This window comes from Eschrichtius robustus, chromosome X (assembly GCF_028021215.1).
Source record: "Eschrichtius robustus isolate mEscRob2 chromosome X, mEscRob2.pri, whole genome shotgun sequence".
NCBI lineage: Eukaryota > Metazoa > Chordata > Mammalia > Artiodactyla > Eschrichtiidae > Eschrichtius > Eschrichtius robustus.
In genome coordinates, this window is record NC_090845.1 from 119,002,763 (window position 1) to 119,074,851 (window position 72,089).

General features: G+C 42.1%; 2 pseudogenes; one reads left to right on the forward strand and one right to left on the reverse strand.

Moving 5' to 3' along the window:
• The first annotated feature begins 38,483 nt into the window (after positions 1 to 38,483).
• On the forward strand, positions 38,484 to 39,049 carry LOC137757096 (apoptosis inducing factor BLCAP-like; annotated as a pseudogene).
• A 5,440-nt stretch (positions 39,050 to 44,489) lies between these two features.
• On the reverse strand, positions 44,490 to 45,520 carry LOC137757400 (grpE protein homolog 1, mitochondrial-like; annotated as a pseudogene).
• Positions 45,521 to 72,089: the final 26,569 nt, after the last annotated feature.

Genomic DNA, 72,089 nt, shown 5'->3' on the forward strand with positions numbered 1-72,089 from the left:
TTGAACACAGTATAGATGACATCACATAACTCAAATTCCTGTCAAATAACAGACGTAAAAACCTTTTGGTGATAATATGGTGCCCAGAGTCAGGCTGCCTGGGTTAGAATCCCTGCTTTTCCACTTCCTAACTGTGAGACCTTGGGCAACTTAATTAAACTCCCTATGCCTCAGTTTCCTCATCTGTAAAATGAGGATAATAATATTACCATTCCTCACAGGGCTGTTGGAAAGATGGAACGGGAGAACTTACATAGAGTGCTTAGCACAGGACATAGAGTACAGTGAGATCTTGGTAGTGTTTAATATTATCATCGCCACGTTTGGATCCAAATCCTGAAGGCTATGATGTTGCTCCCAGTTCTGAGTCATCAGCTGTGGGATACTGGGCAGATCATTTAAGTTCTGTGAGACTAGAAAATGGGGTGACCATCCCTGCATTACCTACCCTACAGTGTTGGTGTCAGGACTAAATGCATTGATGTTTTTGCAGGTGACTTTTAGATGGCAATGGGTTACATAAATGTAAAGTCTAATTATGATCTTGGTTGTTAACGATAAGCCCCCTAGTCAGTTGTGACGTTTGTTTAAAGATTTCAGTGACTACGTACTTTTCTTTTGCGTTATTTGAAACAGAGAGAAGGGCAAGGAATGGCTACAATTTCCCGTGTACCATACAGGTAGGAGCTGAGTTTATTCATAGCTGGTACATTTAGTACTGATTTTCCTTCCATTTAATTCTGTATGTATAACCTGTTGGTCAGAGTTGTCAGAAGGAGATCAAAGTACCTGGTGGTCATTTTACAGATGCTGTAATTGGGCTCTTGCCTTCACGAAATAAGTTGTTTTGGTTGGTCACGGCACAGCCTAACAGCCTGCCTGGTGCCTCTTTGCAGTGAAGAGAAAATGGGGTCCAAAGTGGCCATAATTTGGGGGTAGGGCAATAAAGCATTTATTGTTATCAAAAAAGTCCACGAAATACTGAGCAGGGAAATTGAAAAACAACATGGAAAGCAGCCTCGGTCCTGTTCAGACTCGTGATCCGGCTCCTCCCGGAACACTGGCTATTGCTGGTCTGCTCGATGCAGCCCAAGAAGGACATAGAGCCATAGGAGGCTCATGGAAAGGTCATTAAAATGTTCAGGGTGCTAAGGGTAGAGGGTCTGCTCTACTCTTGCAGCAAGAGGAGAGGTTTAAAAAAGAAGAGTCCTCTTCAGACTGAGAAGATGAAAGCTGAGAAGAGATAGTCTACCAGTGGAATGGGTAGGATGAACAGGGACTTCACCAAATATGGATCAGTCGCGGGGGGCGGCGGTCATGGCTTCGACCGGACATAGAGAGAAATTTTAGGTAAACACAGGCGCATCTGACTTTCAAGAGCTGATAGGAAATATAGGAAATGTGTTCTTCCAAAAGATGTATCTACAGATGGAAATGGAGAAAAGGCATAGGTAAGTTTGTGAATCTGAAATGTGCTCAGTAATGGAGGAGTAGAGGAATTTAGAATGTTTGAGGACCTCTCTACAGAGGTCGAGGTTAAGGACAGCCCTATTCTTTCATAACATATCTTTTAGTAGACAGAACATTCCGAAATGAAATATTAGGTCTTTGTGACCTTGGCTAAGGCTCAGTTCCTTCATCTGTAGAATGGGGATAATAATAGCACTACCTCATAAAGTTCTTGTGAAGATAACATGAATTAAAACGTGCAGAACAAGAGCTCTACAAATGTTGGCTACTGTTATTATCTTTATCATCATTATTATTCTATTATAGAAATAGGCCTTCTGCAGAACACAGCTTTATAGACTAATTGAGCATGTGCCTATTTGCCTTATTATTACGGTAATGATGGGTAAATTAGAGACCAGAAGGGTAAAAGGTTTTCTCTAAAGTAATAAATCCTGAGTACTCCATCTTCCCTATTAATTATCACAAACTCCTAGAAATTGCACGGCTAGTCAATTTCAACATAATGCAAATGTTGCTGACTGTTCTTTTGAAAATGGGTTTTGAGTTGTTTGTTTTGGATACGAGAAAATTTATCAGATGACTTCAATATGCTGCCTTCCATCATTTCTTAAGATTTGCTACTTAATAGCAGTAGAACGCTTGATATTTATGGACTACTAATTAAGTCATCTGCACAGAATTTCACCACGGCAGGCCAAGTTGCACTCTGTGGCCATAACTGCAACATCTTTCTTTTTGCTCTGCTTTTTAGCTGTGCTTGTCAGGTCATCATAAAGGCCAACTAACTCTTCTTTAGTGCCCACCAAATTGATTAGCAGGATCAAAAGTAAAATACATGGCAACCTCACTCATGGAAACTTCACACAAGATCAGTTGATGTTATTAGTAAAGTCTGAACACGTTGCAGTGGAAAAACTAGGTAACTTGGGGGTGAGTATTTCCATATAAATTCACTCTTTGTTATAAAGCTCCAAATGCATACATAGTAAGAGATTCTGCCTTCAGAGGGGGAGAGAAACTGTCTTCAATTTCCTTTCCACATCCTCAGCGCTCATCTTGCCCTGACAACCTTTCTACCTGGAAGAGCTTATAAAAAACGAGTGCCAGAGGGGTTACCAGAGACCATCGATCCGCTCTGGATATTAGCAGCGGCCAGTTCATCAATGGAGTGGGGAGGACTCTTTCTCTTGCTTAAATACACCAGAGAGGGAGAGGAAGGCATCTTACATCCTCACTCAGAGAGAAGACTGGGATGGTTGGGCAAGGCTGGCTGGCCCGCTTCTCCGGCCACCCCGATTTCTGGAATCAGGGTCATAAACCTAGTGGGTGGTCAGTAAAAACTGGGACCTTGGGAATTCCCTGGTGGTCCAGTGGTTAGGACTCCATGCTCTCACTGCCGTGGGCCCAGGTTCCATCTCTGGTCGGAAGATCCTGCAAGCCGCGTGGCGTGGCCAAAACAAAACAAAACAAACACCTCCCCCAGCAAAAACAACCCCTGGGACCTTACCACATAAACTTAGCTCAGGACATGTCTCCCTTAATGTGACAACACTTGGCAGCAAAACCTTGCCCTCAGCATCAACAAGAGAACAGAGCACCCTGGTCTGTACTACTGATGACGAATACACTGAGTTTACTAAAACCAAATCCACCCCAGAGTCCATTAAGAAGGGAGGCGCCACCAGAAAAAGAAGCCAGCCTTTAGCCTCCTGTCACTGCACCTCAAACTATTACCAACTGCCAGTCAAAAGGAAGGCAATCGACAGGTGGGGACTGATTTGATTTTTTACTCTACATCCCTTTGCGTGGCTTGATTTTTTTCAATGCCTATGTACCATTTTAATAAAGCCAAAGCAGAAAAACTGGCCCATCAAGTGGTAGTTTTAATGCAAAGCACCAAACGTGAGATCTTACTGGGAGCCTTATTTAAAAAAAAAAAAAGAGATTCCATTTAATGTTATTTTCAGCCTGGTTTAAATTGCCTGGTAGAAAACTTTCCCCTTTTATTTGCTGATGTTTATGTGCAGGGTAATAATGTTGGGTGGTAATGGATGTTCATGAAACTTTTAAGTGCCTTTTGCCCTTTCAAATGTGCATACATTTTCTCTGTAGAGCCCGGAAAGTGCAAAGCCGAAGAAACAGCCTCTAAATACAAAGGGACATATAAGTGGCTCTTAACCCACCCTACCGAGACAGCCCAAACTAGATGCATAAAAAATGAGGATGGAAACGCTACTAGAATCTGGTATGTACCAGCCAAGTTCTAATTGAGAGTTCAGATACATAAAGATCTGCTTAACTGGAAGCATGTTTCCATGTCATTTGGGCAGTCTCCCTCCCTTTCTTTCTTTTACCTTGTGGACCTACTTAAGCATACACATGCCATATAATAACATTCCAGAAAAAAATTCAAAACAAGAGGAAAAAAAAAAAGCACCCATAATCCCACGACCTGAACACAGCTGTTTTTAGGTTGTCGTATTTTTCCATTTAGCCTTTCACCGTATGCCCTTTAAATTTTATGTAGTGGTATTCACCGTCCTTATAGCACTAATGTCATTTACCCTTTCACTCAATGGTTTATCAAACGTTTTCCATGCTTTACATTCATCTTCTTAATGACTTTTTCAAAAACCTGCCTCGGAAGCTACCTCGTTGATGGGCCATAATAATTTACTAAATCACTCTTCTATTGTTGACTTTAACATTTTCCTTTTTAAAATCATCAGCCCCTCTTCTCTGCTACTGGTTTATGCCATTAACTTAAGTGGGCAGGCCAGAGGGGCAGCAGGTTTTGACAAAAGCTTAAAAATTCTCTTTTGGAGGGTGACATCTTGGACTGGGTCCTACCTCTTCCTGCCTGCATCTAATCACTTAGCAAGTCATGCAGCTTTTGTGGTCATAATCAGAGCTCACATCTACCCTTTCTTCCCCTACCCCACTGCCACTCCCTGGGTGCCTACGATTAGAGTAGTCTCCTTGCCTTCTAACTGCCCACTACCCCCCAGCTACACTCCACCAGCGTGATTTTCCTAAAGTATAGCTGTCATCGTTCCAATCTCCCACTCCAGTTCCATATTGCCTCAAGAATTAAGTCCAAACCCCTAAAGTACTCAAGACCTGCAGGCTCCTTTCCCTAGCATGCACTCCAGCCAACAAGGGCCATTGCCATTCTGGACTTGCCTCTCTTTCTCTGCTTGTGCTATTTGCTCTGCTTGGTTGGAGGAGTGGGGGACACTTTCTCCATCTCTGTCCTTTTAGCGCCCAGCTCAGCTCAAAAGTTGCAAATAAGTTCTCCTTGATTGATGGTTCAACAGATTCTGTTTTGTTTATACACTTTTTCCATCTCATATCTTGCCTAATAAAGGTAGTTACATTTACAGTCTCAAAGCACCAAGTTACAAGCTCCTCAAGGGACGAGACCTTGCCCTATTTGTCTGTAGTACCTACTACCAGTCCTAGAACACAGAAGGTTCCCAATAAATGTGTTAGCTGATTTGAAATGAACTGGCTTGAATTGGATGGGGCATAGTGGAGGGTGGATGATGAGGGCCAACGAGTCACAGAGGGTGCTATACTAACTGCCTTGAGTAAGTTAATATGCTGAAATAGAGACCACAATTCTAACAGGAATTCCCTCTTAAAATAAGGGTAAGAGGCAAAAGTGAGGGTAGGAGTCATGTCCAGAGGGATAAAAATCTCTGCCTTGACTCTCGGTCCGATGGATGTGGCCCTGCTCCATCTCAGCCTCTCTTGCCTGTTTATACCTCCTGCATGGGGACCCTAGATTCACTTGCTCCCCAAGAGCAAAGTTTTCTTCACTGTACAAACACTGGGCTGCCACCTTTGCTATCTCAGCCAGGAGGCTGGGAGTGGGCAAAGGGGAGGCATGCCAAGGACACACCGTGTTCCTTCACCATTCGCTTTCAAAGTATTCTGGCCTCATCTTCCAACCATGAAGCTTTTTGTTCATCTCTCCTCTCTTTTTCAGCTCAATCAGCATCAACACTGGCAAATCTCACTGGGAAAAACCAAAGTTTAAACAATGCAAATTGCTTCAAGCGCTTCCTAATAAGATTGTGGATCTTGCTAATGTTACAGTAAGTGATGGTAAGACTGTTCTGTACACATTAGAGAAATAATGGAACTCAGTTAGTTTGTCTACTTGACCTGAGACCAGAGAGAGTACAGGCAAACCTCCCGTAGGAAAATCTACCTGACAACAATCCAATTTCAGAAACGAGGTAGTTACTTTGGTGGAGGTGGGAGTGGAGCATGAGAAGTCAGAACTGTCAGTGTTTTTTGTTTTATAATGTTTTTTATTTTATAATTTTTGGCTAGTTATTATTTTTGTTTTATTTTAATTTTTTAAAAGTTTTAATAGATAATACTTCATATAGTTCAATATTGAAAAAATAAAAAAGTGTATGCAGTGAAATCTCTCCCTCCCACTGCGAACCCCGGCCATTCAGTTAGTACCCACGGAGATATCTATGCATCTATAAGGAAATGAGTGTGTGTGTGTGTGTGTGTGTGTGTGTGTGTGTGTGCATGTATATTCTTCTTCCCGTTTTGTATGCAAAGTGGAGCGTGCTATACATGCTGTTCTGCACCGTGCTTTTTCCTCTTAACATTATATTGCAGAAATTATCATACTAGTATATGATAATATAATATACATTCTTTTTTGCACTGAGTTGTATTAACTGCATGAATATGCTACAATTGATTTCTTTAACCTGTTGCCTGTGGATGGTAATTTAACTTGATAATTACACTTTACTTTTAAAATACTGCTGTAATGGATATCATGCATGTGTCATTTTGTGCAAGTATGGTATGCTTGAAGCATAAATTCCTAAAAGTAGAATTGCTGGGTCAGTCATACTTTTTTTTTAAGATAAATTATCTTTTATTTGCTATGCCAAAATTTTTTGAATTGATAAAGCTAGACTTTACATTAGCATTTCTTTTTTTTTCTTATTTGTCTTATTTCTTTTAGTATTTTTTATTTTTATTTTATTTAAAAAATTTTTTAATGGTTTTTCTTTTTTTTTCTTTTAGTATTTTTAAAATTGAAGTATAGTTAATTTACAATGTGTTAGTTTCAAATGTACAGCAAAGTGATTCAGTTATACATGCGTAAATATATATATTCTTTTTCAGATTCTTTTCCATTATACGTTATTACAAGATATTGAGTAGAGTTCCCTGTGCTATACAGAGGGACCTTGTTCTTTATATATTTTATATACAGTAGTTTGTATCTGTTAATCCCAGACTCCTAACTTATCCTTTCCCCTTTGGTAACCATAAGTTTGTTTTCTATGTCTGAGTCTGTTTCTGTTTTGTAAGTTCTTTTGTGTCATATTTTAGAGTCCACATATTAGTGATATCATACGGTATTTGTCTTTCTCTGTCTGAGTTACTTCACTTAGTATGACAATCTCTAGGTCCATCCATGTTTCTGCAAATGGCATATTTCATTCTTTTTTATGGCTGAGTAATATTCCATTGTGTGTATATATATATATATATATATATATATATACATATATATATATACCATATCTTCTTTATCCATTCATCTGTCAATGGACTTTTAGGTTGCTTCCATGTCTTGCTTATTGTAAATAGTGCTGCTATGAACATTGGGGTGCATGTGTCTTTTCAAATAAATCATACTTTTGATGGTGTCAAAATGCTCTCTGTAATAATTGCACCAACTTATACTCCCACTTGCAAAGTGTGAAAGTGCCTGTTTCAGAACATCTTCAAATCAACACAGCATGCTATCAGATTTTAGGATCTTGATTTGATAAGTATAAGTTAATCTCAATGTAGTTAAAATTTTTTATGGAGGTACTGACATCATAAAATTCAGCCATGTAATGTGTACAATTCAGTGTTTTTTAGTCTATTTGCTAGATTTTGCAACCATCACCACTAATTCTAGAACATTTTAATCACTCCTAAAAGAAACCCCATACATGTTAGCAGTCACTCTCCATTCTCTCCTCCCCCCAACCCCTGGAAACCTCCAATCCACTTTCTTCCTTCTTTTAATTTTATTTTATTGTAGTAACTACACTTTATGTGAGATCTACCTTCTTGACAATTTTTTAAGTGTACAATACTTTTCTATTGACTGTAGGTACAATGTTGTACAGCAGATCTCTAGAACTTGTTCACCTTGCTTAACTGAAACTTTATGCCTGTTGATTAGTAACTTCCCATTTCCCTCTCCTCTAACCCCTGGTAACTACCATTTTACTCTGTGCTTCTGTGAGTTCAACTATTCTGGATTCCACGTATAAGTGAGATCATGATGTATTTATCTTTCTGAGTCTGGCTTATGTCACCTAGCATAATGCCCTCCAGTTTCATCCATGTTGTTGCAAATGGCAGGATTTCCCTCTTTTTTAAGGCTGAATAAAATTCCATTATGTATGTATGTATACATATACATGTATAATAAAATTTTATTTATTCAATTATCTCTCTACAGACTCTTAGGTTATTTCCATATGTTGGCTATTGTGAATAATGCTGCAATGAACATGGGAGTACAGATATGTCTTTCAGAAAATGATTTCATTTCCTTTGGATATATACCCACAAGTGGGATTGCTGGATTGTATGGTAGTTCTATTTTTAATTTTTGATTATTTTCCACAGTGGCTGCACCAATTTACATTCACATCAACAGTGTACAAGGGCACCATTTTCTCCACACCCTTGCCAATGCCTGTTATCTACTGATTTCTGATAATTGCCACCCTGACAGTTATGAAATGATATCTCTTTGTGGTTTTGATTTGCATTTCCTTGATGATTAGTGATGTTGAGCACCTTTTCATATACTACTGGCCTTTTGTAAGTCTTCGTCTGAGAAATGTCTGTTCAAGTTCTTAGCCTTTTTTTCTTTTTTAACATCTTTATTGGAGTATAATTGCTTTACAATGGTGTATTAGTTTCTGCTTCATAACAAAGTGAATCAGTTATACATATACATATATCCCCATATCTCTTCCCTCTTGCGTCTCCCTCCCTCCTACCCTCCCTATCCCACCCCTCTAGGTGGTCACAAAGCACCGACCTGATCTTCCTGTGCTTTGCGGCTGCTTCCCACTAGCTATCTGTTTTACGTTTGGTAGTGTTTATATGTCCATGCCACTCTCTCACTTTGTCCCAGCTTACCCTTCCCCATCCCCGTATCCTCAAGTCCATTCTCTAGTAGGTCTGTGTTTTTATTCCCATCTTGCCACTAGGTTCTTCATGACCTTTTTTAGATTCCATATATATGTGTTAGCATACGGTATTTGTTTTTCTCTTTCTGAGTTACTTCACTCTGTATGACAGACTCTAGGTCCATCCACCTCACTACAAATAACTCCATTTCGTTTCTTTTTATGGCTGAGTAATATTCCATTGTATATATGTGCCACATCTTCTTTATCCATTCATCCGATGATGGACACTTAGGTTGCTTCCATGACCTGGCTATTGTAAATAGAGCTGCAATGAACACTACAAAGTATAGCTGTTCCAACCCCCAACACCATGGAGAAAAGAGACAAAGGCACAGACACTGTAGTAGGTAGTGATATTGAAGAACACTAGCTTTGGAATCAAGCAGGCCTGAATTAAACTCTGGGTTAGAACCTCTGTGTCTTAATTTCTTAATCTGTATAAAGGGGATAATATTAGTACCCACCACACAGGGTTATTGTGATGAGTAGATTAAAAAAATGTACATGTAATGCCCTGCCATGGTATCTCGTCTCCAAAGCAGCCGCCATCAATTCATTCCCTCCTTGTCAACTGGGAGTTGAATCAAGGCTAGCCTGTGACTGCTTAGCCCATTAGAATTGGGCGGTAGTGATACTATGCCAGTTATGGGACTAACTTTTAAGAAGACTGGAAGCTTCCACTTCCTTTCTCTTCATACGCTCTCATTTGGGATTCTTCCTCTCAGAAACCAGACACCATGCTATAAGTAGTCCAAACAGTTGTGTGCTGGAAAATGTTTAACAGCCAGCTCTATGGAAAAAAGGTAATAATTTGTAGTATATGCTGATTTCCTTGGTGTAATACTCCTCCCAAGGCTGAATACAAACTACAACATGTAGCACTGAACATAAAGTTGGTAAGAGATGCACGGATACAGTAGATATAAACAGTCACAAGAGCATAGATTATTAAAATGTAGTAAAATAATTAGGAAGTGATGAGTTCTGAGTACCACCATTATTTTTAATATAACTTATTTAATTGTAAGTTTATATAATTTAACTTTTAATAATGGCTCACAAAATTCCTGAAAGTGTAAGAGTTGTTTCTCAAGTGTTGATACAAGCTGGCTCCGGTGCACCATAACCTGGATCCAGTGTACCACTGGGCCTAAGCCAGTGAGAGAGGCCATGTGTAGGGAGGAGCCTCAACTGACTCAAGGGACCCCCAAATGACAACAACCCCAACAGACCAGTCCATGGTAGCATCAACTGTGAGCCATGTGAGGGAGCCATCTTGGACTTCCAGCCCAGTCTAGCCTTCAGATGACTCCAGTCCCAGCTGCCATCTGACTGCACCTGCATGAGAGACTCCAAATGAGAAGTGCTCAGCTGAGGTTAGCGACACAAAGAACCATGAGAGATAACAATAAATTGTTGTCTTAAGTCATTAAGTTTTGGGTCTTTTTGGTATGCAGCGGTAGATAACTAGAAGACTGGCTTATGGAAATTGCTCAATAAATAACAGATGTCATTGGTTTTTTTGGCTTCACAAGCATGTGGGATCTTAGTTCCTGGACCAGAGATCAAACCCGCGCCTCCTGCAGTGGAAGTGTGGAGTCTTAACCACTGGAGTGCCAGGAAAGTCCCAGATGTTATTGTTTTGATTGTTGTAATTACTGGCAGATTAATTTTAAGTGTTTCAAGCAATGGAGATTATTCATTCTACAGCTAATAAGGGAAGATTCCTTTTGTTGCTTTTGCTTGGGGACTTAGAATTTTTACACGATGAGTGTAATTTGTCCTGGATTTTACTTAAAAATCATACAACTCCTGATGAAAAGTCTGTAATTACTTTCCACAATATAGTTAGTCTTCCACTGGCCTATTGTTTACTTTCATTCTGCCATAGCAGGGACTGCATGAAGTGAAGTCACATCACTGAAGCCCAAAGAATAATGACCCAGGTAGGCAGCTCTGGTTATCCCATTTACAACAAAGCCTGAACAATTTAATAAGAGCAGTAGAAAGATCTGTGAATGAGCATGCTCTATTTTTCTTCCATCCCTAGTCTTATTGTTTTCTCAGTTTCTTTAACTGACCGGAAGATAGATGTAACAGGGACAAATTATTAATTCTGAAGTAATTTCAACTTATTCAATCTTCTCCCTTCCTTCCATCTCAGAGAGAACTCTGATGCCTCAGTTCCTATGTAAACCACTGTTGGGCAGATTGGGGTTATGATTAAGGCGGGAAAATTGAGAGGATCTCAGTTAAGATTGCTTAATTTACATTGACAAGGACAGAGAGTTATTTGTAAGGATGGGGGGGGGGGAATAAAGCAAGAAATGAGAGGAAAAGGGGAGAAAGAAAAAAAATAGCCTGTGTGGGCTATGTTGGGGATAAAGTTGTGGAAGGCTTGGGGTAGGAGAGAGAGATCTGGGGAGATGCTGCCAACTGTGGAGGACATTGAAAGAGAGGGAGAAACAGAGAGAGAAAGAGTTGGTTATTTGTAATGTAACTTGGGTTAAGTGTGTTATGAGTGTAATCTCTCTGAAATTTTTCCCAATAGAATGTATTTTTCAATTAGTTTCCATTATATATTAAAAATTTTTTAAATTAATTTATTTTATTTTATTTATTTTTGGCTGCGTTGAGTCTTTGTTGCTGTATGTGGGCTTTCTCTAGTTGTGGTGAGTGGGGGCTACTCTTCATTGCGGTGCGCGGGCTTCTCATTGCGGTGGCTTCTCTTGTTGTGGAGCACGGGCTCTAGGCACGTGGACTTCAGTAGTTGTGGCACACGGGCTCAGTAGTTGTGGCACACGGGCTTAGTTGCTCTGCAGCATGTGGGATCTTCCCGGACCAGGGCTCGAAGCCATGTCCCCTGCATTGGCAGGCAGATTCTTAACCACTGTGCCACCAGGGAAGCCCTTCCATTATATTTTGATTACTGGACTTGAATGTGAGTGTTTTAAGCTAGGAGGGCACCACAAGGGAGCCCAGCTTTATATAGGTTATATCAAACTAAAATCTAATTTTGCTTAGTTTTGTATTTCTTTAATGAAGCTCTTTAACAAACAAAAAACTATTTTAAAAAGGCATTTATGAGATATAAAGGCATTTGAACACTGAATATTTGATGATGTTGAATATTACTGTTAACTTTTAAAAGAAATGATACTGGTATTGTGGTTTTGACAGACAAGGGTCCTTTGGTTTAGAGATGCATACTGAAGTATTCATGGATGAAATGATATGATGTCTGGGTGGTGCTTTAAAATAATCTGGGGTTGAGGGAAGGTAGGTGGGATTGTATATAAAATAAGATTAGCTCTTCTTTGACCCTTGTCAATGAAGCTAGGTGATTCATGAGGTACATGGGGATTCTTTATACTATTCTTTCTACTTTTGTGCATATTTAAAAATTTCCATAATAAAAGTGAAGAAAAAAGTGGATGAGTTAATATCTATTGTTCTCACTCTCTAGAAAAATCTAAGTTGCTTTTTATTGTTATGTGGTCCATATTTGCTTTTGTTCTGTGTGTTGCTGGTTTTTGACAGAAAAACATAATCACCATCCTTGATTATGAAAACACAGACTGAGTGTGATATTTGAGTACAGGTGGGATCTACTTAAGTCAATCCAATACTCAAAAGTCTTAACTTAATTAGACTCTAATTGCAAGATAATCTTTAGTGACAAGAAAGGTTTCCCTGGGGGATTATTTAAAAAAGGATTTAATGAATAAAAATTTGACTTATGTGCTACTTTCTGGGACTCCATTGATTGTAGAAATTAAGGTCCAGCGTTTCCTTTTGTAAATTTTGTTAACTTGGTATATATTTCCATTTCACTGCCTTTACTTTTTAAAGGGAAAGAAGCAGAACAGCATGGCCCAAAACTAGGTAATGCAGGTCTTACGTTTCAATTTTCTTTCCCCAGAGAATGCGAATAATGTTGCAGAGCACATTTTAAATTTAATCAATGAATCAACTCTTCTGGATGAAGAAGAAACAAAGATTATTGTTTTGAAAGTGTCCGATATTTCACAATGTGATAAGTATGACGCTAACCCAGACTATATTACAAATAATTAATTCTGCTTTGGGAAAGCAAAACAATTCAGCATCTGATCTGCATGAAGTAAGCAATGAGTACGTACTAATACTTTGGTAAAATAAGTTATTTCAAAATATTTAAAATATATAGTATTAATTCCTTTGCATACAGTCATCACCAATTTTAAAGGTTAGGTAGCTATGCATTGAAAGCTCAGTTGGTACAATACAATGGGGTCATCCTCCTGGAATCCCAATTGTGAAAGAATGCATTCAAATTCTAACTGAACCTTAATGATAGCAACTTTCCAAATAAATAGTTACCCCAAACCAAACATCCAATCTATTTCCCCAGTCCTGGTGCTCTCCCAATGTTCCCCATTTCTATAAAATGCATCCACCCAATGCTCAAGCAAAAAACTTGAGAAGGACACTAGTTACCTCCCTGTACCTCACAGCCAATCAATAACCAAGTCTTGTACAAGGCACGGTACATGATTTTTTTTAATCCCTTAAGTATTCCTGGAATCCATCTACTTCTCTCCATCGCCACCACAACCACCCTATTCCTAGCTCCATTTCTCTCAGTTGACCTTCTACAATAACCTCTTAACTGGTCTCCCAGCCTCTGCTCTTGCCTGTCTATGGTCTATCTTCTACACAGTCGCCAGAATGATATTTTATTGTATATATCAGATCATGTCATTCTCTTGCTTTTAAAACCACTCAGTGACTTTCTGCTACATATAGACTAAAATCCAAATTTCTTGGCCTATGAAGCCCTACAGGATCTGGCTTTACATATATCAATTTCATTTAAACTTTAAAACAGTCTTTTGAGATGGGAGCTCATATTATTGACTTTGCAGGTGAGGAGACTGAAGCTCGATGAGGTCATTTGATTTGCCCACACAGTTAGAAATTAGAGGAGCTAAGCTTTAGACTTCAGCTGCTCTGACTCCAAAGTGTGTGCTCTTATCTACTAATTTCTTTTTTTTTTTTTGCCTTTAACATACCCCTTTATTTTATTTTTTTATTGGGGTATAGTTGTTTTATGAGACACAGACGTAGAGAACAAACGTATGGACACCAAGGAGGGAAGGGAGGGGGTGGGATGAATTGGTAGATTGGGATTGACATATGTACACTAATATGTATAAAATAGGTAACTAATAGATAGATAACTAATGAGAATCACAGGGAACCCCACTTCGCTGTACAGTAGAAACTATCTACTAATTTCTAAGCAATACAAAGATAGTGATTAAAACTCAAAGAAAAGTCTTACATTGAGGAAATCTTGGAAGGAGGATGGGTTTTACATTAAAGAGTTAGGAATGCTCTTCTCTATCTGTCTGTCCTTGCAGAATTCTGATGATAATTGAGCGTGCTGGTCATAAGATGGAATTTCATGGGAGGACAGCAAATCTGACGGTGGCCAAGCTGGCTTTGGCTGTCCTGCGGGTGGACCACACATTTGAAGGCATGACCTTCAGCATTCACTCCTACAAAGAAAGCACAGACCCTGAGGTGAGTGCAGCTCAGGGTATTGAGAGCCAATCAGCCAAGCACTGCTCCAAGTCTTCGTTCATTTACTCCTTGGAAGGAGACGGGGTACGTTTTTTAACCTTCAGGGAATCTTATAAAATACAAATATCCCAGGGGATATATTTGATATATAACCCTTAGTAGGCCAACACCTTGGTTGGAATGGTGTCCATGAGCTGTACTGTGATACTACCTTTGGCCCTGTGGCCCCAAATCATCTCAAATGTCAAGTTATCATTAGCTGCCATTTATGGAGCACTTACTATTTGTTGGGCATTGTGCTCCTATTTTATCTGTACAGATAAGGAAACAGAGAAGTTAAATAACTTGCCCAAAGACACACAGCCTAATGGCTGAGCCAGGAGTCAAATTATGTCTGTCTGGCTTTAAAGTCTGGGCCCTTTCCCCTACTCCACACTACCTCAGACTCTGGCCACCAACCCATGTTCAGAACAATTTGGGAGAGCAGCATTTTTAAATTTATAGTTAAAAAATTATAAAATTTACATATGGGGAAATGCATGAATTTGAAGTATACATTCTCTGATTTTTGACATATATGTACATCTGTGTAACTCAAACCCCTATCAAGATATAGAACATTACTATCATCCCTGAAAGTCCCCTTGTGCCCATTCCCAGTCAATCCCTGCAACTGCTACTTCCATTGCCAACCACTGTTCTGATATTTTTTTAACCATAGTTTTGCCTGTTCTAGAACTTTATATAAATGAATCATATAATATGTACTGTCTTGTATAAGGCTTCTTCCACGTACTATAATGGGATTTTTTTTTGAGATTCATTCTTTTGTTTCCATAGTTTATTCTTTTTATTGCTGAATAATATTGCATTGTATGGATATACCACAGATTGTTTGGATTGTTACTAGTTTGGGGCTATTATGTTTAGGGCTGCATTGAAGATTCATGTAAAAGTCTTTCTGTGGACATATGTTTTCATATATCTTGAGTAAATACCTAGAAATGGAATTGCTGGCTCATAAGATGTATGTTTAAATTTGTAAGAACCTACCATACCATTTTCTAAAGTCGTTAATGATGTGGAGTGATTTTTCATTTTTGTATTGGCCTTTTTTTTTTTTTTGCCACAATAAGTCTTTTATTTATTTGGGCCCTCTCTCTTCTTTTCTTGATAAGTCTGGCTAAGGGCTTATCAATTTTGCTTATCTTTTCAAAGAATCAGCTCTTAGTTTTATTGATCTTGTCTATTGATTTTGTTTTAGTTTCTATTTTATTTATCTCCACTCTGATCTTTGTTATTTCCTTCCTTCTACTAATCTTGGGCTTTGTTTGTTCTTCCTTTCTTGTTTCTTTAGGTGTAAGGTTAGGTTATTTGATACTTTTCTTGTTTCCTGAAGTAGGCCTGTATCACTATAAACTTTCCTCTTAGAACTGCTTCTGCCACGTCCCATGGATTTTGGAATGCTGTTTTTCCACTTTTATTTGGCTCAATGTATTTTTTTTTATCTTCCCCTTGATTTCTTCAGTGACCCATTGGTTGTTTAGTAGCATTTTGTTTAGCCTCCACATGTTTCTGTTTTTTCCAGTTTTCTTTTTTGTAACTGATTTCTAATTTCATACCGTTGTGGTCAGAAAAGATGCTTGATATCACTTTAACCTTCCTAAATTTATTGGGACTTGTTACGTGATACAACATGTGTTCTATTCTGGAGAATGTTCCATGTGCAGTTGAAAAGAATGTGTATTCTGCTATTTTGGGGTGGAATGTTCTACATATATCTTTTAAGTCTATTTGGTCTAGTGTGTTTAAAGCCAATGTTTACTTATTGATTTTCCGTCTGCATAATCTATCCATTGATGTAAGTGGGTGTTAAGTTCCCCTACTATTATTGTATTACTGTTAATATCTCCCTCTTTGTTTGTTAATATTTGCTTTATGTATTTAGGTGTTCCTATGTTGGGTGCATAGATATTTACAAGTGTTATTTCCTCTTGTTGGATTGATCCTTTTATCATTATGTAATGCCCTTCTTTGTTTCTTGCTACTGTCTTTGTTTTAAAGTCTATATTATCTGATATAAGTATTGCCACCCCAGCTCTCTTTTTGTTTCCATTTGCATGGAATGCCTTTTTACTTCCTTTCACTTTCAATCTGTATGTGTAGTTAGATCTGAAGTGAGATTCTTGTCTCATATATATGGGTCTTGTATTTTTATCCATTCAGTCATCCTATGCCTTTTAATTGGAGCATTCAGTCCATTTAAAGTAATTATTGATAGGTATATACTTTTTGCCATTTTGTTCATTGTTCTGGTTGTTTTTGTAGTTCTCTGTTCTTCTTCTCTTGTCCTCTTTCCTTTTGATTTGATGACTTTCTTCAGTGTTATGTTTGTATTCCTTTCTCTTTATTTTTTCTGTATCTGTTATAGGTTTTTGGTTTATTGTTACCATGAGGTTTATATATAACAACCTATGTAGATAGCAGTCTATTTTAAGTTGATGGTTGCTTAAGTTTGAGCCCATTCTAAAAGCACTACATTTTTATCCCACCCCTGTGTTTTATGTTTTTGATGTCATATTTTACACCTTTTTATTTTGTGCAATACTTAACTTATTATTTTATATATAGATGATTTTACTACTTTTGTCTTGTAACCGTCCTATGAGCCTTATATGTGGTTGGTCCAGTACATTCAATATATGTTTGCTTTTTACCTGTGAGATTTTTTCCTTCATAATTTTCTTATTTCCAGTTACGGCCTTTTCTTTTCCATTTAATTAATTAATTAATTTATTTATTTTTAACATCTTTATTAGAGTATAATTGCTTTACAATGGTGTGTTAGTTTCTGCTTTATAACAAAGTGAATCAGCTACACATATACATATATCCCCATATCTCCTCCCTCTTGCTTCTCCCTCCCACCCTCCCTATCCCACTCTCTAGGTGGTCACAAAGCACCGAGCTGATCTCCCTGTGCTATGCGGCTGCTTCCCACTAGCTATCTATTTCATATTTGGTAGTGTATATATGTCCATGCCACTCTCTCACTTTGTCACAGCTTACCCTTCCCCCTCCCCATATCCTCAAGTCCTTCCTCTAGTAGGCCTGTGTCTTTATTCCCGTCCTGCCCCTAGGTTCTTTTTTTTTTTTCTTTTTTTTTTAAACATCTTTATTGGAGTCTAATTGCTTTACAATGGTGTGTTAGTTTCTGCTTTATAACAAAGTGAATCAGCTCTACTTATACATATATCCTCATATCCCCTCCGTGTGATCCTCCGGGGCTGAGGCTGGGGGTAGGGCGGGAGGTGGGCAAGATTTCAAGCTGATGGGTGATGACTCCAGTTTTCATTTCCTGGCTTTTCTTGGCAGATTTCCCTAGACGAAGTCCCTCTGGGGAGGGTTTTGACCTCCATATACTTGCCTAAATCACTGAGGGAGAGGATTCCTCTTAGCAACTTACACACCATCTTGTTCAATTTTTTTGGCCAAACTTCACTCTTTAAGGTAAGTTCTTGCCTCTGGTAACTGTCATGAACTGACATATGGTGACTCACTGTAATTATGAACTCTTGCTATTTTCATGATGTTCTGTTTATTTTCGAATATGCTCTCTGATTTATTCCACAAGACTCCCAGCACAACCCCTGGCTCTCAACATGAATCAATGTCTACTTTAATGATGTTCCCCAGTTTTTCATTTTCACAGCTTCTCAGCTTTGGAAGGGACCTTAAGGATTATCTGGTAACCAAACGGAGGCCTCAAGATGTTTCAAAACCAGAAAAGAACAGCAAGTTCTCCTGCTGAAATGCCATTTCGGCTTGTCAGTGCTTCCCTCCCAAATCTCCCCTGGCTCCTCAAAGCCAACATGCCCATCTCTTGGGCCAATTTATTTGAAGCTGAGTTGTATCCAGCAGGACACTTGACTACAGACATTGTTGCTCTTTCCTACCACCTCCACAGAAACTTCTCTAAGGGCTACAGTCCCCACCCGTATTAAAACAGAGAGGCAGTACGATGTGGAGGTTAACGGCATGGACCCTGGGGCCTGAAGCAGAATTTAAAGCTGGCTATGCCATTGTCTACCCTTGTGAACTTGTGGGCGTTTCTCGACCCCCAGTGCCTTTGTTTCCTCCTATGTAAAACAGGGGAACAGTAGTACCTCACTGGGCTGTTGAAGGATTAAAGGAGTTAATACATATAAAACGCTTAGAATATTGCCTGGCACATAATTAACACCATATAAGTGTTTGCATTGATTTTATTATTTGCCTATCTTGGGTCTCTGCCTAACAAAAAGCCCATTTCTTCAGCCTGCTCTGTCCCATCTTGCTGTTGAGAAGACAGCAGAGTTTGCATGACGTTGTTGATGATCGCTATTAATTGTTGTTATTTACACTTAATATCTCATCTACTTCTCACAAGAAACCAAGACTCAAAGAGTGCTGTGATCTGAATGTTTGTGTCCCCTCAAAATTCTTGTGTTGAAATCCTAACCCCCAGGGTGATGGTATTAGCAAGTCGGTCTTTTGGGTGGTGATTAGGTCACGAGGCTGGGGCCCTCATGAATGGGAATTATGCCCTTATAAAAGAGGCCCCAGAGAGCACCCTCACCCTTTCCACTATGTGAGGACACAGCAAGAAGTTGCCATCTATCAACCAGAAAGCAAGCCTTCACTAGAACCCAACCATGTAGGCATCTTGATCTTGGACTTTCAGCCTCCAGAACTGTGAGAAATAAATTTCTGTTGTTTATAAGCCACTTAATCTGGACTTTGTTATAGCAACCCTAACAGACTAAGACAAAGAAGTTAAGTAGTTTTGTCCAAGGTCACACAGCTAGGAAGTGGCATAGCTAGGAATCAAATCCAGGATGTCTGACTCCAAAGTTCAAGTATTTAAGAGGTTCATACATTAATACCTGGGTGTGTTTGCATTTTCTAAGGATGCTATCCAAAGAAATGAATTTCTAATGGTCAAATTTTCACAGATTTATTTTGGGGGAGGTTGTACTGAGCCAGCTTAAACATACCACATACCAACTCAAATATAACACATTATCTCTAGCTATGTCTGTATGATGCTCAGTTCTCTTGGAATTCTGTAACTGCTCCCCCTCTATCTAAATTCTATTTGTTCCTGTGGGCTTAGCTCAAATTCCACCCAGGAAGTTTGCCTGGAGTTCATGAGTCCCTGCTCTCCTCCTCACCCCACTGCTTGTATTCTTGTCTTACACCTCTGCCTAGCTTCAAGATTCGTATTCCCAAGGAGGTTGTGGCATACGTCATGGCTCAGGCATGTTTTATTTTCATGGCACCTAGCACAAGGCTAGGTACCCAACAGGTTTTCAGTAGCTATATATTTATTAGACCTTTTTTTTTTAAATGGAAATAATAGGTTGGACCCATGACAGGCCAGTTAATGAACAAATAATTTTAATAAAAATTAAGAATGTGGTTCATAGCACTCAGACCCTTTTGGTAAGCTTGTAATTTCTGTGTATCATCTCAGATGCCATTATTTTAGTCTTAGTTTCTCTCCTTTCTTCAGAGAGCTGTGCTTGTTTTGTAGAATAAAAGATAAACCTGTTTTGCATAGATTTCACACCTAATAAGTCATTTTTATTCACTAACACCTTCCACTGAAAGAGATTAAAGATCTTTGCCAAAATTAGCCTTCAGACGTCATAGTGCTAGATGAAGGAGGATTAGAAGTAGCCTACCATCAATTTCAGAACCGGAAGGGTCCTTATAATTCATCGTGTCCCATCTCCTCATTTTACCAATGAGGATATTGAGACCCAGAGAGGGGAAGGGACCTGCTGGAGGTGACACAATTTATTCATTTATTCACCCAGTTATCTGCTGGAGGTGACACAATTTATTCATTTATTCACCCAGTTATTTATTCAGTTAGGAAATATTTATTAAATTCCTACTATGTGTCTCGTGTGGTGCTGGATAGGGGGGCGGTTCTGACATGGAAGGGGGTGACCTGAGGCTGGGACCTGGGCCACTGTTTTGGGGGAGTAAGCACTTACAAGAGATGCCACCGTTTAACTACATCCCATCCCCACCCCCAAGTTCTGAGTCTCACAGCCCTGCTTTCACACTGCTTGTTCTAACATCTTTTAATCAAAATCTTAACTGTCATTACAACATACTACCTTAAAGATCGTTGATAAGACACCACTCCTGGAAAACATGTACCTCTTCTTCCACCCCTCCACTAGCGGGCAGTCCTTGGGGAGAGGGACAAAGCACGAGGCAAGTACAATATGGCACAGGGGCTCTGGAAGCACGGGGATGGCACCTACCCCCGTGTGGGAGCTCAGGAAAGGCCAACTGTAGGAGAGGCATCAGCTGAGACCCGAGGTTGAGTACCAGCTAGAAGATGAAAAAGGGTGAGGACAAGGAGGGAGGAGTGTTTCAGGCAGAGGGCACTGCTTCTGTAAAGGTTCAGGAGTGAAATAGGTACAACTGGAGCCTACAGCCGGAAGGTGGAAGAGTGAGCAATGGTTTACTTCCTTTCCCTGCACAGCCGCCATTTTGTAAGTTAAGGAAATAAAGCCAGAGAGCAGGTTAATTCAGTCCTGGGTCACAGTGTGTTTCTCCAACTTTGGCCTTTTCACTACAGAAAACTACATCTCTTAGACTAAGTTGGGAGGGTTGTTAGATATCGTTTGGTCCACCTTCCTTCATGTCACCAATGTCCCAGAAAAGGGAAGGGACTATTGAGAAACAAGAGGGCCTGGGCTAGGACTTGGTCTTTTGACTGTCGGCCAGGGCACTTTCCACCGTATCTTGCTGCAGACCCTCGTCTACATCAGACCAGCCCAGAGGAATTCCTCTGGGAAGGGAGCACTGAACCATCAGGCTGGCTTTGGATGAACAGAGCTGGTCAGGAACAGGAAGTGAGTAGCTTCCTAGGGGAGCCCAAGGCTGTGTTCATAGTTCCTCATTTCTCAGTGGCTGCAGGACTCAGAAATTTGAGGGCTTGGCATCTTCTAAAAGTGGCCCAGCGGGCTCCTCAAGGGACATCTGGTCTCCACTCCTCTAGGCTTTCTTGGCAAGTGCTCAGAGGTTATGCTTCCTCTCTCTTCTGTCCTGCACCTGCCCCATCGCTCGTCTCTTCAGGTGTGCCCCAGAAATAGCACCCTCCCAGCTGCCTTGGCCTGTGCCACTTTGGCCCTGTTAATTAACAAGCTCTGCATCTCAATGGCTACATTCTATTTTGTTTCCTTTATACCAATGTTTATGAAGCATCCCTGCCCTATCATTCACCAGCTATGTGACGTTATTCAAGTTTTTGAGCCTCCCCAAGCCCCAGTTAATCTGAAAAATGCCTATGTTGTTCCAGTGAAGACTGAAGATAGTGCATGTGGAAAACACTCAACAAAGTAACTGGCTCACCGTGGGTACAAGATAAAAATCCCTGCTGTGTGCTAGGCCGTGCGGGCGACACCAGGACACAATGCCTATGCTCAGAGTTCGTGGTGTCCTAGGGAGGAGACTTGTTCCAAGCTGGATGGTAATCAACTGGTTTCCATTGCCAGTGAGGATGGAACAGGAAGAGGTTTGTAACTAACCCATGATGGGTTTATGTTCCTTGTAAGGAGGGACTCCCTCAAAGTAAATAAGGACGGGTGAGGGTTAGAACTGGGATAAGCTGTGCAATGTCAGGGTCCGGAGAGTTATCTAGTAGGCAATAGTTTCACTTTGTTGCTAGTGCAGTACTGAGTAGCAGGTGCAAAACCAAAGCTCGTTGGATAGCTATTTGGATATATGGCTGGATTAATGAAATGGTCTGCTGGGTATAATTTAGACCTGATGTGAAGACAGGAGATGAGCTAAATTACCTCTAAAACTTCCTTCTTAGCTTGTGACTTTATTTTCCACATTTGTGTACCTAATGCTGTGTAGTACTTCAAAATTTTAGACTGGTGATTAACATGCCAGAAATTAGAAAGGTAGGACCTGAACTCCTCTTCCTTATATGTTTCATCTGCAGACCAAAAACGTCGCTAAATCCTTAACCACATATGTTGTGAGTGCCAGCATTTCAGATACATCCATTCAAAACTTGGCCGACCCAGTGGTTATTACTCTGCAGCAGGTTGAAGGGAACCGGGTAACACATCCATTTTCATCTCAGAATAAAAAAGCCTCAGAACCCCTCCCTGATTCTCCTGTTAAAAATAATTGGCTACTTTGGACTTCCCTGGTGGTCAAGTGGTTAAGACTCCACGCTCCCAATGCAGGGGGCCCGGGTTCGATCCCTGGTCAGGGAACTAGATCCCACATGCGTGCCGCAACTAAGAGCCCGTGTGCCACAAATAAGACCCTGCGCAGACAAATAAATATTTTTTTAAAAAATTGGCTACTTAACAGATGTGATTCCAAGACTTAATGAAAATTGTCCCATTCCAGGTAGCAGAGGTGTATTGTAATTGGTGCCTTCTAGAAATAATGCCTTAGTCTAAAGGGATAAGTAATAGTGGGTTTCTAGCACAATGGCAGATTGGCAGGGGAGTGACTGGGGGGCAGGTGGATCTTTTGGTTGTCCCATCACTCTGAATGATATTTAATTCCGTTTATTTTTGAGGGAGGCAAACAATTCAAAATAATGGAACATTTTTATCCTTTGATTTTCCATGAAGAGTATTAAAATATGTATTAATTGTCACCAAAGGATTAAAACCATAGTCATATGGCATAACATAAAGAATATATTACTAAGCGATCAAATTTAGCCATGGTATAAGAATGAACTACTATTCCATTCTTTGATGTTAATGTATGTCCAGTGTGGAGTCTTAATATCTTCCTTCATTGCCAATCTAAAAGACCATATGGTACAGCATATTTTTCATAGATCTTAATTCTAGAAGGGAAGAAGGAAGAGTGGGAGAGGGAACTTAAAAAGAAATAGATACCAAATGAAACATGTTTAATGGGTAAGATCTCTTTATTCTGGCTGGGGCCACAGGTCTCCAAGCACCCCCCATAACCAATTTCTCATTGCCCTCCAATTCCTTGGAGATTGCAAGAGTGTTTCAGGAATGTTCACTAGGCCTAATGATAGGCGGCTCAATCTTGTATCCGTAAGGCTTGACCTCAGCTGTGAGCCCCAAATTCCATAGTTCCACAAGAAACACCCACCGCACATCAGACCTGCAATGACCATCTACAGTCTCCTCCTGGACTTTGCACCAGGAGGACGTGGCAAATTCTTATGTTACCAAATGCTTTAAAGGACACATACCAGATCACCATGCAGCAGTAACATACTATTTTCTCACTTGTAAACCCCAAGATTCTTGGGGTTCGTTTTAAAACCAACTCACAAATGGTCCGTGTGTGTGTGTGTGTGTGTGTGTGTGTGTGCGTGTCTAGTGTTTGAGAAAACATTGAGAAGAAAACACTTGTGTGTAGTTGTCATTGTATGGTAACGATCACAAGGAAAGGTATTTACCTCTGATTTTTCTTTTTTCTAGAATTATGATCAAGTTCACTGTGCCTTTTGGGACTTTGGGAATAACAGTAAGTATTTTTCTTAGCAAGCTTTGGCTTTGGTCCTCAGTGAGACTTTGCCCCTGACCATGTTGCTATCTGACAGTTACATGGGAGTGAGTTATACTGAAGTTACTGTCTTATCAGACCCTACAGGGAACTCTGAATGACCAAGATACAAATATGAGTTTCATATCTAATTAGGGCATGGGAGTTTTTGTAAAACTTTCTTTTTGAGAAGAGACTTATTTTGGAGATCAGGAAAAAAAATCACATAACTCAGCAAGCTGGAAGAAAGAAAGTTGCAAGACCCAGTGCAGAACAGTCTTGAGCGGTTTGAAGAAAGTTGAGGGATGAAGATCTAGCTCTTTATCTGTCTTTCCCATTAGACTTGCCACATTTTTCCTTCTTCTCTTCTACATTGACTGTGTGACCTTGGGTGGTCCATTTACTCTCTAGGGGCTTCAATCTTTTTATCTTTTCATGAAGGGGATAAGACTTTCTAGTTGGTCTCGAAGGGCCCTTCCTGCTTGGCTGGGTATGAGTCTTTGGGGACCATAAGAGAAGGGGTCATGGAAATAATGCCATTTGCAGCAACATGGATGGACCTAGAGATTGTCACACTGAGTGAAGTAAGTCAGACAGAGAAAGACAAATACCATATGATATCGCTTATATGTGGACTCTAAAAAAAAATGGTACAAATGAACTTATTTACAAAACAGAAATAGAGTCACGGATGTGAAAAATTGGTTTTTTTACATGGTTACCTAGGGGGAAAGGGAGGAGGGATAAATTGGGAGACTGGGATTGACATATACACACCACTATATATAAAATAGATAACTAACAAGGACCTACTGTATAGCAAAGGGAACTCTACTCAATATTCTGTAATAACCTATATGGGAGAAGAATCTAAAAAAAAGTGGTTATATGTATATGTATAACTGATTCACTTTGCTGTACAGCAGAAACTAACACAATGTTGTAAATCAACTACACTCCAATAAAAATTAAAAAAAAAAAGAGAAGGGGTCGTGGAAGGGGATTGCTGAATGGGTTCCTCTTAAGCTTGTCATTGCCATTGGAATCTCCAGGGATATAGCCAAATCTCAGAGAATTCTCACACGGAAGCAATTGTCCCTGGAATGCCAGGAGTGGCTCTGGGACCAGTCCTTCCACCTGTGGAAGCTCTGCCTGGGACTTTTCCTTGTTTTAGTATCCTCGGAGTTCTGGGGAAAAAAGGGGGAAATTCTCTTCCCATTCGACTCCCTGGCATGTGGAATACTACTGATTTCCTACAACAGAGATAGCGCTGTCCTTTTCTGGTCCCCTCCAAGTCGCCCAGGATAAGATTCCCATAAAATGATAGGCTTTGTTCCCCACAACCTCAGTAAGTTGATCTGTGTGTTCATAATGCCTCTTGCTGGGCTCCTCCCAGGTCATCTTTGGCCCCTAACCCTCTGTCCATGGATCCAGAACTTCTGGAATCTATTGTCATTATCCTGGATGGACAAATTTTGACCACACTTAGCTGCCTGTCCTAGGATAACCCCTCTGGTCTAGTACTACTCTGGAGGTTTTACTCTAAACCTGGTCTAGTATGCAAGCTCTACAGGTTCTCGAGGTATGTGGGTTAGTTCTAGAACCCTGAATATGCTTAGGAGTGAGAAACTAGGCAGGTGGCAAATAGACCAGAGGCTTTAATTGGCCCTAAGGAGTTCCAGACCATCATCTGGCTTAAATGCAAAGCACTTGAGACCATTTGAATTCTGGGTTGAGCTGGTTGTTTCAGATGTTTATTCCAGTCCCGCCAAGGAGGCCCACGTGTCAGCCTATATTCCATAGCTCATGTCCTTCAAAAAGTTCTAGATCTACCTGTTTCCCCTTTGTGCTCCTTGAAAAAACAGTCCTTACTATGTCATTCCAGCATGGTGGTAGAACTGTTGTTCATCATTAGAGTCTGTCCTAATCTGTAGAAGAATGGGAAAAGTGAGAACCAAAGAAGTTATGCCATTTACGAAGTTCCCCACAAGTCAATTTTGCCTATTAGACTTAATTTAATTTCAGTGTTCAATTATACGGCTATCCTGCTGTCTTAACAAACGATACTAATTATAGCACACTTTGGAAAGGTACATATAATGAAAAGTTAAACATTTCCGAGAAAAGCAAAATTGCTTTGAAATTCCCTTCTGTAGCTTGCAGATGGGCAAGGTGGATGGAATTCGTCAGGCTGTAAAGTAAAGGAAACAAATCTAAATTACACAATCTGTCAGTGTGACCATCTCACCCATTTTGGAGTCTTAATGGTGAGTTGTCTCTTAATCACTCCTTTACAGAATTTTGACAACTTTTATTAGATTACAGACCAGAAATATATGTGTGAACTAAGTTGTGGAAAAGTTCCATGCAAGTGGAAAAACAGCCCCCTACCTTGTTCATTCAAAGTGGAGCAAATTGAAACAAATATGTATTTTTCTCCTTATAAAATTAATGCCTGCTTGTCAAAATTCAAACATTACAGAAAAGGTCCCTATAATCCCCCTCCCAAGAGATCACCACCTTTAACACCTTTATGTATATTCTTTCAGGTTCTTTTCCTGTGTGTATATTAATATATGTTTTTATCTTATAAAAATGGGGTCGAATTATTCATACTGTTTTTACCACTTGCTTTTCACCTAACAATATATATTGGACAGATTTCAGGCAAATACATATCCATCTACTTAATTTTTAAAAAATGCATTTATAGTATTCCATCGTGTGGATTTAACACAATGAATTTAACCAATCCCCTATAGGTAGGCATTTGAGTTGTTACGGGTTTTCTCTGTTATGAACAATGCTGTAATACACATTTTAATTTGTCTTCTAATATTGGTGTAAACATTTCTGTAGAATAAATCGATGGAAGTAGAATTGCTTCCAATTAAAATATTAAATTTTAATAGATATTGTCTAATTGCACTGTAGGGAAGTGCATATTTTTTTAATGCTCGTGGTACTTAACCAAACAAGAGTTATCTGATCAATTCGCATACCCAGGCTTAGAGCCTCGGAGTCATTGTAAACCTTTCTATCTCCTTCGTTTCCTATGGTCCTCCCTAACATCAGGACTTGATGCGTTTTCCTTCCAAATGCTTCTCAAATGTGTTTCCTTCTTCTCTACCCACACTTGAGTACTCTCTTAGTTCTCTTAAGTGACTTTATTGTATATATTATATACCAGTATCTGAATGTGTTGTGTATGAGTTGTTTCTTCTACTAATGGTAAACTCCTTGAGGGCTGCGAGTCTGTTTTATATTTTTCTTTTTCTTTTTTTACCATATCTATTCAACAAATAAGAGGTGCTCCATTGATACTTATTGAACTTTAAGAATTTTGTTTACTCCCCTGCAAATTGGTTAGAACATTGCGGCATGAGTCAAAAGACCAGGGCCCCCAGTCCAGCTCTGTCACTAACTATCTGTGTGATCTTGGTCAGGTTATTTCACTTGTTTGGACCTTACATTTGTCTTCTGAAATGTGAAAGATTGGAATAGACCAGGGTTTCTTAACCTCAGCACTATTGCTCTTCTGGGCCAAATAATTCTTTGTTGTGGGTGCCGTTTTGTGCATTCTAGGCTGTTTAGCAGCATTCCTGGCCTCTACCCACTAGATGCCAGTAGCACCCTCTCCAGTTGTGACAACCAAAAATGTCTCCAGACGTTGCCACATGTCCCCGGGCAGGGGCAAAATTGTGTCCAGTTGAGAACTACCAGAGTAGACCAGCGCTTCTTAACCTTTTATGAGTCACGAAGCTCTATTACCATCTGATGAAAGCTATGGACTGTCTTCCCAGAACGATGCATACCATTCAAATAATTTTGCATACCATTTCAGGTCTTTTATGGTCCTCAGGTTAAGAAATTACTGGTTTATGTGATCTCTAAGGTCCATTTTGTCTCTTAATTTTATGAAAATTATTTGAGGTCTAAGGGAAAGGAACATTTTTTGATGTTCTGTGCAGTGTTTTGGGACGCTCAGTACAGATAATAATTCACTTTGTATCCCAAATTCACATCTATTAGTTTGGTTATATTTGAAGTGTGGAACATGTTAATGACAATAAAACCAAGGACTAAATGTTCTTCTAGTACTGTTGATGGCTCTCCATGCCCTATACACAGCAAGTTGCACTAGGCATACTCAACCAACAATATACAGTGTTATCATATATCCATGTACATACTCTGGTCTTATAAGAGCTTTAACAGAGATGCTGTACATCCTGGGAACCTCCTGTTAGTGAGCACTGGAAGTGTTTTACCATAAACTTGCCCTGGCAAATGTATGAAATACAACACATTGCATTCCCTAGGATTTATCCAGGTCTGCAGTGGATGCAGTGAATGAACGGATATTAGTGCTTATAACATACGTCGGATGTGGAATCTCCTCCATTTTCCTGGGAGTTGCGATAGCGACATAGGTAGCTTTTCAGTAAGTTGGTAGAGTCTTACTCTAAATTTAATTTGGTTTGATGGATGCTACTGGCATTGTAACCGTGTTCATTTCATGTTAATTTCACAAAAAGGTTCTTATTCATCACAAAAGGGAGAGGTCAGATCCATTAGATTATGAAGTGGGCAGGTTAAAAACAAAACAAAACAACCAAGGCTCCTCTGAAAAAGAAAAAAAAAGATTGTAATTAAATTTTAAAAAAGCAAGAGCTGAGATAGGGAGGGTGGGAGGGAGATGCAAGAGGGAGGAGATATGGGGATATATGTATATGTATAGCTGATTCACTCTGTTATACAGCAGAAACTAACACACCATTGTAAAGCAATTACACTCCAATAAAGATGTTTAAAAAAATCTAATGAATCAGAATTACTCAAATAAATAAATAAATAAATAAGCAAGAGGGTTGAGATAGGAGAAGATTTCTCTAACAGGATACAAAAACACTAACCATAAAAGAAGAAGTTGACAAATCAGACTTCATTAAAATTAAGAACTTCTTTTCATCAAAAGATACCATGAAAATAGTGAAAAGGCAAACCACAGATTGGGGGAGAAGATATTCACAATGCATATATCTGATGAAGGATTTGTATGCAGAATATATAAAAACTACAGAGCAAAAGGCAAAAGAAAGACAATACACTTAATAATGGGCAAAAGACTTGAACAAGCACCTCACAAAAGAAGATATCCATGCCTAGTCCTAACCTCTACCCAAATGGCTAACAAGCATACGACAAGGTTCTCAAAATCATTACTCATCAGAAAAATGCTAATCAAAACCACAATTATACTTTTATGCACCCATCAGAATGGCTAAAATTAAAAATACTGAAAATAGCAAGGGTCAACAAGGATATGGAAAACTACAAATGGCACAGACACTTTGGAAAATTCTTTGGCAATACTTACTAAAGATAAATATCCATCAGCTGTTGACCCAGAAATTTCACTGTTAGGGAGAGATGATTGTATATGTCCACGGAAAGATAGATACAAGAATATTCTGGGCTTCCCTGGTGGTGCAGTGGTTAAGAATCCGCCTGCCAAGGCAGGGGACACGGGTTCGAGCCCTGGGCCAGGAAGATCCCACATGCCGCAGAGCAATGAAGCCCGTGTGCCACAACTACTGAGCCCACGCGCCACAACTACTGAAGCCCGGGTGCCTAGAGCCCATGCTCCGCAACAAGAGAAGCCACCGCATGAGAAGCCCACGCACCGCAATGAAGAGTAGCCCCCGCTAGCCACAACCAGAGGAAAGCCTGCGTGCAGCAACAAAGACCCAACGCAGCCAAAAATAAAAAATAAAAAAAATAAAAAATAAAAAAAATTAAAAAAATAAACTTAAAAAAAAAAAAATTCACAGCAGCTTCACTTATAGTGACCCCAAATTGGAAACAACCCCAATGTACATTAACAGTTGACTAGTTGAATAACTTGTAGTATATTCATAAAATAGAATGCTTCACAGCAGTAAAAATGAATAAACTACAGTTGGCCCTTGAACAACACGGGTTTGTTGTTCAAATAAACTGTGAGGATTCGCTTATATGCAGATTTTTTCAATAGTAAATACTACGGGGACTGCATGATTCTGGGCTGGTTGAATCCGAGGATACAGAACCGTGGATAAGGAGGAGGGACAACTATAAGTTATAAGCGGATTTTCGACTGCTCGGAAGGTCAGTGCCCCTAATTCCCAAGGCTCAACTATACTTCTACATGATATAATGTAATATCTAAATCTCATAGACAGAGTTGAGCAAAGGAAGTAAGAAAAAGAAGAGAACATGCTGTATGGTTCCATTTATTTGAAGTTCCAAGTACAGGCAAAACTAAATCTATGCGGGTAGAAGTTAAACTGTTGGTTACCTCTAGTGGAGGGTATTGAATGGGAGAAGGAATGAAGGAGCCTTCTGAGACGCTGAAAATACTCTACCTCTTGATCTGTGTGGAGGTTCCGCGGGTGTATTCATTTGTAAAGATTCATTGAGTTGCATTCTTAGGTCTTGTGTACTTTATTACTTACCCCAATTTGAAAAACCCACATACACACAAAATGAAAATTGCAAAATTTAAATCAATAGACATATAATAGAAATGAAAAAGAATCAAAGGGAAAGATGTTTTTTTTTAATTTGGAAAGTACAGGATCAGTTTTCACACGTACAATTGTGATCACTTAGTGAAACTTAAGGTCATATTTCCATGATGCCAAATACCTGGATCTTTGGAAATACCCAAGTAGCTACTTGAAGTGGTTTCCATAAGTCATCCTGCTATTTGGTCATATGTAGATCCAGCCTTGAGTCTGCTGAAGGAGTGGTGGGAGAATTGTAGTATCCAGGAAACTCTTTCCTTCCTTCTCTTCAAAAGAGAAAAAGAAACAGAAAAAAGGGGACTGCTTAGCTGAGAGAGGCTATTATTATTCCTGTCAGTGAAGGTCACCATATTTAGAATACTTCGACTCTACCTGGAAAGAGGGTGGGGGACTCGAAAATTCAGTACATATGAGGTAATATGAATAATTTAATTTTAATAGGCAGTTCTTATATTCTTTCACTTATTATGCAGATAAAACATGGCAATGCTTGATCAAAAACAGAGACCCTACCTAACATTGTGCCTTTTCCTTTAGCAAACTTCGAAAAGATCATCCTTCCAAAATCCTGATCTACCTGTGCACAGCACTACTGATGCTAAACCTGGTATTTCTGGTCAATTCCTGGTCATCATCATTTCAGAAATCGGGCCTTTGTATCACAGCCGCTGTGGCACTTCATTACTTCCTGCTCGTTTCTTTGACTTGGATGGGTCTGGAGGCAGTCCGCATGGATTTGGCTCTGGTCAAAGTCTTCAACATATACATTCCCAATTATATCCTTAAATTTTGTCTGTTTGCTTGGGGTAAGTATATCTGCCATGGTCCTTGATGTCTTTGTTTCAAGCCTGTGTCTGTCTAATTCTAGCTCCATTAGACAAATTATTTGGGACCAAATGCTGTTATTATCATAGGTAAGGAGTTAAGGATTGCTTCACTGGTGTTTGGGTGGGCATTTCTTTTTCTGTCTGTATTGCTCTATAAATTCAACTTTTAACCTCTATGGTGAGGAATCGGTCCACACATATTTACTGAGCACCTGCTTGTGTGCTGTGCTAAATACTGGATCTACAGTAGTGAACCTGTCAGCTTTTATCCTTCCCTTTACTCCAGTTACAATCCCAGCAAATGCACACGGATAGAACAGCCAACACTGAGGTAGCGCTCCATGTGCCTGACGCGGTTCGAAGTGTCTCGTTTAATCTAAGTGTCTCATACTCATTTAATCTTCACAATACCTCTCTGGGAAAGGTTTCATCATTATTCCCATTTAAGAGATGAGGATGCTGAGGCACAAAGAGATTAGGTAATTTGCCAGAGTTTACACAGCTAGTAAGTGGCAGAACTGGGATTTGAACCAGGGAGTCTGTCTCCATAGTTTGGACTTTGACCTCTAGGATCCAGTCATATTGTTTAAGGGCCAGGGAAAAGACTTGCGAGATGTGAGAGGGTGCTGGCTCAGACATGCCCCCATTCACACCACGCCTCATGACTGTCACCATTCTGCTGCCCTACAGAAGCCAGGTAGGAACTCAGCATGAATAGTTCCTAATTTAAATGTCATTTCATTGGTTGGCTTTCCTGCATTTCTAACTGACATGGACCACTCAGCTCTTCCCCACCCCTTGCCTATTCAAACCGGCTTTGAGGTTCAGAAAATGTGTTGGATCCATAAGAGATGTGTATTAAGTGAGATGCATAGGATACCTGGGAAGGTAGATTTTATCTCCCACTGCCTTGGTGAAGACAATAGCTTTGCAGTTAGCTACTCATCCTTTTAATGAGTTCATTAACATAGTACATGCCTTCTTTGGATACACGGTTAGTGCTATTACCCATGGTAATGTGGGGAGCAGAGAAGGGCAAATGCTAAACAAAGCATGATCTAAAAAATGGTTTGAGTATAGTTTGGAACCCATCAGAAATACAAAGCCCAAAGCAGTCAGTACACTCCCTTTTGTGCCTGGCAACCCTCACCTCGAGTCAACTGGAAGATTGAAAAATGTTGTGGAAGAGGCTTCATGAATAATCCGGAAGGCGGATAGCCCACATCTGGCTGACTGTGCAGGGGCTGGACATGGCACTCAATCCCCCGGCATCACTCATCCTTGGCTTCCTCGTCCGACCCTTCTTCCTTCACCTGCTCCTTCATGCTGGTATTGCCCAGGGCTGGCTTCTCATCTCTTTGATCTGCACATTCCACACACACTTTCTGGGGTGCAGGGGGAGGCACGCAAGGCTAAGGTTTGGTAATTGGAGGCAGGAAAAACTTGAGGAGTGTCAAGTACACACCCAAGCCAAGGCCAAGCCAAGGTGAAGGCCTGACCGGCTCAACCAGTAAAGATACAACGAGCCGCTTTCAGACTCAGTTGATGACTTATATAGACGGTGAAAAGACAGGTTGCTAAAGCTGCCAGCTCCCAGGTCCTTTCTCCCCACACTATAAAGAACGACACCCAAACAAAAGACAGCAGATGGCTGCCCCACGAGTTGCAGGATTCCCTGCTGGTGACTAGCCAGCTCCCAGGTGAAGCTATGTGGTTTCTATTGTGCAGCTCTGTTCTGAGGGTGCAGGGTGCAAAGCCCCACCCTGCCTCAGAGCCCGGGAGGCGATGAGAAGCTGCATCATGACAGCCTTCTGGAGGACGTGGGGAGAAGAGTAGGAGATGGCCTCAGAGCCCCTCCTCACAGGCCTGCCTCGTCTTCTCGAATTCGTGGAGGATCACAAGGCATTCCACCAAAATCCAGATCAGTCGTGGTACAAGCCTTTGCCTGCTCGGTCTCCGGATCCCTGCAAGGTTGGCCAGGGAGCCACGGCAGAGCTGGCCCGCTACAGGGAATCTCAGAGCATTAAAATATTAGACAAATGCAATCAACTGTTAGGAAAATAAATATTAGCTTCTGTTTGTGTTTGAAGTTCTGTCTTCCTAATGCCAAAGCAACCTGTTGAAAAGGTTTCATTCCTTTATTTAAATCCCTGGTCGAAGGCAGTAGATTTATTTGTCCATATTTTTTAATAACCAGTAGGCATCTTTTTTGTTTTAATTAGCAAAGTGTTAACACAGCTTGGGGACTGTCTCACAGCTTTCTTCCTAAATGCGAGACCTCCCTCCATCCCTCCCTTCCGGCCCCCAACAGGTGTTTCTTTCATCTGCATTGTGCTGGGCCCTGTGCTAGGTGTGCCACACACAGAGCAGAAGCGATTGTCCTGTTAATCACAGGATAGGACAATGGAGGATTTCTTAAGATGCTTGGCACTCTGGGGTTTGAAACAGCTTTGGAAAGTATCTTACAAAACCCCTAAAATGTGTGCAGGTGTTATGCTCCTAGTTTAGGAGAAATACATTGTGAAAAAGAAAGAAGTCTTTTAAGTTTTGCAAATGTACACGTAATTGGATTTTTAAACCCTGTGTCTATACTCATGTCACTTTTGACCACTTTGACTGAACTGATTCCTTTATTATACTCGGGCTGAATTGACTGATCGTTAACTGGTCGATCTAGTCAAAATGTCAAACTAGTAACGAGCGTGGAAACAGCTCCCCTGTCAGAAAAGCACTGAAAGCTGCAGCCGATTGCCTGTGCCCTTCCTCCAAGGTGGCCTAGACAAAAAGAGACCGGGAACTAAGGGGCAGTATTGAAAGAGAGACAAATTGGCAGCCGATCCTCTGAGAAGAAATGCTTTATGCGAACTTGCATTCCCATGAACTAGATGTGCCAAGTTGATTTTTGGCACTTGTGCTATTTTTAATAACCAGTGGGTGTTGTACTGAAGCCATTGGCATGCTGTCTAGTTTAGCAGGTTGGAGAACTCCTAGAAATGTTTAACCTGGAAGAATTCACAAACATTTTGCAAACAATGGTATTTTGATGCCCGCACATCTGCGGCTCATTTAAAGTGTCTTAATGTATCAGCGCCAGCAGTCATTGATCAGGAGCTCTCCCACTTCCTCATGGGATGCCTTTGGCTTGCTTTCTCACTCTCGGAATCCCAGTGGCTGCGGTGGTGATCATCCTCAGTGGGAAGAAAGATCTGTACGGGACTCCGAGCTCAACGACTCCATCGTAAGTACCAGCGTCTCTGCTTCTCCAGTGGTGATGTTCTTGACCATCAGGGTACGGTGAGGTGCTCCCTGGCCTGGGGCTTGGTCTTGACACTGGCTTCAGGGAGGAAATTGGCCTCAGCCTTTTTACCCTAACAAAGTCATGGGCACACTGATATAATGGTTAGGTGTCTGCGCTCAGGATGACCTTGGTCAATTTACTTTACCTCTTCCTTCCATTTCCTCCTCTGGGAAACGGGGATAATAATGTTTGCTCTCAGTGTTGGGTGCAGATTAAAATGACACCATGTATATAAAGTGCTCAGCATGTGGTCTGTTCCATCGGTGCTACATATCTGGCAGCGATTATTAATTAATGAATAGTTTATTTATCTATTTATTTATTTAATTTTTGGACTGGTAAAGAGCTCTCAAATTTATTAAATGGGACTATAATAATGATGTAAATACAATGCAAGAAAACATAATAAAAGAAATCAGCATTATAGACATCAGGCAGCTATCATGATTAGAAAGCTTGCAGAACTTAGGAGTTGGAGCGGCCACTATAACGAAATACTGAAACGGGTTGGAAAACATTTCTGTATTTCAACGACAAAGGTCTCCCCTGAAGAAGACTCCACCACTTTCCTTTGTAAATTGGCTCAGCTTTGTTGTCCTTTTCTTTCTTTCTTTTTCTTTGCTCTTTTTGATATAAAAGCCCATCTCTTTGGTCCTCTCAACCATAGGTGCCAGAGAGTAGCTATTCAAGTCGCTCTACCTCTCCAGAACCTTCTTTTACAGGCCTGTAGGTAGTTACCATGCAGTCCTTCAGACTGCACAACCTCACTTTACACTTTGGATTGTTTTTTACTTAACCGTATCCATTCTCTGTATTGTAGCCTCTCAAGTTCTTTTTCACTATAGAGGTCCTCTCCCACTGGACTGGAATCAAATGCACAAGGTCTTGCCCTCCAAACTTCTCCGTCTTTCATATTGAGATGACAGTTTCCAGAGGGTCAAAGTTATATTGCCCCTGCCAGCAGATGCCTTGTAATTATAATTGCTCCTTATCTTTTTTCTCTCTCCCTTTTCTCTTCCCTTCCTTTTCATCTCCTCCTCCATCCTCCCTCCTTGCTTGTTTTGTGACTTAAAGGGTCCCCAGTGTCTATCTAATGGTGATTCTTCTTCAAAGATCAAAAGCAAAAGCAAAACCAGAACAAAACCAACTCCACTCCCCCTGAAAAAAGCCCTTTCATATGTGAATTGGTTAATAAGAGGCAGACTGCCCTAAGAGCTTTTAAAAAATAATTATATTTTGAAGAAGTAATACATGCACACGGTAGAAAATTCAAATGTACAAAAGGGTAGAGGATGAAAAGTAAAGTCCACTCCCAACACCAAGCTTCCCAGTTTCCGTCCCTTGATGCAACTCTTATTACCAACAATTGAATTTGTGTAGATATTCTCTTGTACAGTTTGTCACCCAAATAGTAGATATACACTGTTTCGTACTTAACAATATGTCTTGGAGATAATTCTCTAACCAAATATATAGCGCCACCTTTTTAAAAGAGTTTTCTATAGCCTCTTTTAAGGCTGAAGATGATATTCAGGGAAACTTAAGTTTTTTTGTTTTTTTTTTTGACCACGATGTTGAACGTCTTTATTGTTATAAGCCACAGACATTTTGCAATGAATGCCCAATTCATTGCACTTCAGATTGGCTAATAAGCACGTGCAGGAATGCAGCAGCAATATTTATTAAATCTAAAATTTTTTTGAAAATTTATTTTTTTAAAATATTTATTTATTTATTTATTTTGGCTGCGCTGGGTCTTAGTTGCGGCACGCGGGATCTTAAGTTCCAGCATGCGGACTTCTTAGTTGCAGCACGCATGCGGGATCTAGTTCCCTGACCAGGGCTCAAAGTGGGGCCCCCTGCATTGGGAGTGTGGAGTCTTACCCACTGGACCACCAGGGAAGTCCTGAAAATTTATTTTATTGAAGTAAAGTTGATTTACAGTGTTGTGTTAATTTCTGGTGTATGGCAAAGTGATTCAGTTATACATATATATAATAGTTTGCATTCGCTAATCCCAAACTCCCAATCCATCCCTCCCCCATCCCCCATCCCCCTTGGCAACCACAAATCTGGGGCACCCTAAGTATTAGATTCTATTAGGGAAATTAAATGCTTTCCCCTTACTCCCTTGTGACCCACACAAACACACACAAACTCACGTACACATGAAAGTATCCACACCAACATGAACAATATGACCACAGGGGATATTCCTAGCTCTGGAAAAGAGGTCTCAGCTAAGTTGACACACAGTTAAATTAGTGAAGCTTGTCTATGTTCAAAAATCAGAGGTAATGCATGTAGTAATTGGAAATGTTATGAGATGAAGTATCTGTTCATATAAATCACTGCATAATCCTTCTTTAATAGAAACTGTAAAGCCATTAATCAATCCAGTGGCCAGTGTTGCCTTTTGGAGTTCAAACCTCTAGCTGTGGTGCGGGGTTGAAAGTAAACATCATATTTGAAAGTAATACAGTTAGAGCTGTCTTCTTTTTGTTGAGTTTTCATTAACTCTGATGATCTCATCGCTCTTTGATATAGCAGTCCAAAAAGCCAGTCATTACCCATGTCCTTTCACTGTGAAATTTATCATGCAAAGCAGAATTTATCCTGCAAATAAAAGCTCAGGTGTAAGCCACTTTGGGGGGAATTACATAATTTGTTGTTCTGCTATTGAGGAAGAGAATAGCCGCCCAGGGAATTGGACTGAGCGGTTTCTGCACGTGTAGGGCAGAAATATCCTCTAGGATTTTTAACTTGACGCTGGGAAGAACCCTGGACTGGGGCTCAGGAGACTGGGGTTCTGGTCCCAGCTCTGCCCGCAGTGAGCATGAGTGAACTCTGTCGAGTTGGTTTGCACTCTAGGCCTAGGTGTTCTCGTGTGAAATGAAACCGACTCAGTGATCCTCAGAGTCTTATTAAAAACAGGAGTTTATGTTTCTCTACCTCACAATGGCCTTCTCTCCTTGGTCTCGTCCAGCTGTTGGATTAAAGATGATCCTATCTTTTACATCTCAGTGGTGGCTGATTTTTGCCTCATATTTCTCATGAATCTCTCCACGTTCTGCACTGTTCTTGCTCAACTGAGTTCCATGAAATCCCAGAGCCAGAAGACTTGACGGAAGATGATCCTGCATCACCTCAAAGGCACAACCAGCCTGACATTCTTACTTGGCCTCACCTGGGGGTTTGCCTTTTTTGCCTGGGGAGCTGTGAGGAGCCTTTTCTTGTATCTTTTTGCCATTTGTAACACTTTGCAAGGTAACTGTTGCTTCTCTGTACTTTCTCGGGCTAGCTAAACCTCCATCAAAGTTTTTGCTGCTTTGGAAAATCTTACCTTTAGTATTCAGTATTTTTTCAAAGGAGGAAAAAATAATCCAAGAGGCCTCTGCTGTCAATGACTGACAGGCAGCCACTAGAAACACCGGCTAGATGTTAGGGCTTCATTAAATGAGCCCACTCTCTCTTACTCAGGGATGTAGAGAGAAATCCAGATAGCGAACTCAACTCCAGCTAGTTGGCCATGTCTCTATCGAACACTGATTGGCAGTACACCCTACAGTATTCATTACATCAACACATTGTGCTCGTAAGTGTACAGATTCTCACTTGTGTTGACATGTTGAAGTACATAATCCCATGGAACATAGCAATTACTGGACAGTAGAAACATTAAACTGTTGACCCCATAGACTCTGGCTGCATCAGATATCCTCATATTGTGGGAAGGAGCCAGGTTAGGAAATTGTAGAGCCATAGAGGATTGAACGTGGAGAACAAAGAGCAGTGGGCCCAGCGGCTCAGCTCCTGGAGAGCGAGGGTTGAAGAAAGCAGAGGGCAGCCGCCCGCGCCCGCTGGCTCCCATTAGGTCGGTTCCTGCAGCGGTGCCTGGTGGCCTTGGCGAAGGCCCTGTCCAGCAGAGATCATGTATTGCCTCTAGTGGCTGCTGCCCGTCCTCCTCATCCCCAAGCCCCTCAACCCCGCCCTGTGGTTCAGCCACTCCATGTTCATGGGCTTCTACCTGCTCAGCTTCCTCCTGGAACGGAAGCCTTGCACAATTTGTGCCTTGGTTTTCCTGGCAGCCCTGTTCCTCATCTGCTATAGCTGCTGGGGAAACTGTTTCCTGTACCACTGCTCCGATTCCCCGCTTCCGGAATCGGCACACGACCCCGGCGTTGTGGGCACCTAACAGCCAGCCCAGTTAGCTTTCCAAGGAAGCAGAAGACGGGAGGGGAGGCACTGACATAGGTCATAAAGCATTGGAGTTTCAAATCCCGCGGCCCTGCGGGTGCCACATTCCTAATGGCGCCTTTTTGGCCTGTGACGTTTTATCCTTATCATGTGAATAATAGCACTGACCGGTGCTTTTATCGTAGAGTCCTGTAGTCGTGGGTGGTCTTGTGGTTGTATGTGTTCTGTCCCCATCTTGGCCCCCGACTGGCAGGATGGCCACCCCCCTCGCCTCATTCCCACGAGGAGCCTGCACCCATCCTGGTCAACTGCCCCAGCATGATCCGGGCAGATAAAATGCCAGTCTCATTGTCACCTCTGTGACCCTTCCTTGTCAGGGGTTCCTCCCTTCTCAGAGTGTTACTGACTCCTCCGTCCCTCTCTTGGCTTCCTGTTAGTTCTCTTTAGCCCTTTCCTTTTTTGGGGAGCACCTGTCCAAGACAGGGCTCAGTTTTGCACTTATCTCGAATATAAAGAGATTGCTGATGCCCGAGAGCCTCGCTTTTTCATCCTTCTTCCCTGGCCAGCAGGCTAGACAGAATTGTGTCTTGACTGCTGTCCACAAATCTTCAGTATTTTCCCCACTTCATTTTGAAGGAAGAAGTAACAGATACATGTTGCTCTTTCACCTGGGGGTCTGGGCTCCTGCTCAGCAGCCCAGCTTCGCTTCCTTTGCCCTTCCTCCTGCCTTTCTCAACTGTCGCAAGGAGGGGGCCTCATTTTGTCTCCCATGCATGCTCTGCAGGATTGACGTGTGGTGTGTTTGCGTAGATCTAGTGGTCCCCAGCCGAGTGAATGGGAGAGTATTGTGTGTTTCATAACAGCCACGATCCCCTGATAGGTGTTTGGATATTTTTTGGTGTGGTGTGCCGTGCGTGCGTGTGTGTGTATACATACGTACGTGTACAAGTACATGTGTAAATCCTTTTTAAAGAAGCTTTATCGAACGTGTTCTGATTTTGAGGTGTAGCAATAGCTAGCTTGTAGGGGCCGCTACAGTTGGTATTTAGCATGGGGATTGCAGAGTGACCAGCACACTGGACTCTGAGGTGGTTCAGACGAGACAGAGGGGAGCAGTGGCCATCGTCCTCGTGCCAGGAGCTTCTCCGGTCCTGCGCGTATAGACTGTATACGTTATGAAGAATACACGGGAAGAATTTGTGACTGTCACTTGCTTTTTTCTTTTTCTGCGCTTCAGTAAAAGTGTTGGCAAATGAGACTGTCTCCTGGCCCCTGCCCGCTGGGGATCAGCATGGTTGTCCTTCCAGTCTAAACCATCCATCTTTCTCTTGCCTGAAGGGGGAGGGAGGTGGGCCAGGCAGAGGACAGAACTGGAGGCAGTCCATCTAGGGAATGGGACTGCGAGGCCACACTTGTGGAACATTTGGACTGCTATTCTGGAGCTTTTATTTCTGGTGTGTTCGTTGCACAGCTGTTTGAAATGTTTAATAAAGCTTTATAAACTTTAAAAAAAAAAAAAGAGCAGTGGGCCACGGCAAGAAGCCAAGGTTCTGGTCTTGGTCTTGCTACAAATCAGTCTTGAAAAAGTCACCACAGCTGGTTGAATTAGATGATCCTGAACTAATGACTCTATAGCTCTTTAGTCTCCTGTCTGTTTTCTGGTGAAAGGAACAAATGATTAATGAAGTTATTAAATGGTAGGCCAAAGATGGCATGAGAAGTAAAAGGTAGGGCTCTGGTTAATACACCTCTGAGTAATTGCTGCTGTTCATTATAATCTGATGTTGCCTATTTAAACATCTTGGCAGGAAGGGGCATGCAGAATGATTTCCTGGGGGGTCTCAAAGTCCACCCCATGCTCTTATCCTCAAGTTTGGCCCAGCTCATTTGGGGTACTGGGGCAGGCTGTGAGTCAACTTGGGCAGTCCGTTGAGTTAAGGTCTCCCTTATTGCTCTTAACTACTTATTCATTCAATAAGCCCTTTTACCAGAGTACAGGGAACCGGTGGTCCCATAGGGTGCTTCAGCAAGAAAGAGTTCTATGGTCAAAGAAATTTGGGAAATGCAGAAAACTACCCCTCCCCATTCTTGAAATGACACAATGTTCATTAGCATGGTACAAGCTCTGAGAAATTCTGCTGGGGGAAAAAAATCTTTAAAAATTTGTTTTAAATTTAACATTTTAAAAACCTCAGAATCCTTTGTTATTGTGGTTGTTAACCCCTGAGGAACCTTGGGAAATATGAGTTGCTCTGCAGTTATTATAGGCCAGGCATTGGCAAGGTGCTGCTGGGCATGGGGGAAAAATCCAAAATAAAGTATACTCTTTGACGGCAAGTCCTGTGATCCAAGAAACCACCTCATTTTAGAGCAATGCAGTGTATCAATTGGAACTTTTGTCCCACTGGATTCCACCAACCTTACATAGTCAATTCTGATTGGAATATAAAGAGACACAAAATATGTTGTTCTTCGTCCATGTGCCATCTTTATTCCTTCTGACACTAGGGACAGAATTTTTAGGAGCTCTCCAAACTACTCTCATGTGGTTTCCTTTGAGGCTACCAGCACTTGGTTGTATCTTAGATCGTCAACCGAGGCCCCGGTTCTACACTTTACCTCTTGACTTTACCTGGCCTCCACTGAGATAGCCTGGTCTCAGTAGCATGATGCTTTGAGAATGAAGCTGCCTTGCTCTAGAATGTGGACAGGGGTAGATTCGTGAACTAGGTGCCTGTGTGGATTTCTTCCTAAGCAGTAGCTCCAGGCTACTCTTGGGCTCACGAGTTCTGAGGAGAAACACACTCAACCTTATGGAAAGAGGGGTTAAAGGAGTAGCTGACAAAAGAACCAGAAAGCAAAGAAGTTTAGAGCTTAAAGCAGGGGAGGGGTGTTTTTTGCAAAAACAGCATGTGCTTCATTCCTGTGGTGGAAGGAGAGAGTCGTATCTAAGCGGGAAGCCTGGATGGGTAGATGCAGAATCCAATGGGAGATCTCCTGAGGATGAAAACCAAAGCCCAGATCCAACATCAACAGAGCCAAGCTGTCTCCGTCTGTCAGAGGCGCTTTATGTCAATCAAGCACCAAGCCTTGCTAGTTCCTAGTCCCGCCTACAAGGTAGAATGTGCCATCTTGCAGAAGGGGGTGTTTTCAGAGCTCTGAGTTTCAAACTCGAGTTCCATAGACACACACACACACACACACAGGTCCCAAATATTCAAAACAAGAATGCAATGAAACAAGTGAACAAATTAGCCATTTAAAAGACAGATGGCAAGTTTGTAATTCTGGCTGAAGGGGGTTGCCCTGTGGTCAAGTGTGAAAAAATGATGCTCTTGATGAGCCATTTCTGAAGGAGGGATGCACAAATAAAAATGCAGGTGACAAAAACCTGACATCTTCCCTCCTGCCTATGTGCCAGTGAGTAAGCAGATCAATCTGTTATTGGAAAGAAAAAGGAAGGCTGTCAGGAAGAAAGGGCGAGCTGGCAGGCAGCTCATTGGAATTCACAGAATAACCTTTAAGTCTGAGAACTAGCTAAACTCCATGCAGGAAATCAGAGCAGTAAGACGGGCTGGTTGTCACTGCGGCCCCTTGTCCCTGCTGAAGCTGGAGGAGTTTTACCTGCTCGGAGACTGGGATTTGCTCTCATCAGGCTGCCGGACCGCCTTCCAGGTAGCTGCTACTCAGGAAAAGAGTGAAGGCTGCTGGCTTCCTCGCCACTGTTGTTTGGTTACAAATGCAGATAAAGCCCTCAGGGGAGGTAGTGAGACTTGTCACTTGTCACCGTTTAGCCTCCAGATTGCTGCCTCCCACCTGGAATCAGAGAGTCTCAGTGCTGGGGCCAGGTCTTCCCAATCCAACTTCCCATCAAGTGACAGGAAGTCACAAGCCACCACTCGAAACGTCCCAGAGACAGAGAGCTCCCTACTACATAAAGCAGAGCGTTTAACGTCCCTTTTCTCTTCTTTCTTTTTTTAAATTGAACTATAGTTGCTCTACAATATTGTATGTTACAGGTGTACAGTGTAGTGATTCACAGTTCTTAAAGGTTACACTCCATTTAGAGTTATTATAAAATATTGGCTCTATTCCCTGTGTTGCACAATATATACTTAGAGCTTATTTATTTTACACATAGTGCTTTGTACCTCTTCGTCCCCTACCCATCCCTCTCCCCACTGGTAACCACTAGTTTTAATGTCTCTTTTTTTAAAATTTGAAATATATTTGACATATAACATTGTGTAAATTTAAGGTGTACAACGTGTTGATTTGACACATTGTATATTGTAATACAATTGCCGTTGTAGCTTCTAATCAGCTCTGAATCTTATCTGGGTCATCCTTTCCCGGGGGGTGGGTTGGAGAGAGAGAGAGAGAATAACGTCTTTTATAACCTAATCTTGGAAGGGACATGCCATCACTTCTGCCATATTCTTTTTTTTTTTGCCAAAAATAAATAAATTTATAAAAAGGAAAGGGGGGGAAATTTCTTGAAATGGTATAAATTGGAATTTTAATTATGGGAATATTACCTACACCTTTCAAATCGACTGCCCACCTTTTTTGTGCAGTAAATCGAAGTAACAGTATTGACCTTTAATCCCAGAAGTACCTCTTAGAAGCAAAGCTAGTGGAAGGTTATTTTTTTCCCTCGTTTATAGGAGTACCTCAATCATTCAACTTTTCCCCTAATGTGAGGAACGGAGGGTCCTATGGCGAGTCACAGGGTCAGTGCCTGCCGGTCGTGTGTCCTTGTTGCTGCTCCTGAGTGTCCACGGTCCCCTTCCGGGACAGAAGCCAACACGTTTGCGTGTGTCAGGCACACAGCTGCAGGATTTGAGCAAAGACGCGGGAAGCTAAGTCACACTTTGCTTAGTAAGGGTCTCTTTCCTCTCCTCCACCAAAGCACACAGCTAGCAGAACGTAGGAAAATAAACAACAGGGCTTTAATCCTCTGAAATAAAATTTTAAATTTAACATTTAAAACATACCAAGCACGCAGTCCTCAGATTTCTAAGAAAGTCCATCTTACTAGGGAAAGTACCTTCTGGTCATTAGTAACAAGTTGGGTATAGATTTAAACCTTTCTATAAAGAGATGAACAAAACAGGACAAAAGTAACTGAGTGTGTCAAATTCAGTTACTGGCAAAATAAGGAGGTGAGGACGTTAGGGTGTGCCCGCGGGTCTCACATCTCCCAAAGCCAGAAGACGATCGCTCTCAGCAGCGAGACAGTAACTGATCATAAACGAACTCAAATACGTTCTTCACCAAGGGCATCGTACAATTTTTCTTAGCAAGAAAAATGTTTAAACTCTTGCCTTGCCTTCACTGAGTGACGGGCTAAGCAGTCCAGGAACTCGCGTGCTACAGTGAGACGCAGAGGACGCAGTGCAGCCGGCGCAGCCAGCTAGCAAACAGCAGGATTCCTGAAGACCTTTTATTCATTTGAAATACTCTGACGTCACCAGAGTCTGAGCAGACACGGTGTTTTTCCCGATACCCTAGGGTCCGGTAGCGTCCCACCGGCCTGTCCTGTAAGCACGTGGAACTAGTAACTCCCGAATGTTCATTAACACAACTGTGCAACTGGCTTACTTCCTGTCCAGCCACTGGTCACTAAAGCCTGGCAACAAGGTTTAGGAAAAGGTCAAGCACACCCGCAGATGAGAAAAGATGAAGCGGCCTGAGTCAGCGAGTGATCCTAACAAAGCCCCGGAGCCCGTGACGGGCACTAAGCCTCCTTCACCGCCCCAACCAGGGCGGGTCTCAGGGTGCACCCGTGCAGCTTGTACCCCACTTTGTTAACGAGCGCCACCGTGCCCGGCTCCTTGCCCTCAACCGGCGTGTGCAACAAGGCCTCGTGCTCGTAGGGGTCGAAATTGGCCCCCGCGGAGTTCAGCTGGAGTAAGCCGTGCTTCCTGAACACCTTCTGGATCTGGACCTCAGTCATCACGAGCCCCTCGTAGAGGTTCTTCAGGTGCGGGTTATCGTCTCTAATCTCTTCCTTTGGGACACACTGTGTTGCCTTCTCCAGAATGTCTGCCACCTCCAACAAGCCCTTGCAGAAGCCCTGAATGCCATATAGTTTCGCCTCCTCCACCAATTTTTGGCTCCTCTGCCGCAAGTTCTCAGTATCTGCTAAAGCTCGCTTATATTTTTCCTGAGTGGACAGCTTTGGCCTCTACGCCACAGAAGAGGAAAAACCCCATCAATGAACCTTTGGTATTGTTAACATTGCCCAGATGTGATTCAGCTGAAACATTTATTGTGTACTAATCATCTGAATTCTGGTATCTTCCTCATTTTGCACCAACTTTTCCTGTAATTGCATCCATCTCCTGGAATTTCTATTTTTCGTGTGCACCAGGTTACTGTGTTCAGCCTTCAGGCGATTCCAGTGCCGTGGTTAAGAGCAAGGCCTCCCAGGCTCAGGCCCTCGCCCTGCCACTCAGTGGCCAGGTGACCCTGGGAAGTTTACCAAACCGTCCTGGACCTCAGTTTCCTCATCATGGTCTCCTTTAGCTACTCTTCCAGCTTGACCTTCTCTTCCATCAGTGTCTTCTCTGCAGAGGGCAGATCTGTCTTCTGTTCCTTCTGACCCACATCCTCTTCCAAGTTCTGGCCATTGTTCTTCTGTCTTGTAGCTGTGCACAGCAGCCGAGGAGAGGACTTGAGCAAAGAGGCCTTTTCACGCGGGCTTTCCAGGTGGGCTTGTTCCCACACAGTTCTACACCATGTATCAGGCTGGAATCGCAGCTGCATCTCCGCGCACTACCGTAGTCCCCGCTGCCCGGCCCGGTCTCCCCATCACTCAAGCAGCTCCTGCGGGGAAAGCCCAGCTCCTGCTCTGCGCACCTTCTACCCAACCTGTCTTCTACCAGATAACCTGGTTCTGGGAAGCTCCCCCAACGCCGAAGGTGCTAAGCACTCGCTAAACTAACTTATGAAGCTAGACTTTGAAAAGGAGAAACCGCAGGTTTAAAAAAAAACACGAAAGAAGAAAAGCCAAGGTGAGGGCACTGCCTCATGACCCCCGCCGCGGAGTCACCGCTCTTGTCGAAATAAGCCGCTGTCCCCACGGCGGGGCAGGCGCCGCTGCCCTCCTGACCTCAGGCTCCGGGGCACGCGGAGGTGGACGAGGACTCGGGCCGAGCGGAAGGAGCCAGCGCGCCGCCGCCCCGCGCCCCGGGGACCCGCACACGCGGCCGCCTCGCGCTGGAGCGGACGGGGGTGGCACGCGCACCGTGCCCTTCCTCAGCCCGGGCAGCCGGCGCCCCTTACCTCTCTGCCATATTCTATTGGTACAACATGGGAGGAGACTACATAAGGATGTGAATGGCAGGATGTGGGCATCATTGAGAGCCATCGCAGAGGCTGGTTCCCATTGCAGACCTTATCTCTCAAGCTCTAGGACAGACAGCAGCCCCGGAGGAAAACTGCGGTTGACATGAAACCTTGATACAGACCTTCTTGCTAGCACTGCCATTGAGAGGGAGGCTAGAAAGGTGACCTCAGAAAGCTGGTAATGGCCTTGGGGTTCCTTAGAAGGAGTATTGATGGTGACAAGAGTAGGCTTGAGTCTAGGCATTGGTGACAGCGAGTGAAAGAAGCTGAAACAGACTGACCTTCTTCTCCTGGCTAGGGTTCCTCATTTTTGTGTTCCACGGGGTGATGAAGGGGCATGCGCCGGAGCAGTGGCAGCTGCTTTTCCGTTGCGGGTGGTTGCGACTGGATACTGGTAAGACGCCATTTGGGGCAAGGTATTGAATTTACAAGTCTTCCAAACTGATGAGATTTACTTGTCTCCTGACTTGAGTTCATACACCAGCAGCATCAAATGGAGGCTGTTTCCATGTCAGGAAAAAGATTTGTACTTTTGTGCGGAGATGAATGAAGTCAGGTGAAGGATGTGACTTCGGCCATATTTTAACTTAGTGAAGCTTCGCTTTTGGCCCAGATTCCTTGGACTGCTTGTCCTTGCTGTCACTTAAGTCTCAATTCAATTAAAAGAACATTGATTGAGTGCCTACGGTGTTCCGGGCACTGGGTCACAGGGGCTTTCTGGCCTGTAGCCAACAGTTGACTGAGCAGATATGGAAGCAAGAAGTGATGGTGGAGGAGAGAGCTTGTCAGCACCCCTAAGATGCCAGGCTGGCGGGCAGCCCAGATGGACCAGTGGCCCTTCCTGCATGGTGGGATGTGTAGTGGACTCTGGTGTTGCCTCTGAGAATATCTCCAGTTCAGGCAAACTGGTTTTCTATGCATCAAAAGGCTCTTCCATCCAATTCAGGTAGCTTCGCTCAGTCTCAATGCAAAGCTCAGTTTATTGCCTTTAGGGAAGACGATGCTTGAACTAGAAGATGCTATAAGTAGCACAGAGATCCAGTTCCTTTTTGCTGGGCATGTCAGTAACCTGCTGGTCCCTGTGCTGGGCTCTAGGGAAAGCGGTCTTCCTTGGTAAGTGAACTGGCTCTACCTGTACCACACATTATAGTTCAAACTTACTTCTCACAACTTCATAGAAAAGCTGCCTCCTTGAGGTACCCAGAACGAACAGTCTGTACATTGGGCTTTATATTTTTAACAGGATTCTTAAGGTATAATTTACCCATTTGAAGTGTAGAATTTGATGAGTTTTCTGTTTTTAACTGTTTGGGGTGTCATTTCAGATGGCAGCAGCTGGTGTGGGCTCAATGTTGGGCAGAAACAGGAAAGACTGAAGAAAACCTTTGGGCACAACTTGTTGACACCATCCGTCAAGTCAACTGCAACTGGTTCCATTTTCAAATCTTTAGGCTCCACCCAAGGCACTCCTTCAGAAACAAGCTCCCCAAATGGTGAGAGAAAAGGCTACACTGTCTGTACTTATATTCCAGAGGTATTGAATTAGTGTGAGGCCACAGACGTGGTCTTGGGAAATGATTCCTCCTCAAAACGAAATGCACATGTGCATGTGTACACCTGGGCTCACTCTGGACTGAGAAAGTGTGCACAGAAGCACCTAGTGAACTTAGTATGTACAAATCAGTGGGTTATTACATTCATGGAGGAGAGAAGAGACTGGAGGTAAAGAAAAAAAAATTCATGGGTAATTGCAAACGATCGTCACAAACTGTTAAAATCCGAAGGCACCTCATACATTGTCTAGTGCAATCCCCTCATTTTACAGATGAGAAACCTTAAGCAGGAAAAGGAGAACGCCTTATGGACAGTCTCCGTCAGCAGCAGAATTGGGGCCAGAACTCAGGTCTCCTGGCTCCCAAGCTAGTGCTCATCACACCCCACCGAGAATACCGGCTGAGCTGCACATTGCTCTTAGATGCCCACCTTCTTCCACAGGAGGCCAAGCTTCTAGGTACAGAGACAGATGTGAGGTGGAGATGGGTGTTAGGAGGGAAAGTGTAGGGAAAGGATTGGTGTAAAGGCCTAAAGTAAGCAGAAAGGCAAACTAGAGCAAAAACTTAAGAACTTCAAGGTGATGTTATGATGACTCCGTGTTCTGTGCTTCCAGATGGACGATAGTGCAGTGGCCTTTGGTTGCCTTTCTTAAAGACCAAAGTAGACTCCAGTTCACACACAGAACACCACTGGTGGCCTAGTTGTAATCATTCTCTCACCATCTCACTGCTGGTGGTAGAATGGCCTCATCCCCCTGTAGTTTTCATTCTATTGGCTCCATCAGCAGTTCTATTTCCAAGGGCTGTAGGCAATCTGGAAACAGTATGGTGGGTTAAAGAAAAAGGCACCAAACTCAGAGTCAGAAGACTTTGGCTCAAGTCACTAACTCCATGACCTTGGGCACATCACTTCCCTACTCGGAACTACATTCCCTCTACCTTCAACATGGTGGGGTGTGGGGGGCAGGATGGATCATCTTCCAAAGGGCCTACCAGCTTCAGGACTGTGTGAGGCCACACCATTTTCCAGTTTAGGCTCATTGACTAGTGTTGGAGTCTCCGCCTTCATTTCTACATGGGAAAGTCGGTGCGTATGAAGAAAATCTTTCCGCGGCCACAAGGGTCCATCAAATTCTGGCCAGCTAACTTGCAGATATGTTGGTGCCCATGTGGAGCCACTGGGGAGCCATGGCATATAGAGGCACAAACTGTGGAAGGTTTTTAGTGGATAATAGTTGGGTCTGAGTGGGGAATATTTGCAAAAGGGTGAGTTAGGCTTGGCTCCCCTGCTGTCCTTGAGGGATATTGTTTCATCAGCAAATATACAGCCCAAATGGATATACTTTTCTTTGAAGGAGCAGTAGTAAATAACATGTCCAGGATTTTAATGTCGTTGGACCAAGCTACAGACCTGGAGAGCCCAGGGGCCTGCAGCCAGCACTGAGATGCTCGTCAGTTATGACAGTAACTCAGCCAGTGGGGCAGGTAGTTCAGCCTCTTGGGCCACAGGTTCTACGACTGCAATCTGGATGCTGCCATCAGACATATGGCAGCCAGAAACTCGATTCCATTAGCACCGAGTGAAAACTTGCGCCCTCTGTACCACTAGGGACTCTCAAACTTGAGAAACAGCTGAAACTTCAGAGCAAGAATATCAAATTCATAGGGGATACAGATAGGTGTGTTATCATTTTATGTTGTCTCTTCCTGAAGGCCTCCAAGGTTTGTCCATGACTAGCCTCCCCTAGGTTAAGGTTACTGTGAATAACATAGCCTGTTATTCACAAGGCAGGAAGAACAGATGCACTTGTAATTGCTTAAGAGTGCTGTCAGGATGAATTAATTCACCCCAGATTTAGATTAAACTATCCGAGGAAAGCACCACAACTTTTACTTCCTTTCTAATTCTTCTATTTATTCCTTCATTTGATAAACATGTCTTACGATTCTACTATGTGCAAAGTCCCTAATGCCACAGCTGAAAATGCTCTTTTTTTCTTCAATGCAGACAACTTTGACGAAGATCCCAACTGTTTCTCTCCTTTGAGTTGTGAAGCTGTGCCTAATTGTGTGAGAAGAATATTACCTGTGGAAATCAAAATGAATTCCATTCACAAACAAAGATTTATTCAATAAATCCCAGCAGAGATACCCACCTTCCCCTACCCCCAGATTGGGGAAAATGTTGATTTTGTGAAAGCATCTGCTCCAACTTTGTATTCTAAATATTATTTTGGAAGGGGCAGAATGAGATAGCATTTAGTGAATATTAAAGACAGAATAATTCTCCTATTCATTGTAATAGTTGTTTCTTACTTTTTTTGTAGAGAAGGTATGAGCCTATAGTTATGTTAGGGGAGAGCTGTCTACAGCGTTGGAGATTTTGTTTCGGAAACTCTTGTGTCTACATCCCGAAAGAAAAAAAGATCGTGATCAGGGTCTTTACAGTGCTGAGAGTCAAACAATTTCAGGTGGCAGAAGTTTCCAGGTACCCAGTTGGCCTGACACCCACGCAGGCAGTAGATAAGAAAAGTCACAAGGTCATACCTTTTGGGGAAAAAAGGTGCTCTCCTGTTGGCTTGTCATGACAAAGCACCTGAAATCCCCTTTACTAAAGTTACTCTTTTGATTGAAGCCCCTTGTTAAAATGTCAACATGTTTTGTGAAAACAGTGGCTCATCAATCCACAGACACCCATCAGTTTCTTAGTGGGGATGAACTTCTCAACCAAGACAGCCCCTGAGGGCACAGGAGGCAGGGTTCTGAGGAAGGGAACAGAACAGGAGCTGTCTGAAGCTGGTGGTTCTTCCTAGGGAGCAAAGGTCAAGGTGAGCAGAACAGTAGGGGATGGAAGAGAGAAGACTCATCCCAAGGCAACGGAGTGACCCTGAGGATGAACTTTGCCTGCCTTACACTCTGTGGCTAAGCATGAGGGGTGGCCTTCTTAATCCCGTCCCACATGCTGTCACCAAGGCTTCCCAGCCAAGGCAGGCTGCTCACATTTGTCCTTAAGTAGAAACAAGTAAAGAGATGAACATTCTGGAAGGATACACAAGCCACTAGTATCAGTGGTGGTCTTCAGGAAGGGGAATTGGGTATCTGGGAACAAGGGAGGAAGGGAGGCTTACTTTTGAATCTTGTACTGAGAGAGTGTACTATCTCTTCAAGACATAAATGAAAACAAGAACTTCCCTGGTGGTGCAGTGGTTGGGAATCCGCCTGCCAATGCAGGGGACACGGGTTCGATCCCTGGTCCAGGAAGATCGCACATGCTGCGGAGCAACTAAGCCCACGAGCCACAACTACTGAAGCCTGCACGCCTAGAGCCCATGCTCCACAATAAGAGAAGCCACTGCTCGCCGCAACTAGAGAAAGCCAGTGCACAGCAACGAAGACCCAATGCAGCCAAAAATAATTAATTAATAATTAATTTTTTAAAAAAGGACAGCTGTCATTTAAAAAGAGAAATAAATGAAAACAAATAAAGACAATTGGAGCCTTCCAATGAGAAAGAAAGATAAATTCTTGGGTTTCAATACCACAGATTTAGTCCCCCATTACTCTCATGAATGTGTACGATGCAGTGGGCTGTGGAGAGAGCAGAGCTGAGTTCAAATCCCAGCTCTTAGCAGAGGTGTGACAGAGATTCCTAAATGTGAGGCTTGGGGAAGTAATAGTAACAGTACATTCATCATAGAGTTGAAGTGAGGCTTAAATGAGATGAGGACTATACATTTTCCAGCACACTGAAGCATAGTACGACTTAACCCCTTTTCCTTTCTAACTCCCACCCACTATGGAAGCAACCTAAGTGTCCATCAACGGATGAATGGATAAAGAAAATGTGGTATATATATATACAATGGACTACTACTCAGGCATAAAAAAGAATGAAATTTTGCTATTTGCAGCAATGTGGATGGACCTAGAGGGTATTATGCTTAGTGAAGTAAGTCAGACGGAGAAGGACAAGTGCTGTATGATATCACTTATATGTGGAATCTAAACAAACAAACAAAGAAAACAAAATAGAAACAGACATAGATACAGAGAACAAACTGATGGTCACCAGACCTGGCAGGGGGTGGGGGTGGGGGGGTGAAATAGGTGAAGGGAATTAAGAGGCACAAACTTACAGTTATAGAATAAATAAGTCACAGCAATGTAATATACAGTATAAGGAATATAGTCAATAATACTGTAATAATATTGTATGGGGACAGATAGTTACTGGACGTGTCACAGTGATCATTTCATAATGTATTTTTTGGATCGCTCTGTTGTACATCTGAAACTAACAAAGTCCTACATCAACTATACTTCAATAGAAATTTTTTAAAAAGAGAAAAAATAATTACAAAGCTCCTTGGAGCTTCAGGGCACAGGCTCTGGCTTTTCATTCTCTGCTGTGCTCTGGGTACCCTGTGGGCAAACTGGCAAACACTGAAGAGCACTAAACTCTCTCCAGGGCAAGTCATCTGGGATGACCCTCACCCTCCCCCACCCCCAGGGATATGGGAATTTTGGGGGGTGGAAGGGTAAGTAAGAGAAGGTAAAGTCTGTATCCTCAACATTCAGGCCTATGGTTAATTGGTGTGTTTCTCATCCTGAATTTCAAGCATTTAGGGAACACAAAGGATTTGGAGCAATGGAGGAAGGATCTAGTTATACCTCTGTTGATTACACAAAACAAATGAAATGGATTAGATTCATACTTATAATGTGTGGTGACTCCTAGGCACTCCATAAATATTTGTTGCATGCATGCATGAATGAATGGTCTAAAATACATGAGTGTATGAAAGCAACAGCTGCTTTTTCCTAATCTGGGGTCTCTTATCTCAGTGCTGAGTAAACCTATGTTCTCCACTAATATGTAAGCTTCATGAAGGTAGGAACCTTGTCTTGTTGACTGCTGTACTCTTGGTGCCTAACACAATATTTCAGTCAAGGTTCTTTGGTTGCCAGCAACAGAAGCCAAATGTCTTTGACTGACAGTCTTGACTGTCAGTTCTGGTTACCCAAGGAGAAGGGACTTTGTTGAAAGGGTTTGGGGAACTTAAATAATTTATGGGGAGGTTAAAGAACAGGGCTTGAAAAAGGACAGAGGTCTACAAATCAGGAACCATAGCGGATAGTCTCCTAGCAGGGAATCTTCTTGGTAGAGCACCACTGCTGGGAAGAATAAACTAATTTCTTCTAGTCTTATGTTACTACTTTAAGATTCAGAGTCTCATGAGACTGCTCCTGATAGGCTGAGCTTAACTTTTGTGCTGTACTGGGTAGTGAGAGGAGGGATGTGGCAGAAGGGAGTCCTTCAGGGAGCCCTTTGGTTTTCACAGTAGCAGGACAAGAGCTTGGGTTTACCACCCCACCAAGAATACCCAGAATGGGGGAGAAACCATTCTGCAAAAAGAAATTAGGCTGCTGTTAGGAATGGATGAGTAGGTTGGAGAAAAATCCACATTTGCCCACTACATACAATATAGGACTGAATGTGTTTTGGTTGAATCAATGGCTAATTCGGTAATATACTTATTCAATAAGTGTACAATAGTGCTTAGAAGAGAAGGTCTCTCCCCCACGTCTCATCATGTATTCACTTATTTTTTAAAGGCTAAGGTATATCAGGATGTTGAGAGAGTTGAAGAGTTCAAGATAAGCATCCCAGAATTATAGAGAAGAGTGCTGTTAGAAAAGGTGAGTTTTAGAGATCTTGGATACATAAGTTGACCTCACTCTAAAGAAAATCAGTATATGAAAATGAGTGTAGTTATTTGTCTATGCTGTTGTCATCTCTCACCAGAGGAGTTCACAACTGATTACATTCTTTTGTTAAGGTGCTTCACCATACAGCTTTCTAAGAGCTCCCCCAAATATCTGAAAATATATTTTGATCCCAACTTCTAGGACCCTTCAGCTCTGAATAGGGAGGGCTCTGCTGTGGGAGAAGGAAATCTGCTTACATTCCCCATCTTACCATACTCTTGGCATGATACTCACAAAGTGAGATTCATAGAAAAGGCGGAGGCATATGTCATTCAGGGCCCTGCATTGGAGGACTCTGGTGTGAGTATTAAGAAAAGACCCAAAAGAAATCAATAGTAAGTGGTAACTTCAAATATTGAAAAAAAATTCATCTCATCTAAATGCATAAGAAAGCTACAGATGTTTCCTTAACATATGCAGTCCTATGCAAATGATTATGTAAATTAAACAAAAAGTTGGGACTGGCAAATTCCCAAGTTTTCAAGATTTACTTATGTGAACCTAGTATTCATCATAGAAACAGGTGGAAGGTTTTTGCTCACACCTCCTATCACTTAGATGGGAGGGGAGGCAAGCCTGAAGCATGTGCTACATTAATAGGAGGAAGGTGCTCAAATCAGGGGATGTACTAGATAGATGGTTAGATAGTTAGATAGATAGATAGACAGATAGATAGGTAGATAGTTTTCACCTTCAAAATGTTAGCCAGCTCCTCCATCATGCTTAGCTGGTTTTGGGCAGCAATGGGACTAGAAATGGAAATGAATCTGGGTTGCAGTGAATTTTGATGAAGGCCTAGTTCATGCAAAAAAGATTAAAAAATAAATCCTCAGCCCACCAATTCCCAGAGGAATGGAAAACTTTAGAGCAATTATAGGGGAAGAATAAAGACCTAGTGTAACATCCTCCATCAAATCTTCAGACACTGGCCCTTTCAAGGGTAGAGACAGAGGGGTATACTTTATAGTGGATCAGACTTCCCCAGTTGGTGGACCTAAAAAATCAGGTTGTGAAGGTTGACAGTGAGCTGGATTGTCCTCTAGCTGTTTTCCACCCAAAACATATTCTCCCAGTCCTTCTTCCCACCCTTTATTAACCTCAAAATGGTTGTGTAATAGACCTACTCCTCTGCACCTTGACTTTTTTGATACTGTTGTTGTTGTTTTACATTTAGCAATATGTCAGAACATAAAGGGTTTTTTCTTTTAAGACTGCATGGTATTCCATTGCATGGCTATACCATAACTTTTTAAACAGGTTTCCTAATGATGGTTTCCAAATGTTTGCTATTTCAAAAGAATGCTGCAATAAATAGTCTTGTACATGTCCCCCCAAAAAGAAATAGGTTTGTGGACTTGAGGTTGGGAGACCATTTCCTAGCATTGGGGCCAGTGGCCATACTGCTAGTGACTGCTTCCTTTTGACTGAGTCCAGAAATGTGAGCAAGTAAAGGTTTCAGGGAGGTCTGACATTCTTTTAAGCTGTTTATCTGACCAAGTACAGCATGCTGGTCATTACAGGTGCTTCCTCTGGGCCCAGCCCAATGCCAAACACCATAGAGGATGCAGTGATATACAAGCCACAGTGCTACCCATAACAAACTGGGACTGTCCTTGGGGTAATAAAACATCCACACCAGGAACAAATTGTCCGCAGTAACATATGTTCACCCTTCAAACTGTGTGGTAGAGACCCTCAGGCATAATATACAGAAGTCACTTAATTATAAATCTAATTCCTCAAATACTTATTGAGAATCCACTATGTTGAGGTGCTGAATAAGACAGATACAATTCGTACAATTGACTGGGGAGACAGGAAACCAAATGTCCAATAACAATACTGTGTGTGATACTGTCATATGTCATACACTTTTTTTTTAAAGGTTTGCATATTTTTTTAAAAATTTATTTATTTATGGCTGTGTTGGGTCTTCGTTTCTGTGCGAGGGCTTTCTCTAGTTGCGGCGAGCGGGGGCCACTCTTCATCGCGGTGCGTGGGCCTCTCATTATTGCGGCCTCTCTTGTCGCGGAGCACAGGCTCCAGACGCGCAGGCTCAGTAATTGTGGCTCACGGGCCTAGTTGCTCCGCGGCATGTGGGATCTTCCCAGACCAGGGCTCGAACCCGTGTCCCCTGCATCGGCAGGCAGACTCTCAACCACTGCGCCACCGGGGAAGCCCCTGTCATACACTATTACTGGAGGTTTCAATTTATACAACTGGTGGGAGGACAAATAGATACAGCCTCTTTGGAGAACTGTTTCGTAGTTTCTAATAAAAAATTAAACAACTCTATGACCCAGCAATTCCACTCCTAGGTATACGCCTTAGAAAAATGCAAACGTATGTCCACAAAAAGACTTGTACACAAATGTTCATAGCCGCTTGGTATTCATAACAGCCAAAAACATGGAAACAACCCAAATACTCATCATCAGTGGGAGCAAACAAATTGTGGGAGGCTCATACAGAGTAATACTACATGACACTGAAAAAAGAATGAACTATGGATACACAGAACAACATGGGTAAATGTAAAATATATATTGAGTCAAATAAACCAGACATAAAAGATCATATACAGTATGGTTTCATTTATATGAACAGGCAAAAATAATTGATGATTATAGAACTCAGGATAGTGGTTATCTCTGAGGGAAGGGTATATACTGGGAAGGTGCAAGAGGGAAATTTCTGGGGTGCTGGAAATGGTATATATCTTGATCTAGATGTTGGTTACAAAGGAATATACACATATAAAAGTTCATCCAGCTGCACACTTAAAATAAAGCATTTTATCCACTTTATGTATGCTGTCTCTCAACTGAAAAGTAGAAGGGAAAAACTTTTTGGAGGGTACTTTAGCAGTATCCACCCAAACTTAAATGTACATGTAATTATCCCCAGAAATCCAATTTCTAGCATTTTATCCTAGCATAGATATACAAAGATGTATGGGCAAAATTCTTTACAGCAACCCTGGAACAGTGAAAAATGGAAATAAACTAAAGCCCAACAATATCATAATGGTTAAATAAATGTGGGCTATATATAATATGAGATAATATGCAGCTAATAAAAAGAATAAGTTACATCAATATGATTAATAATGTAAAGATATCCACAATATAATTTATGCTAAAAAGCAAATTGCAAAATAGTACATATAGTATGATAAAATATGTGTAAAAATAAAACTGTGTGTGTATGCATATCCGTATATATGTAGCCCACAGAAAGTTTGTAAGGATACACACCCTCTTGTTAACAGTGGTTTACCTCTGGGGAGAGTGATTGGTGGGGACTTTCACTTTTTATTTTATATACTTATGGATTGTTTTAATTTTTATAAAATTAAAGCGTATATACTTTTTGTAATTTAAAATGTTAGTAATAAAAAAATAAAATTTTAGTAATGATCAAATATGTGTAGTGCTTTGAGTTTCCCTGTCCTGGCTGATATCATTTACTCACTGAGATAGTAACAGTAGAAGTAACCAAAGGGAGATTGTTGAGAAAGATGACAAATTCAGTCTTGGACATCTGGTTTTGAGATGCCTGCAGGACATTCAGGTGTAGATGTTTAGAAAGGAGTTGGATAGGTAGGTCTGGATCAGAGGGGAGCAGTTAGGGATGGAGATAGAGATTTGGGGGGTATGGATGGCAATCTAAGCCACTGTAGGAATCAATGTGATTATTGAGGGATAGTATATAGCGGAATAATGGAAGCAAGGAGGCCCAGACATGAGGAGCACGAAGGGGCCGACAGAAGTGGATCAGCTGCAAAAGCCATCTTGAAGGAATGGCTAGAGAGGTAGGAAGGAAACCGAAAGTATGAGGTGTCATGCAAGCCAAGAAGGGAGAGGTTCACAACAGACCAAGTAGTGACAATATGCTGGGGAGAATGGAAATATGAAAAGGGGAGAAATATCTCTTCAGGATTTAGTGACAAGGAAACTCTAGTGAGATCAGGAGGTTGAGTGTGCAGGGGGGCAAATGTAGCTCTTTCACGCTTAAGGAAACTTTTTTTTTAATATAGAATTTTTTCATGGGAGTCAAACTATTGAAACAATTGCCACTACCCCCCCCTCCTCACTAGCTGTTATTATTGTTTCTTGTAAACATTTCACTAATTCTTAGAGAATGGTCTCATGGGAAGCTGCTCTGAGGTGCTTTTTCAGTTACTTGAGTCTGCGATCAGTGTGGTAAGTTGCTGGCAGCCATTTTGGTGAAAGACCCATCCATAGTTAGGAAGGATGAGGCCAGTGGGCGGGTTCTAAACCTACATTGATTGTTCAAAAATATAGCTCTTTCAATAAACTTAGTTGCTACGTTGCAGGAGGTGGTGGTGGAGATGGGGGTCACTGGAAAGGACTGAGGTTGAGACAGATTTTTTTTAAATATAGTATTAAAATCAGAAAGACTTGAACACATTGACATGGTGATGGGAAGTATCAATAGCTAGTTGAAGTATAGAGATTGAAATACTGAGGGGGAGAGGGTACAATTTAGCCAACCGAGCAAGGAAGGAGGGGATGGGATCCACAGCCCAGATGGAAAGATACCTCCTAGACAGAAGGTGAGGCACTCCATTGTAACAGGAAGGAAGGAGGAAACGGTGGGAGTGGATGCAGGCAGATTTATAGATTTGGTAATAGGAATTTAAGGTAGTTCTCATCTGATAGCTTCTCTTTTCTCTCTGAAGTAGGAGGTGATGTTACCTGCTGAGAGTGAGGGGAGAAGTGATAAGATGGAGAAGGTTTAAAATAGCTGCTATGGAGAACAGGAGGAAGCGCTGAGTGAGGAAACAGAAGAATTTGTAGGCCTCCTTCAAGCTCCACTTGAGGTCATAATCAGGGGGGATGGTGTGAGTTCATCTCCTGGGGGTGAGGGTAGAGGTGGAGGGTCTACACAATGTCAAGATCTCTGATCAACTGGGTTTCTTGATTCAAACAACTAGTCGATTCAGTGAAGGAAACCTGCTAACATAATTACTTGGCACTAGAAGAGCCCAGATCGTGATTACATCCCCAGTGGAAGCATGTGGATTGGATTCCATCACCCGAGGCTCTATAGCATGTTGGAGAAAAGGAGACCTGACAGTAGCGCCTTATCGCTCTAGTCACAGCCCAGAAGCAGCTGCCTTTACTATTCGCACCCTCACCAGCAATACTTTTCTAAATTGGAATGTTTCTTATTGCAGCATTACTTATGGTGACAGGAAGTTGGAGCGGCAAAATGTGGTGGACACACGTTTGGGAGTCGTTTCCAGCAATTAGAAGCAAGGGATTAGATGTAGATAGAACAACATGTATAGATTTTGAAAACAATGCTGGGTAAAGAAAAATAGCAAGAAACAGAATAATATTTACTGTAATACCATTTACAGAAATTAAAGACATTCGTTGAAAATGATAATATGCATTTTATAAGAATACATACAAACAAAAATATAGTAATTAACCAGAAGAGAATGGTGGCCAATGAGGGAGGAGAGTGTGAATGACATGCTGGGATGGCCGGGAATAAATAAATTCTGTGTTTGATTAACTCAACCTTCTGCACCTAAGGCACTAACTAAATACAGAGATAAACCAATAAATCCAAACACTTCCTAATCTCTTGAAGACTTTGTTTCAAGCAACACCTTTATCTCCAACCCAGAATAATGGACTCACACAGGATCAGAGCTGGGGGAGAGCGTGCAGGTCATCTAGGGCTGCCCCTCACCTCACCACTTATTTTTATCGAGGAAGAAACTGAGGCTCTGAGAAGGGAAATGACTTGGCCAAAGTCACACTCTCAGTTGCAAAACTTAGACTAGACTCAGATCTCCCAAGCCCTGTACGCCTTCCCCTGAACCCTGCATATCCACTCGAGAGAATTCTCACTTGTTTTGTTGTTGTTGGCCTCTTAAATGAATTCAACTTCATCCTATGGTTTCTGTTTATTTTTTTAATCTAAAAATAAAAGCAGGAAAAAGGTGTACTACCCTGCTTTGCTTACACAGGGGAAGAGTGGTTAAAACCAGTGAAACTTATCCCAATTGCAAGGGTTCTCAACAATTTTTTAAAAAGTCTATGACACACTTTTTTTTTTAAACATCTTTATTGAAGTATAATTGCTTTACAATGGTGTGTTAGTTTCTGCTTCATAACAAAGTGAATCAGTTATACATATACATATGTTCCCATATCTCTTCCCTCTTGCATCTCCCTCCCTCCCACCCTCCCCATCCCACCCCTCTAGGTGGTCACAAAGCACCGAGCTGATCTCCCTGTGCTATGCGGCTGCTTCCCACTAGCTATCTATTTTACATTTGGTAGTGTATATATGTCCATGACACTCTCTCACCCTGTCACATCTCACCCCTCCCCCTCCCCATATCGTCAAGTCCATTCTCTAGTAGGTCTGTGTCTTTATTCCCGTCTTGCCACTAGGTTCTTCATGGCCTTTTTTTTTTTCCTTAGATTCCATATATATGTGTTAGCATACTGTATTTGTTTTTCTCTTTCTGACTTACTTCACTCTGTATGACAGACTCTAACTCCATCCACCTCATTACAAATACCTCCATTTCATTTCTTTTTATGGCTGAGTAATATTTATGACACACTTTTTAAAAACTCTTATTGAGATATGATAGGTAGCTTGAAGGGCTTTTGAAAGTTTACTAAACAAGGCGCTAATAATAATAATGTAGTCCCTGCTTCACTGCTACAATGTCTCACAGGGCCTGGGATAGCATGGCGACATTAATCTATGTGTTTATCAGCGCACTTCAACCCTGTGTCACGGTTTGAGTAGAACAGTTCCCTACACTGACCACCCTCACTTATATACCCATGAGGCATGTGAACATGCAGTCTTTCTGGACATCTGGAGTGATATTGTTCTGTGACATCCATTTGATGTTGTTTGATGTTGCCCTATGCCTCTTCCCCCCTTGCAGGTTGAACTCCAGTCTATTCTATATTGCATGGTCTACTCAACACAGTATTCTTTATGACAGTCATCATCATAACATTTTGCATGTTTGGTCATAGTAAAAGTACATCACTCTCTTGACTCACCAGAGGGGTTCAGGGCACACCTGCTGAGCCCCACTGCCACAGGCCATAATGGAAGACAGCAGAATGGAGTCATTATTAGTATCAGAGAGGCCAGGGTTTAAATGCTAGACCTGTCACAGTGGCACCAACCCTTGGCAAGATACTTAAGCTGTTTAATACAATCCAACAAAAATTCATGGGCCTATTATAGGCAAGGTTCTGTTCTAGGTGCTTGGGGGTACAGTAGCAAATAAAACAGATGAAAATCCCTGCCCTCATGAGCTGACATTTTAATAAGGGGGAGATGATAGACAACAAACAATTAACATAATAAATAAGTTAGAAGGTAGAAAATGTCATGGACTAAATAAAAAGTTGAGAAGTGTACTTGGGTATTGGGTTGGTGGGGAGAGGGTGCAGGTTGCAGTATTAAATAGGGTGGTCAGGGTAGGTCTTATTGAGAGGTGACAGTTGGGCAAAGAGGAAAGGAAATTAGCCATACGGCTACCAGTGGTGGGCAGAGGTATTTCTGGCAAGACCAAGGAACAGGGAGGTGGCAGTGGAGGGGGTGGGGAATGCTTGAATTCTGGATATATTTTGAAGGTGGATCCATCATGATTTCAGGACAGATTGGGTATGGTGATTGAGAAAAATAAGATATCAAGAATGACTCCAAGGTTTTTGGCCTGAACAACCAGAAGGATGGAAATCCTGCCTCCAACTGATGAAAGGTATAGTTACTGCCCACATCTGATGAAAGGCAGAGTTTGGAACAGGTTTTCCTTCTTTCTTACTTGTTTATTGTGGAGAAAGATCAGAAACAGTGTTTTGGACACGTTGAGATGTCTATTAGAAATGGTAGTGGAGGATTTCCCTGGTGGCACAGTGGTTAAGAATCCGCCTGCCAATGCAGGGGACACGGGTTCGAGCCCTGGTCCGGGAAGATGCCACGTGCCGCGGAGCAACTAAGCCCGTGCGCCACAACTACTGAGCCTGCGCTCTAGAGCCCGTGAGCCACAACTACTGAGCCCGTGCGCCTAGAGCCCGTGCTCCGCAACAAGAGAAGTCACCACAATGAGAAGCTCGTGCACCGCAACAAAGAGTAGCCCCCGCTCGCCGCAACTAGAGTAAAGCCCGCTCACAGCAATGAAGACCCAATGCAGCCAAAAATAAATGAATTAATTAAAAAAAAAAAAAAGAAATCCTAGTGGAGATGATGTTGAGTAGGAACACAAGCCTGAAGTTCAAGGGATAAGTCTGGGCTAGAGGTACAAATTTGGGAGTCGTGGGTATAGAGATGGCCATGAGACTAGATGAGACCACCTGAGGAAGGAGTGCAACTAGAGAAGAGCTCCAAGGACTGAGTCCTGAGGCCCCACAGCATCAAGAAGTCAGAGATAGGACACAACCAGCAAGGGAGACTAAGGAGTGATCTGTGAAGTTGGAGGAAAAGCAAGACAGCGAGGTGTCCTGAAAGCTAAGGAAGGAAGTGCATGGAGGAGGGAGTGATCCACTGTCTTCAGTGCTGCTGATGGGTCAAGGATGACCGTGACTGAGAACTGACCCATGGATTGGGAATGTGAAGGTTATTGGCGACTTCACTGGAGCAGGTGTTATAAATGGTGGAGGCGAGATCCTGATTGGAGTAGCTCTAAGGAAAAATTGGAGACAGGGAGCGGAGACAACTCTTTAATGGTGTTTGCTGTGAGTGGGAACAAATAAATGGGTGGTAGACGGCAGATGATGCCTTAGCCCCCTCCTCTGTAAAAAGAGATTGATAGCTTTGTCTATCTCTCAACATTAATGACAAAATTAAAGAAGATTCAATGCAAATTTTTTGAGTACTGAGATAGTACATGTAATATGTCTATCACATAATTGGCACTCAATAAAAGGTAGTTTTTATTTTAATAGTGATTATCCATTAAACATTATAACATTAAAATAGAATTAAAAGCATACTCCTTTTTAAATAATACAGATTTTAGTGTCCTAGGCCAACAGATGAGTCATTGTATGAGGGAACAAAAAAATCTCAGAATAAGTTTTGCTGTAGTGCACATCAAACCACATCTCACAAGATGACCTCCAAAGAACACATCAGCTGAGTTTTCATCACATCTGTGTTCCCTAGAATGTAGTAATTATATGTAACTACCAGAGGCCTAGGAAAAAAAGCTTCTTTCAAAACCACAATCTTCTCTCAAAATGGGACAAGCATCTCCATTAGTGAGCATATCTCTTAAGTGTGACAAGGCCATAAAGTTGGCTTCCTTTTTTCCTGTATATACATTCTTTTTTTCCTCTCTCAGCCCCTAATTGCCAAGTTAAATGTCACAGAAGTAAATTGACATCTGACAATTTTCTCCTGTCCAAACCAATACACCTTCTAAAATCTTTTTAAGATGGTGAACAAACGATATTACATAAGCTACAAGTTGTGAAGCCTGAGCAGACCTGAAGAGAGTTTATCTGTGAAATAAAATAAAACTTAAAACGAAGTTAAGTTGACAAGTATTGAATATATAGTGGTATACACAATAGTTAGCGTGCCGTATGTTAATTAGGCATAAGTGGTGAGCTATTAGCATGAGTGATTCGAATTAGTTATTCTGTTACACAGCCAAGGCTGATTGCATCTTTCCTCTTTGTTAATTTTCCAGGCACTAATATTTCTATTAATGGTGAAGATGTTCTCCAAAACATCACATTCTATCATGTTTGTTTACTTGTTAATTCCTTTCTGTTTCCAAGAAAAGTTCTTCCTTTCTTAGAAACACACTTCCATCACCTCCTCAGGGATCTACCTCCATCAATTCCCTCTCCTCCATGACCCAAATCTGTCCTCTGCTCACAATGCCCAAACCTCTGGCATACTAAAATTCCTTCCCCAGAATCTGTCTCCCCCACAAGCCAGCACCCTATCCTGCTTTCTTCCAGCACCAACCCCCTCACAATCCCCAGTTTCTCATTTTTCAGTCCTTCTTCCTCTCCAGCAACCTACCTTCTTCCTCCCCTGCACTACTGAAACTGCTTGGGCAAAGATCACCAAGGACCTACTAATTAACTTATCTGATGATTTCCTCTCAGCCCTTATCCTTTTCAACCACTGGTAGCATTCCAAACTATTGACACCCCTCCATGCTGAAACTTTGTCCTGCTTCAGCTTCCTTGACACCATTCTGTCCTGGCTCTTGTTGGCTTTTCCCCAGGTTCTCTCCTCAGTCCTCTCCTCTTCTTGCTTTGTGTATTCTCCCTGGGAGAGAGAATTCACTCTTCTGGCTTTTGTTAGCAATAATATGCTTGTAAATTTCATGTCTGTATCTCTAGCCTAACCCTCTCTACTGAACTCCAGCCCTATATTTCCAACTCTTATTGGACATCTGCACCTAAATGACTCCTAGAAACCTCAAAGTCAACATGTTCATGCCCCAACTCATTAACTTAATCCCATCTGCCCAAATGAGAAATCTGGGCGTCATTCTCAAGTCTCTCCAATGTCTGGCCACCCACGTTCAATTTGTTCCCCAGTTCTGAAATGCCTCTGGAGTCCTTACTTCCCTCTTCTTCTCCAGGTACCACGAACTTGATTCAGTGTCTCTGCATCTTTTATATGAAGTCTTTCCTCCCCCACCAACTCTACTGGCTTCAACCACATGGAACTGCATAGCCTTCCCTGAAAGTCCAATAATGTCTTCCACTAAGGAGCAGAGCCTAACTTACTTATATTTCTCAAATGTATTTCTTATATTGTAGAAAATGCCATCTGTGTTCAACCTACAGTATATGCAGGCTCCAAGCCAATTATGCTGCATTACTGAGTATTCAGTGTAAGAAAGCTCTGGGGCTGATGGGCTGCAATGTGCTTTGCTGTATTAACAGGGCCCTTTGGGTCCCTGGCTGGTCTGTGACCCCCTCCCTTTGCCCCGCTCTGGAAGTATTATGCAGATTAGAAAAGATCAACTAGTGACCAGATATCATTCAGGGGACTCCTACCTTATTCTGTGCAGTGAAGATCTGTAAAAGGAAAATGCCCATTCACTCATCCAAAGCAAAATGGAACCCCACAGTAAGCTGGAAAATGTAGGCCTAATTCCTGGTAGCGGCCTTTCCCCAGTGCCCTCCACTCAACCCATTTGGAGAGAATGGATCTGATTGCAGTTCGCTCAGCTCATTGTAAAGGAGTATTCACATTTAACAAAGGTGTATTTTAAGAATATCTCTGTCTTATTGCTACATTTTTCTTTCAGACAAGAAATCCTAGCATAGTACAGTATTTCTTAGATCTTTCCTTCATTTCTCCAGCCATAGCCTAAATGCAGATCTTAACCACGTCATTCCTGAGCAATTATAAGGTCTCTCCACCTCCCATGTTAGTCTACATGATTCCTCTTTCCAAAGCCATTCGCTTATTTATCCAGTCTGTCTATTGGTTCATCACTTAACAAGCATTCATTAACAGTTGTGCACTGGCCACTGTGCTAGGCCCTGAAGTAAGGGAAGGGGAGGAAGATATAAAGTAAATCAGGGGACTTCCCTGGTGGCGCAGTGGTTAAGAATCCACCTGCCAGCGCAGGGGTTCGAGACCAGGTCCGGGAAGATCCCACATGCTGCGGAGCAACTAAGCCCGTGCACCATAACTGCTGAGCCTGAGCTGTAGAGCCCACGAGCCACAGCTACTTAGCCCACGTGCCACAACTACTGAAGCCTGCGTGCCTAGAGCCTGTGCTCTGCAGCAAGAGAAGCCACTGCAATGAGAAGCCCGCGCACCGCAACAAAGAGTAGCCCCCGCTCGCCGCAACTAGAGAAAGCCCGCGTGCAGCAATGAAGACCCAACACAGCCAAAATAAATAAATAAATTTATTTAAAAAAAAAAAAGTAAATCAGACCCCCACAAAAGGTCCACAGTTCAGTGCGGGAGATAGACATCTCTGCCTGGAGAGACTCCATTCTCCTCTCTGTGCGAGCAATTCTTCGTGCTTCAACTCAGCACTCAAATATCACAGGCAGAGGGGTTTGCTGCTCCTTGGTGCTCCCCCAGCGCTTTGTTTACATCTTCACTGGGGTGCCTGTTGCAGTGGATTGAATATTCTCTCTTATCTCAAGACAGTGACCTCCCTGAGAACAGGGATTATGAGCTTTAGACGTGTACAGCTTAATGCATCAGAGATGGCTCAAACATCGCCGAATGAAGTAACACAAGAAGAGTTCAACTTCCTGCCACACTAAGTTCCAAGCAGAACTCCATCTGTTGAAGGGCGGGGGCTCTTCTTTACTCTGCGAGACCTCTTCTGCAGCCAGACAACCTGCTTGCCAGTCTATGAATAAGCAATGATTCGCCTGTCTCCAACACCCAGAAATCCCATTCCTGGCCCACCTGTTTGTAGCCCGGTGCTTCTCAACTTAAATGTGCACCCAAATCAGTTAGACATCTTATTACAATGCAGATGCTCAGTCAGGAGATCTGGAAGTGGTGCCTGAGATTCTACATGTCTAATAAGCTCCCAGGTGAAACCAATGCTGCTGGTCCAAGGACCAGACTTTGAGTAGCGAAGACTCTAGCCAGCTTTCCCTATTCTTAGGCCTGCTAGTTACTTAAGTTAGGACCACCCCCTACGGCTTTGTAGAAATGCCCAGCATCAAGGCACCCAGCGGAGGAGGATAATGAGGGTTGAAAGCTAAACCATGCTTACCAGGCTCTGAACCCTGGCACTGGCCACACCTGCTGGCAGGAAGGGGCACCTTCCCCCCACCCTTTTTCTACTTACCACAAAGGCTCTGTAAGCCCCGTGCACCTCCAGGACTGCGTCCATCAGAAGGGAGCACCTTTTTTCTAATTCACACAAAGCTGCCCTATGGTCTAGCAGCCTCGGCCATGAGTGACACCCCAGCCCACCCCGCTCCTGTATCTTTTGCTCCTTTCTGACTTAGCACTCAGGTTGCTGATTCTGTATACAATTTGATTTTGTTCTGTCACTTTCATGGGTGCCCCTGCATTTGTTGAGATGTGAGAAACAACAGGATGTAGAAGAGCACCGTACTCTTTTTTTTTTAAAATTATTTATTTATTTTCATTTATTTATTTATGGCTGTGCTGGGTCGTCGTTTCTGTGCGAGGGCTTTCTCTAGTTGCGGCAAGCGGGGGCCACTCTTCATCGCGGTGCGCGGGCCTCTCACTATCGCGGCCTCTCCCGTTGCGGAGCACAGGCTCCAGACGCGCAGGCTCAGTAATTGTGGCTCACGGGCCCAGTTGCTCCACGGCATGTGGGATCTTCCCAGACCAGGGCTCGAACCCGTGTCCCCTGCATTGGCAGGCAGACTCTCAACCACTGCATCACCAGGGAAGCCCGAGCACCGTACTCTTCATCACAGGACTTGGGCTCCAGACCCAGCTCCTTTTTTACTCCCCTCATGACGTCAGGCAAGGCACATAAAGCCTATGAGCCTTGGTTTCATCATGTATCAAATGAGGATTGTTGAGACCTGCTGTACCGGCTTCTCTTGGTTACTGTGAGGATCAAAAGTGATAACCGGGGGGAAAGCCCTTTGTAAATTGTAAGGTTCTGTACAAATGTTAAGGATTATTATGAACGGGTTAGGTGGCATACCTTTAAATCCCTTTGTAATTCTCCCCAGCTCGGAAGCAGAGTGACCTGCATGTGGCGACTTCAGAGCTTACTACTAGTTGACCAGCTGACTCCACAGGAGTGTGCTCTACAGATTCTCTCTGAAAAGCCCAGCGACTTTGGCGAATGCACTGTGTGTGTGCCAAACTCAAGTCCATCAGCTTGCAGAGTCAGCAGGAAGATAACATCTTTCATGCAATCACAGTGGTTTCACAGGAATTAGTCTGTACAGAAACACCAAAGACACCAAATTCCAAAAAGTTGCTTTTAAAGGTAATCTTTCATTTTTTTTCAGATTTGGAAGGTTGACTCACCTGTTTATATGCTAAAAAGAACCCCCTTATTTTGATTTCTGAATACTTTCCCTCCTAGTAGTCAAACTTATTATGGAATAAAACATTTTGATAATTGATTTTTAATATGATGAAAGGTTGGAACCTTTTCCAATGACAAGGAAATGAGAGAATATAATGGAGTGATGTCTTGTAATTTTTATAACTTCCAAATAGCAATGAGAGAGTCGTTCATTTATTCACTGAAGTTTCCTTCCAGAATCACAGAATTACTCCTACACAGCAATTAGGAGGGAGAGATGAATGTTTAAGCCTTAGCTGTAACTTGTCTTCTGCGGAGGAGGGGACTGGGTTTAAGCTGTTGGCAATGGGAAAAGTTAATTAACAGACAGAAAATTTTAGTTATTATTTTCCTATGTTCTGAAAAGCTTTTCCAAATTGAGGAGTTAAATAAACCATCACTGTAATCTTCAACGGTTTTCTCTTAGAAAGGAAGTCAAGGTAAGTAAATCTAAATGTTCATATTTTAAGTGTTAATCTTTACTTTAAAAATATGGTTCTTTGGAGGAAGATTTCTTACCTATCACTTGTCAAAGTCCATGGCTGGGCAGTTCAGTGGGTAGGAGCCCAGAGCTAACAATTCCACGTGTTCAGAACCTTGTGGGCCCCTCAGCTTCCCCCCTTCTCAAGGTTACAGCCAAGCCTGCCAGTGTGGGTCACAACTCACCAAGGGCACTGGCCAAGAGAGTGGGGAGGGTTTCAAATAGAGCCATCCTTGCTCCTGGAGAGACAGCTCAGAGTTGATGACTTACTCCTGGGGCCTCATGAATTATTTCCTTGATTGCCAGAGAGGCCAGAACAATTTCAGCATTCAGGTGCAGTAACTTTCTATCTTCAGTTCCTAGTCTATTCCTGTCCCTCCTTTCCTGATGGAGTTGCTGATTTTTCCTCCTTATCCTTCCTTTAGCTTACCTGGGAATATGTTCTCTCCCAGTCTCTCTATCTCTGTCTCTGTCTCTCTCTGTCTTTGTCTCTCTCTCTCTTACAGTAAGCCTCTTCAAATCTTCTTTAGAAGTCGTTGGCTGTTAGATTTAAGGACAGCTGACTCAACAGCATATCCCAGTGGGCAAAGCTTACTTCATCTTTTACCCAGAATCTTTATTTTTTTATTTTTTTGACACTTCTCTTCTTCATCTCTCCTTGACATTTGTTTTCTCACCTATGTACTTTACCAGTTAGTGCCGAGAAAAGAATAACAAAAAATTAATGAGAAAGGACATGTGTATTAGTATCCCGTGTATTCAAGCTCTTCCAAGAATTATTACTGTTTTGCTAAAAGTTGTGTGCACCTGTCAAGAGTGAAAAAGCAGAAAATGGGATTTTTGAAGATGGAGTTTTATTTCTTACTGCTTTAAACCTAGAGACTTGTTGCTACAACAAAAATCACTCGCTGGCTGTCCTCTTCAGCAATGTCCTTATTTTATATTTGTCCTAATCTAAATATACATGACTTTCAAGCCATGTCAAGTCCTTTTGGGAAAAAGATGGTGTGCAGATAAAATGGTTTTTTGGGGGGTTTTTTTGGTTTTTTTGCCTTGCCTGCTGTTTTAGTGTTTTACATGCTATGGTGTGTCTCCAGCATTCATTCATTAACTCCTCATTCATCATTCATTCATTCATTCGTTCAATAATCACTTAGGAAGAGCCTCACTTTGTGCCAGCTCCTTTGCTAGGCCCTGGGGACACAAAGATACACAAAAATTAAAAATCCCTGTCCTCGAGGAACTAGGTATAAGGAAGAAACAAAACTGCCCTCATAGAGCTTACACATTAGTGAGAGATGCAGACATGTTCACAAATAACTACAATATAACATAGAATTTATGTGCTATGAAGGATACAAGTAAAGTTGATGATAATGCAGAGGATGCAGTGACTAATTTTAAGTTGGGGAGGATGAGGAATGCTTCACAGAGGAGGTGGCTTTTAAGTAGAACCTTGAAAGATGAATTGGCTTCTCTGGGCCAAGGCATAGAAGAAAGGTATTCCAGGCTGAGGGAACAGCCTATGGGAAACCTCAGAGGTATGGAAGAACTTTCTGTGTTCATGTCGTTAGGTGGGGAGAAGATGGTGAGAGAGGAGGCCGGGAAGGAAGTGGGAGCACTTGGAATACCAAGCTAAGATAAGGACCACTCAGCACTCGGGGGCCTTCTCAACATGCTTCCAACCTTGTTTTCATCCTGATCCCGTCACTGTCTCCCATTGTCTCCCATTTTCCACCCCACTTCTGCTGGTGGGGGTGTAGTGACTGTACTGGTTTCCCTAGCATGATTCTCAATACTCATTCAGGACTTGCGCTGGTACTTCTGCCTCTTTCTACTGCTGGTTGCTTTGGGTAATTCTCCATCTTAGCCTCCAGTCCTTGGGATCCAAATCCAACCGCCTTTGGCCTGTATCCTGGTTAATTCTCTGCCCCCAGGCCCAACTTCCCTACACTCGCAAGGAGGGTCAGAGAGCAATATGATCAGACAGGAACTCAGCTAGCAGCATAGGGCTGTGAGCTGATTACTAGTTTCCTGTGCAGCTTAACTAGCTAGAGGCTGGGGAGGGGGTGTTCTTGCACCAAAGAATACCCCCAAGAGGCAGAATAAGACTACAATTAATTTAATATTTTAGGAAATTGAGTTTTGAAAACTCAAGATTCTAAACATAAGGCAAATATCACAACATTGTGGCACCAGTGAGTGGCTTCTTGGAAAAGAAAAAAGGCAAATGTGGATGATTGAAGGGGAAGTAAAGGTGGCCTAATTTTCACCTTAAATATAGTTATTTTTCCTGAGCTTTTCGGTAATATTGGGGGTGGGAGAAAGTTTGGAGGCACATTATTGATATCTTCAGGCATTTCAATGAAATAGTTTATATTTATCCATTGTCATTTTTCTTCATTTTCTTTTCCTTTTTTTCCAGGTTAGCAGAGTGAAGAGCCTGTAGTGTGGGTTTGGGTAAGGCAGATCTGTATTTGAATTCAGGCTATGCCACATATTAGAGGTGTGACCTCAAGCAAGGCATTTAATCTCTTGGAGTCTTAACTTCTTCTCCTGTAATATGGAGATAGCAAGTAGTACTTACTTTATAGGGATGTTGTGAAGATTAAATAAGGTAATACATATAAGGCATTCAGCAACAGTGCCTGACACATAGTAAGTATTCAGTAAGTATTTATTTTTGCTGTTGTTATTGTCATCATTATCCTTTCATTATGCCTCTTCTGATATCTTCATTCCCAATTCTGTTCTTAAAATGTTATCTCCAAGGTGGTCAATATTAAGGGGGCAGAATGGTTGAGATTTTACAGATTAAAGTAAGTATAAGGGTCACCGGTCATCTCTACTTAGAAGTTCAGTACTGTAACTGACATCAGTTAGAGAACAGCCATTGACCATCAAGTGCCCATTAATTTCTTAGAGATTATCCCCAACAGATAATCCAGGAGCAATGGATGCCCAAAGATATCAATAATGTGTCCCCAAACTTTTCCCCACCCCCTGTATACATAAAAAGCTCAGGAAAAAAATGTATATTCTAGACTTAAACAGGAAACACCTGTTTCATTGGCCAGAGTTACTTAAACAATCTTTTAAGGCCTGCATAGTCTCAAGGGAGTTGTCTCTATATCCTTGGATTCCTGCACAAAGGATTGGTCCCCTAACTATTGTACTTTCATCTAAGTGCACTGGAACTGATTTGTGTCATACACGATTGCTGCTCTGTCCCGGGGAGGACAATTTGTCTGGCCCAGGTAATTAATTGGTCATTTGATAAAATTATAGAACCCTCCCATACTCGAAAACATCTCTTTTTAAAATATTCATAGCTGTCTCAATAGAACGATAAGTAAAGAAGCCAGATCTGAGAGAACTGAGGAATGAATGGTAGGTAAGAAAGTGGAGACAGCACAACATGTGAAGACAGCTATAAAACAGTTTTGCTGTGAAGGGGAGCAGGAAAATCTGAGAAGGGATGTGGAGTTATGGAATCTTTTAAGAAGGGAGGTTATAATAGATTATGTTCAAATGCTGATGGAATGTTCTAGTAGAGATGGAGTGATTGAAGCTGTAGGAAAGAGGGGAATAAATAAAGGAGTCAAAGCCTTGAGTGGGTGAGAAGAGTTGGGCAACAGCTTGCAAGAAGTGAGTTTGAAAGAAGGAGATAGTCTTCACTGTATCAAGAGGAAGGAGCGGGCATGTACAGATGAAGGTAGAATTGTGGATTTGGTGATGAGAAGATTCATTCATTCAATGAACGCATACCAGGCACTGTTCTGGGCTCTATCTGAGGATAATGTGAAATAGACAATTCCCCCCTCTCATGTCATGGAGTTTTCATTCTAAGGGAGAATACATATAATGAAGAATTAAAAACATACAATATATAATAGAATTTCAGAGAAATACAAGTGTTAGGAGGAAGCATAAAATAGGATAAAGGGTCACTGGGTGGTTGTGTGTATGGAGGAGTTGAAGTGGTTATTTTTTCAAAGGTAATCAAAAAATGTCCTCTCTGAGGAGCAGAGACCTAAAAGAATGTGAGGGGAGAATGTTTCAGAGAAATAAGACAATGAGCAAAAAATCCCTGGGGGAGAAACATGCTAGAAGCACTGATGAAAGAAGGCAAGTATTACTAGAACCTAGCAA